The sequence below is a fragment of the Salarias fasciatus genome, chromosome 3 (genome assembly GCF_902148845.1).
Source record: "Salarias fasciatus chromosome 3, fSalaFa1.1, whole genome shotgun sequence".
Taxonomy (NCBI): domain Eukaryota; kingdom Metazoa; phylum Chordata; class Actinopteri; order Blenniiformes; family Blenniidae; genus Salarias; species Salarias fasciatus.
In genome coordinates this window covers 24,774,629-24,831,340 of record NC_043747.1, presented here as the reverse complement: position 1 = coordinate 24,831,340, position 56,712 = coordinate 24,774,629, and the positions used below count along the sequence as shown (strand labels likewise).

At 43.5% G+C, this 56,712-nt stretch overlaps 4 protein-coding genes across 6 annotated transcripts in view; 3 read left to right on the top strand and 1 right to left on the bottom strand.

Annotated features, from left to right (window-relative positions):
• The first annotated feature begins 404 nt into the window (after positions 1 to 404).
• Positions 405 to 20,228, top strand: LOC115380934 (protein FAM160A1-like). Its single transcript, XM_030082248.1, has 18 exons — positions 405 to 540; positions 2,685 to 2,744; positions 3,132 to 3,378; positions 4,606 to 4,801; positions 4,872 to 5,093; positions 6,800 to 6,962; positions 7,165 to 7,276; positions 10,603 to 10,704; positions 10,854 to 10,910; positions 10,982 to 11,068; positions 12,199 to 12,366; positions 12,450 to 12,529; positions 13,665 to 13,837; positions 13,921 to 14,032; positions 14,328 to 15,610; positions 17,439 to 17,617; positions 17,733 to 17,853; positions 18,048 to 20,228. The coding sequence occupies exons 3-18, from the start codon at positions 3,274 to 3,276 to the stop codon at positions 18,278 to 18,280; spliced, it is 3,393 nt and encodes a 1,130-aa protein (XP_029938108.1). The 5' UTR covers positions 405 to 540; positions 2,685 to 2,744; positions 3,132 to 3,273; the 3' UTR covers positions 18,281 to 20,228.
• A 2,620-nt stretch (positions 20,229 to 22,848) lies between these two features.
• LOC115381444 (protein ALP1-like) lies at positions 22,849 to 27,355 on the bottom strand. Of its 2 annotated transcripts, none has more exons than XM_030082821.1 (3): positions 27,261 to 27,355; positions 25,490 to 25,738; positions 22,849 to 24,165 (listed from the first exon to the last, which is right to left on the bottom strand). In XM_030082821.1, exons 2-3 carry the CDS (start codon positions 25,603 to 25,605, stop codon positions 23,196 to 23,198), a joined length of 1,086 nt encoding a protein of 361 aa, XP_029938681.1. In that variant the 5' UTR covers positions 25,606 to 25,738; positions 27,261 to 27,355; the 3' UTR covers positions 22,849 to 23,195. The 2 variants fall into 2 exon arrangements, with proteins under 2 accessions (XP_029938681.1, XP_029938690.1); XM_030082830.1 differs by lacking the exon at positions 27,261 to 27,355 and adding an exon at positions 26,251 to 26,280.
• Positions 27,356 to 28,558: 1,203 nt separating this feature from the next.
• Positions 28,559 to 35,053, top strand: LOC115381515 (uncharacterized). Of its 2 annotated transcripts, none has more exons than XM_030082985.1 (10): positions 28,559 to 28,685; positions 29,953 to 30,024; positions 30,410 to 30,531; positions 31,080 to 31,197; positions 31,721 to 31,753; positions 32,302 to 32,381; positions 32,464 to 32,554; positions 33,504 to 33,611; positions 33,780 to 33,953; positions 34,112 to 35,053. In XM_030082985.1, exons 1-10 carry the CDS (start codon positions 28,622 to 28,624, stop codon positions 34,228 to 34,230), a joined length of 981 nt encoding a protein of 326 aa, XP_029938845.1. In that variant the 5' UTR covers positions 28,559 to 28,621; the 3' UTR covers positions 34,231 to 35,053. The 2 variants fall into 2 exon arrangements, with proteins under 2 accessions (XP_029938845.1, XP_029938838.1); XM_030082978.1 differs by having other exon boundaries at positions 34,109 to 35,053.
• Positions 35,054 to 48,122: 13,069 nt separating this feature from the next.
• The window catches only part of LOC115381008 (NACHT, LRR and PYD domains-containing protein 12-like), a 22,038-nt gene continuing 13,448 nt past the window's right edge, over positions 48,123 to 56,712 (top strand). Inside the window, exons 1-5 of the mRNA XM_030082370.1 lie at positions 48,123 to 48,273; positions 52,960 to 53,016; positions 53,703 to 53,822; positions 54,470 to 54,589; positions 56,308 to 56,427. Of these exons, the coding sequence (XP_029938230.1) occupies positions 52,970 to 53,016; positions 53,703 to 53,822; positions 54,470 to 54,589; positions 56,308 to 56,427 (407 nt within the window). The 5' untranslated portion in view covers positions 48,123 to 48,273; positions 52,960 to 52,969. The remainder of the gene's footprint in view (positions 48,274 to 52,959; positions 53,017 to 53,702; positions 53,823 to 54,469; positions 54,590 to 56,307; positions 56,428 to 56,712) is intronic.

Genomic DNA, 56,712 nt, shown 5'->3' with positions numbered 1-56,712 from the left:
CATTGTTCATCGTCATCATTAATATTATGGGATAAATATCATTTACATTCAATGTGATGTTTTTAGTTTTGACTTTAAAATAGTGATAAATAAATAATAAAAGCATTATGTACAATGAAACCTGTTCCTCTGTGTACTTTTAAATGTTTAAATATTTAAAGATTGAAAATATTGCATCCATCATAAAATGTCAAATCCAGCCAAGAAACAAACACATTCTAGTTTTCAGGGTAAAAATTAATATTAAGCTGGATAAGTGTTTCAAAACAACCGATAAATATGTACAAATAATAAAATCAGCAGTAGATATGATATTTATGTCAAGTCAAACATGTTTTAGTTCGCTGGGGGCGTGGCCTGGTGGCTCAGTGGGCGGGGCTTCGCTCCACCTCGAGCCCGGCGGCCGGATGATTGACAGCTGAGCGGCTTAAAGCCCGAGAGACGCAGCAGAAACAATCACAAACAGGAGGTTAACGCACATTTTCTACACTTTCCTTCACTTCCTGGAGTTAAAAACCGACAGAAGCGGAGACGGAGGAGGTAAGAGACGTCTGTCGGTCAGGGGAAAGTCAAATAATTGAGTTGTGAGGTTTTTAATTCTGAACACCGAGCTGTGTGAAGAGTCCGGTAGAAATAAACCAAAACAACACAACAGAAAGAAGACAAACAGGATGAGGAACCAACACACTGACTGATTTCAAGCTAAATAAATCAGGAAACAGCAGCTCCAATGTGACCGGTTAATTAATTAAATCACTTTTTTTTAATTGAAACTCTTCAGGGATAAAACTGTCAGCACAATGTAAATAATTAAACTTGTAAACAACGACAATAAAAAAAACCCATCGATTTTTTTATCAACAAATAATAATTACAAACGTAGTAATAACAACAATAGTGAAGAGTAATAATAATACATGATATAGATTAAAAGCAGGATTATTTTTCCAAAAACAAATCATCAATAGGGTAAAACGAACCTGTCTCACGACAATACATGATGAATAGGGGGGAAAAAAAATCTGTATATGAAACTATAAAATCAAAAATACAATGAAATGAAATGAAATGTAAATTGATAAATTCCAAAGACTACAAATTAAGTAACCACTTTAAGAAAATTAAGAAAAAAGTGTAATAAATATAAGATGAAACTTAATAAATCCATGAAGATAGTAGAATAGTCAAACCAGCATTGAGAACCATCATATTGAAAGATGTTTAAATAAGTGAATAAATCAACAAACTCAAAAATAAGATGAAAAGATCAATCAATATCAGGGGAAATAATCTGGATTAAGTATATCAAACATGAACCGTTTTGCAGAATAAAATAAATACGAATAAAACTTTCTGAATTCAATTCAACCACTTAAGCTTCCTTGTATTTCACATTTTACATTTCCACCAAACTTTTGCATAAAGTCATGAAAATGTTAAATGTCTTAGAATCTTCCTGTACTTGACAATATCTGATTCTTCGCTGTAATTGTCCAGTAAAAATGTGAAGAAATGTTTTTAATATTTAAAATGGATGAACTTCAAACATCAGCCACCTCACTGATCTTCTGAATTTGTGACGTGTGACGTCTGCTTTGACCTGGATGTTTGGTGACTGTCAGCTATAAACCCATCAATATGCAGAACAGCCCCGTTATTTTTCCCCTGATTTCATGGCGACAGAGTGTTTTAAAAAAATTGCGTCTTCAGTGGCTCCGAGCATTGTTGTGGTGTGAACAGAGCTCCAAAATGCAATGAAAGTTTTACATTTTCACTTGAAATCCTTCCCATTCAAATTGCCATTAAAAAAACATATTTTTTTACTCATAACCTTCTATTTTCTGGCGTCTTTGTTTCCGTATTTACTTTCTCCAGATGTCTCATTAGAGGAAAAAACCCAAACATCTGCATGTGACAGTGTGGACTCCACATGTCCAACTGCTGTTTCCCTTCCACTCTTAACAGCAATCAGCTAAATGGATCAGAAACATGGCCATGGCATAAAATCAGGTCAGAATAATAATAATAACAAAAAAAAAAAAAAAAAAAATGCTTGAGGTCAGTCTGTGTGTGTGTGTGTGTGTGTTTAATCCCTGGTTCGTGTGATGGCATGTGACTGTCTGACACTCCCAGGGTTTGCTGGATTGGGATTAAACATCCCCGTCTCATCTCCAGATTACGTCTCGTATTTTCCTCTCTCTCTAAGTGCACACATTCGTCCATCTATTACCGGGACGACGCTCCGTAGGAATCCAGCGCTCCCCCGGAAATCTGAACCCCCCCCCCAAACTGTTCTGAGCGCTGTGGAGCAGACTTCATGCTGCCCTGCAGAGCAAAATAAAAATAAAACCACCGGAAAACTCTACGCAGAGATGAAAACACTCGATAACGACGAGTTCTTTATCTGAAGAGGAAATCCTGCACACACACAGACACACACACACACACACACACACACACACACACACACACACACACACAAAGATTACAGGCCCAGATGGTGAAGGAAGGAAGGATTTGTTTATGTGTGTGTGTGTGTGTCAGAGGTTCAGGTACGCGATTCAGAAAATGTGCTTGTTTTAAACTTACCATCAGCATTTTAATCCCACCAGCCGTTATACATTCATATGGACAGATTGTTACTACGGCGACTGTCACCTCTAAGTCTCGACGTTGTGTTGCAGGTCCGGGGCCGGCGGCCGGCGGAGGCGGCCCGTCCATGACGCCTCGGCGGCGGCACAGAGGTAGGACCGCCGTCCCAGGGCTTCCTGGACTCTTGGACAGCTCTCTGGGAATTCCTGGCATTTCCCGGAACGCCCTGGGCGGGAGCCGGACGTGTCGTCGGCTTTCCTGCCCGCCGCTCGCGTCGCCTCGTTTCCTCTCCTGACCTCAGACAGACAGCTACAGATGTTCTCTCTCAGTAACAGCAGAATAAATTATGACACCACAAAAATAGATTCATCATTGTAAATCCACTGAAGGAGACGATGTTATTTTCTCTTTGAGTAACAGTTGTGTAAATGTTTCCTGTTCGGGTGCGAATGAGGTAAAACGGTTGGAGCTACTGGTGATGAGTTCTCAGAGGAACCGCCGTTAAACTTTTGCTCTGTCTTCCTGTCCGCCGTCTGCAGGGGAGCGGCCGCTCGGCGAGCCCAGGGACAGAGCCTGATCCTGGGCGGAGGGAGGCGGGTGGTGAACCCCCCCCACCCTCCACCGGTGCCCACGTCAGCCGGGACATGCTGTAGCCGCCCGGCGGCTCCGTCAAAAGTCACCATGATGGCCTCGGTGGTTCTCGGGGGCATCCGGAGGAAGTCTCTCACGTTGAGAGGCGTGGACCCGGAGACGTGTATGATCGTGTTCAAGAACCACTGGGCTCAGGTGAGCCCCACCACCCCCACCCACACACACCCCCACCCCCCTCCAATAAAGCCATCCACAGGCCCACTTCCCTTTCAGGATGCCGGCCCTTTATCTCCTCCGCCTCACTCTAAGCCGCTGCGCCGTGTCCTATTTTCCCTCATAATGGCTGGCCAACACAGTGTGCAATTGTGTGTGTGTGTTTTTGTGTGTGTGTGTGTGTCAGTGTGCATTACTGACCCAGACTTTGGCCCTTAAACACAAGATCCATTTAGTACAAATCGCTCTCTACTGCCGCCAAGAAATCCCACGCACACTCTGTCTGTGAGTGTGTGTGTGAGTGTGCGTACAAATGCAATTGGCACATTCGTGTATGTGTGTGTGTGTGTGTGTGTGTGAGAGATCCTTGTCTGAAGCAGCAGAGGTCAAAGGTTAACGCAAGTCCAGACAGTGATTGACTTTCTTCAGTTTTCTTCATCCCTCCGACAACAGTCTGTTATTCGCGGTATTTTAAATGTCTGGTAATTATATATCAGTCCTTGCTGATTCAAAGAAATACACACACAAAAAAATGATTTCACATCTTTTTGGAGCTCAAAACCAAATGGCATAAAGAAAGGATGAAAGAAATCAGTTATGTGAAAATACAAAAACTGGGTCTTTTCTCTTAGACTGTGCAGTCATCCAAAAAATCAACCAACCAACCAGCCAGCCAAACAGTTAAATGACGAACCAGTCAATCAGTCAATAAACCAACCTACCGATCGAGAAACCAACAAGTTTATCAACGATGGAGGTAACCAACCAACCAACCAACAAACAACAAATCAGTTAAATGACAAACCAACCAATGAACCAATCAATAAGTCAAACAGTTCTTCAATTATGGAGGCAACCAACCAACCAACCAACAGCTCAGGTTGTGATCATCATTGAGGTTGTTGGTGTTTTTATATCAATGTCTGTAAGTCTTGATTTATTCAGTTGATTTTCCTTTACTTGTAGCGTTTTTTTTTTTTTTTTTGGGGGGGGGGGGGCTCTGGTGGAACAGTCAGATCCAGGTTCAGTTCAGGAACTTGGGGTTCCTGTGGGAGTTGGTTTTTCTCGGGTACTTTTCCCGTCGTCTGAAAACATGTAAAAGCGGCGTAAGAAACATGTTTATCGATGTTCCTGCTGGGTCTTTGGATGATTGTTTAAAATTAGAATGAGTTTAAGCTCCGGGCGTCGTCGATGTTAACCTCCTCGCAGGTGGTGAAGATCCTGGAGAAACACGAGCCGGGTCGGGGCAGCTCTGGTGCCTTGAGCTTCCTCTCCGGTCACGGCGGCGGCAGTGGTGGCTCTGGATCGTTGCGTCTTGGTCCGATTCCGGCCGATGAGGCCAGCGCCGTGCAGAACTACGTGGAGCACATGCTCTTTTTACTGATGGAGGAGGAGGCGGGACAAGGTGGGAGTTTTGTTTGGGTCTTGTTGGTGTTTGGAGGTGCTGCAGGTGCTGACTGCCGGCCGTTCACCAGGTGGAGCGATGGGGCCCATCCTGGAGTTCGTGGTGTTGGAGGGCGTGATGGAGCGGCTCTTCCTGTGGAGCCTGAGGAGGCAGTTCACCGAGGACATGAAGCTGGAGCAGCTGCGGATGTACCAGATGCTCCTGGCTCAGGCCCGGCAGCCTCTGCTGCACCATAAACCCATCCTGCGGCCGCTCATGATGCTGCTCGCCTCCTGCGCCGGGGCGGCAACCGGTGAGTCGGCCACAAACCCGTCCCAGCAGAACACACAGAGTCTGATACAGTGGGGGACCATAATGGTGCGTTCACACCGGACGCGTCGCGGGCGTCGCCGACGCTTGGGACGCCTCGAAGCTGACGCTTGTGATGCTTCGAGCACGACGCTTGACACCAGGTGGTCACAAAGCTCACGACGCTTGCGACGCTCTTGACGCGCGTCAGTTTATTGGTGCGCGGGAGGCTGATTTCTGTTTCCAGCTATGGCGGATCGCATCAGGAGAGTGGCTTGGCTTTATTTGTTAAATAAAGCTGGACCGTGTTGTCATCGGAAAAGTCGCTATTGGCTGGTCTGCTCCTCTCTGCTCTGACTGCAGCAGGGGGCGCTGCGTTAGACTGACCGCTTGTGAGTGCTATGGGATGGGGGAGGGGCTCACGGCAGCACCCGCTGCTCATTGACGACAGCAGCAAAACGTCCTGTCACGTCCACGTCTCCAGAGCACCGGAGAAGGTCGCTAGATTTGTGGCTAGTTGCTTTTGACAAAAAAAAACAGTCGCCAAGAGGCTTTGGAAAGTCGCCAGATTTAGCGAGAAAGTCGTCAAGTTGGCAACACTGGCTGGCCCGCATCGGTGCTCGGATCACTCGTAGTGATCGTATCATCTCTGATTGGTTGACGCCCAGCAGCAGCACGTCGAAAGTTCAGTTTTCCCAACTCTCAAAAAGCCACGCTCACAACGCTCCTGACGTCGGGGACGCGCGTCATGGGCATCAGAAGCTCGAAACGCTCGAAATGCTTGAAAAGTCGACGCTCCTGACGCTCCTGACGCGCCGCCCCGCTGCCCGCTGCCCGCCGCTCCACAGCGCTCGTCCACCATAGACTTTGCATAGAAAAGCGCCGCTCACGACGCCCGCGACGCGTCTGGTGTGAACGCACCATAAGTCCGTGCACGATCAGGAGGTGTGATCAAACTGAGGCTGCACTCCGATATTATACTAACTGAACCAGGCAAATCTTAGTTCATACGAGGTCTCGGTGGTAGTTTGAAGAGCAATGAAGTCCAGATATCTCTGTCAGCTCAATCTACGTCCAGCTCCTCTGGTGGGACTCCAAATCTTTCCAAGACCAAACCAGAAATCTGATTTCCCAGAGGATCCCAGACCGACCCCAAGGCCTCCTCCCAGACCAAACCTTATCTCCCAGAGGGTCCTGGACAAGCCTTCTCCCAGTCTTCATAGACCAGGGAGTACCCTGATTAGATGCCCAAGCCATCACAAAGAGTGACGCCCCCCACCCAGCAGAGAAAACTACTTTCAGTCGCTTGTATCCGCAGTCTCATTCTTTGGGTCATGACCGAAGGAAGGTCAGCGAGGACGGGGATGGAGACCAACCCGTAAGCAGAGAGCTTAGCTTTCCAGCTCAGCTCCTCTTCACCACAACAGTCCAACACAGCAGAGGTTCTGGTAGTCTTTGACCCATAAAATAGAACCTTCTCCACGATTTATGACACCCAAATTGGGTCTCATCATCTTAATGGATCAGGATCTCCATCTTGCTGAGCTGGTAATCACTTTAAAAGACCACCTTGGAGTGCCGGAGCCGGTTTAGCTGTTTAATGACATCAAGGTGGTTTAATACGGTTAATCGCCATGCAGGTGTAACCAGTAAGATGTTGAACCGTTTACCTGGTTGGTGAGTCGTCCCCGTCCTCTCTCCCGCCCTCAGACAGCGGCGGCGTTGTGGAGGCGGAGCTGGTCCTCCTGCTGAACCAGCTCTGTGTGGCTCTGGTCAAAGACCCCTCGGTCCTGGAACTGTTCTTCCACACCAGCGAGGACCAAGGAGCCGCCAACTTTCTGCTCTTCTCTCTGCTCATCCCGTACACACACAGGTAGGTATGCACACACATCCACGTACGCAAGCAGAGGCATACACACAGGAACACACACGACAGTGCACAGTAGTCAGACAGTAAAACACCGTCCAAAAGCAGTGGTACACAGATGTACACAACAATTATGCGTGTGTGTATGTATGTGTGTGTGTGTGTGTGTGTGTGTGTGTGTGTGTGTGTGTGTGTGTGTGTGTCTCAGACAGGGTCTGGTGGGTCAACAGGCTCGGGATGCTCTGCTGCTCATCATGTCGCTGTCGGCCTCGGAGCCGCGAGTCGCTCAGCACATCGCCGAGAACACGTACTTCTGTCCTGTGAGTGACACACACACACACACACACACACACACACACACACACACCTACTGAGCACGTGCAGAACAACAGTGTACTGTCGTCGCAGAGCACATGACCAGGAGCAGAGTTCAAAGAAAGTTTTTTTGCCCTGTTTCCACAGAAAAATCACATTAGCTTCAAGAAAGGTTGTGATCTGGGCCAGTATCTGTTGGATGTTTTTTCCAGTTTTGACCGATAACGACATTCATCATTAACATTGTGGTTATGGCCGATAGACGACATATATAGAAATCAATACTGATATGAAAACAACTTTGCATGACCATTTTGTTATACTAAAAACCACGTAAACACAGAATACAAATAAGTGTTTCATTTATTTGTTTTTCAAAACTTCAAATACAAAATACAAAACAAATGCAGTTAAATAAAATCAGTTTTAGGTAATGTTAAAACTTTCAGCAAGAACCTCCCTGAAAGTCCAGTTTAACTTGAAAAGTTTTTAAGTAAAAAAAATCGCAAATCAAATACCTTGACAAGATTTTACCTAAATCAGTTTCAACTCAAGTCTGTGAAATATTCTAAATCTGTTAAAGTAAATACCCAAATACTGAAACCATGTTTCCAAAATGTTACCAAAACACCAGACTTAGTTGATTTTGCTAAGTGCAAACCAGTACAGCAAGAGTTGGGATGTGATAAAATAACTGCTGTTAAAACAATCTTTTCATTTAACAATGAAGCGTTCACTTGCCCTGGTTTTGCTGAGTTTTCTACATCCGTGAAGTCTTTCTGAATCACTTTGTCCCACACAGACCCTCATAATCTCATCTGAAGCGGGTTAATCTCCACATACCGTCAGGCATGAAGGGAAATGTTGAGATTATTCCTTGAGTATGTGAGGACTGAGAGAGTTTACGGGGTTTGTACCGTGTCTGAACAGGATGCTTGGATGGCCGACTTGTGACCCTTTTCAGATTTTAATGAATGAGGCGTGTTGGTTTTGGAGCGACGCTCCCCCATCTCCCTTCTGCACGGTAATCCCATTATCACGAGTTATGTAATGACCTAATGAGCTCAGCTGCGTCTTCAGAGTGGAAACTGGGGATGCATCCATACCAGCAAAGGACAGGTACTAACACATAGCTAACCTGTAGTTATTTAATTTCATTTATTTATTTTTACTTACCTATTCTTATTTTTTACTTTTTATTTATTAATTTTTCTTTTACTTAGATTTTTTTTGCCTTGATAATTTTTTGTAAATATATTCTGTCAATTTTTTTGTCATGTTTTTTTTTTTTTTACTTTTTCTTGGTTTATCTCTTCCTTTTTCATTCCGCTGGAAATATTTTCAATTGAAAAAATGCTCTAAAAATAGAAGTTCTCAAAGCAAAAGAGGCCCATTGTAATTAATACCCCTTATTTAGATTACAGATAATATCAAAACAAAAAAATATTAATTCACAGTTATGACAATTTATTCTTTAAAAATGCCCTCAGATGTTAACGTTTCTGCTTTAAAATACCTTAAAATAAATACAGCTTAAAAATAAATGTGAACTATGACTACATAGAGAAAGTTTTCCCTTAATTGATGTGTGAAGATGGATTAAAGTTTTCACCTAAACTGAGTTCATTACTTCAATTTCATCTCACATCTTGGTCTTGTCTTGAGTTAAAGTAAATTCATAACAGATTCAGGTGTAAAAATGATCGCTCGCTCTCAAACACTCACTTTTATGTTCACTTCGCTGTCAGCAGGCGGCCATGTTGAATCCATGGCTGCCAGTGACCGTCTGCTGTAGCGCAGAGGGCGAAGCCAATGTGGAAGGCAGCGAAGCACACGTGCAACCTGTGTGTGTGTGTGTGTGTGTGTGTATGTGTGTGTGTGTGTGTGTGTGTGTGTGTGTGTGTGTGCGCGCTAAGCCCGTGTGACCGCAGCCTCGACCTCAATCTTGGCGTGGAGAGCAGATTAGTAAATCAGAGCGAGGCAGAGGGATTAGCAGGTCTGCACATGATTGGACCTGGAGACTGCAGCTGTTTCCTCAACCGGCCAGTTTAACATCAACATGTAATTATTCTTCAACCCTGAAGTGCTGAAAACACACTGTCCAGTTATTTATATCGACTCGGTCTGATTAGGAGGAAAATACTACGATCAGTCGTATTACAAAGGAGGTTTTTATGCCAGACAAGAAAAAAAAAAATCATAATGCAAATGTGTACAACACAGGAGCTACACTGCTAAATGTGTGAGCTGTTTTCTTCTCTTCACATCTCTAGAAAAGCTGTAAAAAGCTTCAAGTGAAAATGGAAAACTGTCACTGGGCTTTGCACATGTTTATAAGACACAAGTGGCTGGCTGGCTGAAAATGGAACGGTAAAAGTGAAAAAACAAAAAAACGAAAAACAAACAGATGTGAGAAAAAAGATGCAACTTTTTGAAAATAGCTAGCGAGGTAGACATTTTTGAAAAGTGCTTTGGTTCCATGGAAACGGGGGAAATACAACTTAAAAAATGTTTTTAATCAGAAAATTGTTGAAGTCTTTTTTTTATTTAAAAAAGAATATGCAAAAAATAAAAAACACTAACTTTTTAAAAAGAGGTAGAAAGGTAGAAGTTTTTGAAAAGTCCTGAGTTTCAGTGGAAGGAAATACAACTCAAATGTTTAAAAGAATGATGATTTTGTTTTCTTTCAAAAGTTAATGTAAAAAAAAAAAATGACAATGGCTAACAAGATAGAAGTTTCTGAAATAAGTCCAACTTCCTTGAAAACAAAACACTCTGACTCCATTGCACATGGGGAAAATACAAGTTTTCTTCCGAAATTACTCTGAACACACTTGAGTATTCTTCTCGTGTGTGTGTGTGTGTGTGTGTGTGTGTGTGTGTGTGTGTGTGTGTGTGTGTGTGTGTGTGTGTGGTGTGTGTGTGTGTGTGTGTGTGTGTGGGGGGGGGGGGTTCATGACAGACTTCACTGAGCTCTGAAGCTGCCACAGGATCATGCGTTGTATCATCACAGTATCATCAGCGTAAAGTTTAAATTTCCCATCAGAGTTCTCATTGGTAAAATGGACAGAGCTGCTTTTTCATGTCAATCCACGTGACTGAAATGTCAATAAGATGATTTTAATATAGAGAATTTCTATTTATTGACTCATACGATGTCTAGACGCCGACACGTAGCACCATCTCTCCTCACTTCTCTTTGTTCTAAACTGAGTCGCTAACGATCTGCTCGGAGGTTGAATGTTGACATTTTGTCATGAGTGTGCTTATATGTGTTGACTTGTACAGAAAGTGTCAATCTGTGTGTGTGTGTGTGTGTGTGTCTTTAAAGGTGCTGGCCACAGGTCTGTCCGGTCTGTACTCGTCTCTTCCAGCCAGGCTGCAGGTTTACAGTGAGGACTGGCACTGTCTGGACCAGGCCGACTGGCAGCAGGTGCTGATCAATAACACTCATTACCGATTACTATTACTGAGGGAAATGATTTCTCTGCGTTTAGCTGCTGTCTGGTCCAGGGCCTTGTGACCCGCCCAGACCAGCAGTGTGTTGTCAGTGAAAATGACCGACTCTCACCTGGCCCACAGGTTCCGGCTCTCGTCCACTTCCTGCACTCGCTGGACTTCTGCAGCGCCGTGACGAAGGTGAAGCACAGCTCACACGCCTGCAGAGAGGAGAGGTAAACAGACGCTGACTCGCTCTCCGTCTCCCTCAGGTGGCTCATCCCTCCATCAGGACCCAGCTGCTGGGCTACATCTACAACGGCTTCCTGGTTCCCGTGCTGGCTCCGGCTCTGCACAAGGTATCAGTCCCACTCAGTCCCAACGGATATCTAAATCCAGAAAAGGTACCAGGAGAAAAACCCTGTCGGGTTCAGGAAGACCTCTGCAGAGACAGGGTTCTGTATCCGGATTTGAACCCCAGACCGATTAATGCAATTCAAGAACTGATAAGAGAACTACAGCAGATTCGAAAAGTAGAGCTTTTCGTTTAACCAGAGATATGAGGGGTTGAATTCAATTCAACATGTTTTTGGTTTCATTTCAGAAAAGTTTCAGGTTTCCATGGCAACGTTTTGAAAATGAGGTCCGTTTCTGTGGAGACAATAGAAACACTGACAGTGATGTAATTAGCATGTTGGGCCATGAGTCGGTGCTGTGGCACAATACACTACAAACATTAACAATGAACGCTTGATTTAGAAAGTCATTGTTTGCAACTACAAACCAATTTGTTGAAGAAAAATCACAAGAAACACACTGGTGAGGCGCCAAAATATTTAGTGGCACACATGAATAGCAGCAGCGTTTGATAAAAGTAGCGTTTTCCACCGTTTCTACAGAGAGAGAGAGAGAGTCCAAATGTTTTTGAAAAGTTGTGTTTTCTTTTGTTTCTGTGGAGACAGAGTCAGAGCATTTTCCAAAAGCTGCATTTTCCACCGTTTGAAAGGACACAAAAGTCTGAACGTTTTTGAAAAGTTGTTTTCTATAGTTTCTGCAGACACGGAGTTAGAATACTTTTGAAAAGTTGCATGTTCCTCTGTTCCCATGGATGTAGAGTCGAAATATTTACAAAAAATTGTGTCTTCCTCTGTTTCCACAGAGTCAGAATGTTTTTGAAAAGTTGTGTTGTCCCTTGTTCGCATAGAAATAGAGTCTGGGTGTTTTGGAAAAGTTGTGTTTTCCATCATTTCCATAGAGACGGTGTCAGAAGGTTTTCAAAAAATTGCACTTTCCTTTGTTTCCATGGAGACAGAATCAGAGCATTTTCAAAAGTTCCACCTTGGGAGCGGCTTTCAGAAAGTTGTTTTCAGTTGCTCCTTGCAACATTGTTGTGAAAACAGACACAACAAATGCTTTGAAAGTCTTTCCGTTTGAAAATGTGGCAGTGTTGTCGGAGCCATGAGCTTCCCGTCTGCTTACTCCCCTGCAGCTGACGGTGGAGGAGGTCATGACCACCACGGCCTACCTGGACCTGTTCCTGCGCTCCATCGCCGAGCCCGCCCTCCTCCAGACCTTCCTGTCCTTCATCCTGCTGCACACGCACGACAACGTGCACATCCTGGACACACTGGTCAGCAGGGTCAACACGCCGTTCCAGGTATCGCCCCCGGAGCCCTCAGAGACCGTTTTCTCACATCGTCACCCGAAACAAACGAGGTGTATGTCTGTTTTCTCCGTCAGCTGGGGACGGTGTCGCTGGCGCTCTTCAGGACTCTGATTGGTCTATTCTGTGAGGATGTGATGCTGCAGCTGGTGTTCAGGTGAGTCACAGAGACGCCTCAATAAATATCATTCATATAGACATTATGCAGGTTATCTGGAAGAAGTTTCTATTATTTATCACAAATCATACTGGCGATGCAATAATCAGAATTATCGCATGTTGCATGTTCACCTGATCTCTTGGTATTACTTCAAACAGCTCAGATAAAAAAAAATGTATATTGATTTAAATTGGAGGGATGAAGTGAATCCTTTCCATTGGAATCAGGTTTGTTCTGCCCTCACAATAGTCAAAGCCCTCTGTGATGTGTACAGTACAACATTTTAATATCTAAGAACATACTCTGTATTTTTATCATGATATTCAGAACACAGATAATTATTCTTTGAACATACTTGGATGTCATAATTGTTGTGTTATTTGGTACCATAATAAATAGAATGCACATTTGTTTTATTGGGAAAATATATTTGTCTCTTTACTTTTTGATGTATCACCTGAAGAATATCCAGAAATTTAGATTTGGTTTTGATGGATCTTAGCTGCAGTCACCTCCAGGCCACAGGCCAGCAGTAACATAAATCCACTCTAAATCTGCTCCTGATAAGATCCTGTTCAATGAGTGACATGACTGTATTTCCCTTTTTGTCCCTGCTGTATAGCGCATCATCTGTCATCCGCCTGCTGACTGGCTGCCACAAGCTAATAAATAAAACATTGAGAAGTTCTAACAAATTCAAATTTGAATACATTTTCTCCTTTAAATAAGGAAGGACAACATTGATTTAGAACTTAGCAGAACAAATCAAAACCACCACAGCATTAAATTGTCATTTTAAGTGCTGTCCTTGGTGCTGAAGATGCGCTGAAGGCGCTGCAGCCCCAGCAGCAACTCCATCCTCTGCTGGTTTTTTAAAAACATAATAAATTGCCTTTTTTATGCCAGTGGATGAGTGACACTGTGTACAAACAACAGTATTCACAGGGGAGTTGTGCATGCATTTGCTTTTGACTGGGACGCCACATCGGCAAAGGCCAGCTCTGCTTGTGTGTTGTCTTGCAGACGTAATCCTCACTGCGTCCTCTTCGACTTCCCAATGTATGTGTGTGTCAAATCCTGTTCTTCTACATGCAGACCTCTCTCAGACCTTTCCCCTCTGTGGTGTCCTCAGGTACTTGATCCCCTGCAGCCACCTGAGCAGGACGCAGAGCTGCTCCCTGAAGCAGAGGGACTGTTACTCCTCCAGCGCCGCCTCCTTCCTGCTCCTCTTGCCCTCCTGGTGTCCCGTTTACCTCCACAACACCAGCACCCGCTCGGAGCACATCCACTGGCCCAAAGGGGCAGGTCAGTACAGCGAACTCGGACATCGTAGGGGAGAGTAGCTTCAACACTGACCGGCTCTGACTGGAACCCTGTTTATGTGTCAGATCTGTCGGTGTCGGACAGCGTCGGTTACTGTCGAGGCTCGGACTTTCTGATGGACGTAAACTACCTCCAGTACCTTTGGGACGCTCGCCAAGCTATATCCACTTCACACAGGTCAGTGTGGATTCAGTGTGTTGACTGTTTCAAGATATTATTGGAATGACTGTTGCACATCTGTTTCCTGATGAGAGTCACTACTAGGGATGCAACTATACCACTTGTTTAAAGGACATGAACAAGTATGAGTACTAATGTTTAGGCACTTTATGATACTGATTACAATAATATATCAGCATGTAGCTAAAGGTTAGAACTCGTACTTGTCCTTTATGAAGTAGTACTAGTGCATATCTAATGGAGAAGACGTGTGACATATGTTGAGTTCTGGTATGTCTGGTTTTCTCCGCAGGGCTTGTAGCCTTTGGTCGGCTCCGTATGACGGGATCAACCCTTCGCCTCAAGAGTACCGGTCCGACACGCCAGGATACGGCGTAGAAGACGAGGATGAGCTCCCCCGCCGGGCCAAAAGCGATTCCATCTGCTCCTCGGTCATCTCTCCTCTTCCCCCCGCCGTCTCCCCTGCGCCGTCCTCCACAGATACCGTTTCCACGGGAAACCTCACCGGCAGAGCTTCCTCGGCTCTGGAGCTGGAGTGGGATGACATTTTTGGAGATGAGGATCAGTCTTCATCGCCGGCACTAAACGTTGTTTTACCAAACGGCGGAGTGATTATGGAAGTGGACAGGTGTGGTTTTTCTCCAGTGCCTCCCCAACACCTCCAGGAAATGCGACGCAGTGCGATCAAGCTCGTGCACGGGGCTTACGTGGAAGAGTCTGAGTTTCAGGACGATGTCCTGGTCTACGATCTTGTAGCCCAAAAAGACACAAAGGCGGTCATGCTGGAGAGGCTCATGGCAGCAAATCGCCGATGTCACGGAAGCTTCTCAAAGGCTCAGCGATTGGCAACAACAGGGAAGACGGTGATAGACACAGTGAACAGCATTATGTCAACGAGGAGAAGGAGCGACGACGGAGGAAAAGAGGATCGAAGGAACGTTGATGAGCATGTGAAGGAGAAGAGGGTGGAGGATTTAGGAAAGGGGGAAGGAGAAGTTTTAGTACAGACAACTATCATTGAGGGCGAGCTCCTTGTTAATGGGATTCATGTAAAGAATCATGTCATCGACGAATGTGACGACCCTCATGAAGACAAACGCTCATGCAAACCAAATGGCACCTGGAATGATTTCACGCTTTGTAACAACCATATTAACACAACCCACCAGCAGCATGCACATCACAGCACACAACCACCCGACGTCGCCAATGCTGTACCGAACGGCCATCAGGAATCTGAGCTGCAACACCTTTCCAAGTGTCCAACTCAAAGAGACTACAAAGCAGTGGCCAACAACAGCAACGGCTTCATGTCCCAATATTACGAGCTCATGCTCTCTTTGGGGGTGGAGCCAGACTGCGATGAGTTTGGAGAGGAGATTGGGATGTTCAGGAGGCGCGTGCGAGCGCTGAGGCAGAAACTAGAGGAGGAAGAAGAGGGGCTGAGAGCTGAGTTTCTTTACGGCACCTCATGGGACGAAGGAGAGGATGAAGAGGAGGAGGATGGCGAGGAGGAAGAAGTGAGAAAAAGCACTACGAAGAAAGACAGCAGGAAACATGGAGTTCCATTCACAGGTTTGTGTTTCTTTTGTGTTGCGAATGCAGCTTCTGCTGACTGAGGGCCTGTTTCCATGGCAACAGCTTCAAATGAAAACTGAAAACTTTTGTTGAGTTTTGGGGGTCCTAATTCGACTAGACAAAACCTATTTCTGGAAATGCTCTGGGTCCATCTCCTGGTAGACATCAGAAATGCTGCTGCTGCACATGCACGGTCACAAATCATACAAATGTCCATAATAATAATAATACATTTTATTTATAATGCACTTTACATTTCAATGAAATCTCAAAGTGCTACAACAGTACCAGAGTTAAAACAACAACAACAAATAACAGAGTTTAAACTGCAATACACAAATCAAAACATCAAAACAATGTCGTTGAAGGACTTCTAATAGGTCTTTTTAAATAGGAAGGTCTTAGGGCCTTTTTTTTAAAGACCTCCACACTTTGTGGAGCCGTCAGGGTCTCTGGGAGGGCATTCCAGAGCCGAGGGGCAACTGCCTGAAAGGCCCTGTCTCCCATGGTGGAGAGTTTAGTCCTTGGTTGGTGAAGGCAGTAGGTGGAGGAGGAGGAGCGCAGGCTTCGCGTGGTGGTGTGGATGGTGAGTAATTCGCTGAGGTAGTCAGGGGCAGTTCCATGGATGCACTGATGGGTGAGGAGGCAGAGTTTATATTGTATTCTGTACTGTATGGGTAACCAGTGAAGGGATTTGAGGACAGGAGTGATGTGATCGTATTTGCGCCTCCTCGTCAGGATCCGGGCAGCACAGTTCTGAATGTACTGGAGTTTTTGGAGGCTCTTGCCTGGGATCCCGATGGCATTGCAGTAGTCCAACCTGGAGGAGACAAAGGCATGGACCAACCTCTCAGCATCCGGTTTGGAGAGGGAGGGACGGAGTTTGGAGATGTTTTTGAGATGGAAGAAAGAGACCTTGCAGAGGTGGCAGATGTGGGTGTCAAATGAAAGATGAGAGTCCAATCTAATTCCTAGGTTTGTAACAGAGGTAGACAGGGGAATGTTGTGATCCAAAATGGGGATGCTGTTGAGGGAGAGAGACTGGGTCTGATGTGGAGTGCCTATTATGATGGCTTCAGTTTTATTGCTGTTGAGTTGGAGAAAGTTGGTTGCCATCCATGCCTTGATCTCCTCCAGGCAGGCTTGGAGTGTGGAGTCCATTTTCATATAAAACTGTGTGTCATCGGCGTAACAGTGGAAGGAAACCTTGTGTTTACTCAATATCTGACCTAGGGGGAGCATGTAGATGGTGAACAGGGTTGGTACAAGGACAGACCCTTGTGGTACTCCACAGGTGACGGTGTGCGGTGATGATGTTTATGATCCATGCACTCCCACGGTTAGTTTATGAAGTAGCAGCAAGGAGCAAGACGTCTGCAGCATGTGTGTGTGGTTTCATGACTGAAACAAACAGCATCAGCCACTCGTGGCCAAAAATGCTAACTACATTATTTTTAGTATTTGTGCCATTTCTGTTTTCTGAAATAAAAACAAAAACCGATGCTTTTACACTTGAAATGTTCTGTAAAATGATTTGGATATGATCCCTTACTGTTCAAGCATGTCAGCGTGATTACAAATCTAAGATCGATGCCAGCAGTTCTTGCTAAGCCAATGATGCCAGTGTTTGAAACAACTGGGATGAATGAAAGCACAATAACTTTCAGGAAAAGCTTCACAGATAAAGCTGTGCAACTGAGTTGATCAGGAAATGGAGGAAGTGGTTCATGCTTGTGGTCCAAAACAAAACAAGTGGGATCAGCTTGATGAGCAGAACCAAGCAGCTCAATGCTGAAGTCATCTTGACTCCTTATGATTCCTGCAGGTCCGTTCATCAGCGTCCTGCTGTCCAGGCTGGAGAACCTCCTGGAAAACTCCATCGCTGTCAATCTGCTGGTGACGGGAATCCTAGCCCAGCTGGCGTCGTACCCGCAACCTCTCCTGAGGTCCTTCCTGCTCTGCACTGATGCACATAACCAGCCCAACGTACGCACGCTTTACCAGGTGACGTTCACGGTGCAACTCCAACATGAGCTGGCTCCGAGTACAGCAAATCAGCTCCTTTCTCTCAGTGTTCCACTCATCGTGCGCTTATGTCCATTTCCACGTGTTGGTGCAGGTGTTGGTGACGGTGCACGCTCAGATCGAGCGCTACGTGGCTGCCAGACCAGACTACCCGGCCCTGGTCACGCAGGCCTGGAGGTTCTTGCTGGCCAAAGACCAAGACGGCAAGTTTCGAGGTAAATGAGCGAAAACACATCCTCACAAACCTCTCTGATCAAACTGTGCCATAAAACCATGATGCTGAATCCTTGTAATCAGGTTTATTTCATCGTTTCCTGTATTCATTCACTCATCTTCTCTACATTAAAGACTAGTTTTCACTTGAAACATTGTCGTGTAAACGGTGTCTGTCTCTGCTTCCCGTCCTCAGAGTGCCTGCAGTCTCAGGGCGGCGACGTCCTCCTGGACCCGGCGCTTCCCAACGGCTCGGTGAGGAACGCCCTGCCCCTCCCCCCCCTCAGCGTCCTCCCGCCCTGCCCGCCGATCCCCCCGCAGGCCAAGAGCCGCGTCTTCGCCATCGTCCTGTTCGCCGAGTTCCTGAAGGAGCTGGCGGCCATCGCCCAGGAGCACAGCATCGCCCTGGAGCCGCTCCCAAACACGTAGCGCTCGTTCAAACTCCTCAGTGCACGTGATGCAGCTGCGGCGATTTCCCGTGTACGTTTGTAAAGATGTCTATACTCCTGTCAGCACTTGAAAACCTACTTTGAACAATATTTATAAAGTGAGATTATTTTGAAGATGAATCAATTCTGTGGGATGCAATATTTCTCTTCAATCTGCACGTGCATTCGTTAAGCCCCGCCCCCTCTTAGTTACTGTTGCTAACTGTAAACAACCATTGGAGCTGTTTGACCATTTTTGCATCTTAAATCTGATGCTACGATGGTTCTCTATGGGGTTTTACATTGACGATGTCCGGGTCAGTTGGTGGTTAAATGCTAATTGCTTCATTTGCATTTGGGGGCGGGGCTAAGCCAGAGGTCAGTTGTTTAAATTGCAGGATAAAGAGATTTTGATGCTGGAAAAAAAAATGTGAGGAACCTTAAAAGCACTCAAGTGACTTTAGTGGACATCTCTAGCTAAACAGGAAGTGGTTCAAACTCTGGGTTTTTGGTTCTTTCTTTGCATCATTTGCATGTTTTACTGTGGAGGAGTTATTACAAATCATACATTGGAGATGGGAGGAGCTAGAATAACTGTTTGTGAAGGAAAGAATGCTGACGGCGACAATCGAGATTGTCTTGTTTCTTCTGAAACTGAAATTGGGAATCCTCCCCAATTTCAGTTTCTAAAGAAACCGACCATCTCAATTAATTGAGCTAACAAATCTCATTCAATTCCCCTGGGTGAATCTGGATGTGTTGCAAAGCACTATGGGATTGATCCACAGACTGAATGGGATGATTTTCTTGGTGTTTATAAACCTAATGTGTTATTTTCCTTTTTGTTTTTTTTCTAAATCTCAATGCACTTAATTTATCATTTGATGATGTCGTGTCAAAAAAACAGTTCTGGAGAAATGTTAAGATTTTATGATTCAGACTGGGAGTGCTAAAAAGAGACATTGCATAAAATTGCGTTCCTTGTTGATTTGTTTTGCACACTGAAAAATATGCGTCTTATTTTAAGCTTTGTTTTTGAGAATTTTGAGCCAAATCTGATGAAGTTTATTAGCAGAAAATACAGAAAAAAAGGTGATGAAGTTTATGGACCCATTTACACAACAACTCAAGTGAAAATTCATCGTTTCAGGTGTTTCAGAAAAGTTTCACATTTACACAGCAGTGTTTTGAAATCAATGTCTGTTTCCACGGCAACGGCAGAAACACTGAAAACAATGTAGTTAGCATGATTGGCCAATTGTTGGTGCTGTTGATTGATTTGTAATGAAACCACACACACACACACATGCACACGCACACACACACACACACAGCGGAGAACAATACACTCCAACCATTAACAATGGGAGCATTTCAACAGCAACATTTTAAAAAAGTTACATTTTTCCTAATTGCCAAGCAGTCTGAGCGTTTTCGAATGGCTCTACCTTCGAAGCAGTTTAAAAAAAAAAAACCAGCAGCCCAACACAACTTTCATTTTCACTTGAAAATGTGTAAATGGATCCTAAAATGTCATTTTTTACATTTCTGCACCTCTGTGATCAGTGTTGATTTTTGTTTTTTTTAATCTGCACACAGACTGAAGACAAAGCCTTATTTTAGTGCAAAAATGTGGGTTTTCTTCTTCTACGCAAAGAATTTGATGAATTTTATTTTCTCTTTCTAAATTTCTGTCACTTGTGTGACTGTTGATGTGAAATGCTGAATTTTAAGTCGACGTGTGTTTGGTCCACGAGGTACTGCAGATCTGCCTGACCTGAACCTTCATAGATGTGTTGAACATAACAAGCCGGACAAATCTTGACATTCATGTCCTGACATGAACTCAGAATCATGAACACATTCGTTTTTCATTCTCAGAAACATGCACACACACCTGTTTCATTTCTTCCCAATGTAAAAGCCAATAAACTGATCCGATCATCAGACCCACTGTATTTGTAATCGCTTCCTCTTTCCTTCTTTCCTTGAAAATAAGTGATTAAAAAAGCCAGACTGGAATTTGCCAAATTACATGTTGACAAGCCTCAAATCTTCTGGGGGAATGTAACAGAATGGACAGACCAGATAAACCTGGAACTTCTTGGCAAGGCACATCAACTCAATGTTCACAGATGCAAAAATAAAGCAGGCCAAGAAAAGAAGACTGGCTCTACGGGGAAACATGGAAGAGGCTCTGTCATGTTCTGGGATCTGGTACAGTGTCTTCAATCTGTTCAGGGGACAATGAAATCTAAAGACAATCCAGATATTCCAGAGAGAAATGTCCCGCCCAGTGTCACAGGCAGTGTGGGGCAAAATTTAATTAATTAAAGTTACTTCTACGTAACTTAGTTAACTAGCTACGTCTAGACATCATAGGAACGCCGTCGCAGCGACGGGGGAGCATACTGAGGCCTTTACAGTATTCTAAAAATAACTAATTACTTGGCAAAGTAATTATTGCGTTACTTAAAAAAATGTTTGAAATATGTTAAAGAATTTAGATCTCCTCTTAATTGAACTTTGAGATGCATGTTCAGTTAGTCATTATAAAGCTGAATATGATTATTAAATAAATGGACACTTGACAGAATACAGGAAACGCTGCATTAATCTAAATTATACAAAATTACTGTGTGATAAATAAAATTTCATTTGTACCGGCGATGCATTTCTACTTTTCTAAAAGAATAAAACACAACAGATGTTTGTCAGTAGACGTCCGTTCTTCCATTTAAAAGCTGCCTTTGAATGATCAGGGCTCTGTGGACAGGGAAGTTGGCAACAATGTATCTGTTTTAAATGACGTCATCATCTAATTTGACCAAAATATGCAAATGAACAACTATGCTAATTAGATGACGTCATTGAGAACTTTCCTGGCTGAGGAATTGGCAACAATGTATCTGTTTTAAAACTTTTTTTTTTCACAAAACACAATAAAAGTGCATTACATTAAATTTCATTATTAAGCATTTAATGTAAATATTACCATTATTTCAAATTACACACTTTCATTTAAGTTATTATTAACCCCTATCCTGCTTCTGTGCAGCTGGACTTTTACTGAATGTGTATTACTTTTTGTCAGATTGAAGTTAACTCTGTCACCATTGTGGTTTTTTTTTGTTTTTATTAACAGAGGGGCACTAACAATTTTGTCCATACGTATATATTGTATATTAACTCATACTTTACTTAAAAATAAATATGTTCCCTTTACTAAATTCACCTTCTCTACTGTTAAAAAATTCAAACTGGAAGGAATTCGATATATTTCCTGTTTTTTTAATTACACAATGTCTTGAAGTCTGGGATTGTATCAATAATGGATTTGTAGAGACAAAGTAACAAATCACTTATTGATCTCATTAAGATTAAGTCATTAGTTTGACACATTTCCCTAAATCTCACTGCAGCAGCAGGATAATCTAGTGTGGAAAAGGGGATTTAACACAAACTTGCCACAAGATGTCACAGTTCACTTCCTACAGCAACAGAGGAGAGGTAAAGCTGCAGGATTTCAGCTCCAGAGAGAAAAACCAGACCCAGAGCTGACTTCTTACCCCTGTTGGCACCAACGGCAGTCCTCCTCCTTCAGTGACGGAGCTGACAGCCTCTTCCTGTCAGCTCTGCAGGGAGATGACGCTGGAACGGTGGAGGATGAGGATCGAAACATATTTACACCACAGCGGTGGACCTGTTAGAGAACCACGGACCGCATCGGGATGTAACCACTCCTGGAAATGTTGGGCTCCGTCCTGAGTCCACAGCCTGCAGCTAATGTTTACAGCAACATTCAAGGACATTCAGCACCCAAACGGTAACAAAACTTGACGTTTAATGTATTTATTAGACACATCTGTGGATGAAAATATACAGAAAAAAAACATGTGTTGGACAGGATTTATTAACAAGTTTTCATGTTCTCCCTGTGTGTGGATGAGTTAAACCTGGGAATTCTTACAACCTGAAAGATGCTGCAGTTTGAATGAATCATTCAAAACCCGTAAGTCACTTCACTGACCAGTGACTCTTGCATCATAACGTCCATCAACTTGTTCACAGAGTCATTCCTGCTACAGCTGTCGAGCCACCGGCGATTGAGCAAGCCGGGATTTGAATGATTCGTTCATACTGGGAATAACCGCGATTCATCACAGCGTCATTTTGAATGATGTCATGGATCTCCCATGATTCTTGGTTCACCTTGGTTATTATTTTGGGGTGTTAAAGCAGAACTATGCAACTTTTTTACCTCAATGAATGTTTTTCAGAATCCCTGTGGGGGTAAACAAAGACTTGTCACGGTAATTCGCCTGTCCCTTCACTCCCCCCGGGGTCTGTGTCCTGAAAACAGTGCTTGCAATTTTCAGAGGATCGGACCCGACTACAACTTACGGCGCTCATACGGGAGTACAAATATAGAAGTGCGTAAAACAAACATGAAACCCTCGGTAGCGTTAGCAACGGATGGCAGAACCAAAAAGAGAAAAAAAAAAAAACTTGTCTAACGGGCGGAAAACAAAAGGAAACGGGAGTGGGACGCTCTCTGCACACGGGGCGGGGATGGGGGGGGGGGGGGGGGGGGGGTGATGTGGAGGACATTTACGACAGTGAGCTTTCACAGGAGACCAGTAGGGGGAGCGCTAAAGCAAATCTTGCATAGTTCTACTTTAAGGGTGGATATTCATGACTGATTAATTTACTTTGAAATATTTACAAAGTTACATTTGGACATGTGGAGTTCACTTTGAACTGGGAACATTTCTGGATGAATAGTTTAAAGATTCTGATTTGGGCAGGTTTGCTTTTTCACGAATTCCGAGCACTGAGACGGGAAGTGACCGTAACTTCTGGGGTGGTGGAAAAGAGGTTAAACCGCTGAGTGATGGCCAGAATGGAGCGTTGGGCTACACGTTGTCGTCGTCTTGCCTGGGACAGTCGTGCGGATAGTGTTGACACACATCAAAAGTACCGAGAGACAGGTTGTGCAGGCAGCAGGCGGCCAGGATGATCATGACGACCCGGTCCAGGCGGGTGGTCTGCAGGTCCCGCAGACGCTTCCACCTGCACTTCATCCTGCCGAAGGCCTGCTCCACGATGCTCATGCCTTGGCTTATCTTTGTATTCCTCCTCAGGTCCGCTTCGCTCAGCGTGCCGTCGTCCTGGGTGGGCGTTATGATGAAGGGGAAGGCCCGCTCGGCGTAGGCACTGTCCCCCAGTAAGAAGTACTCCCCCATCTTCTCCTGCGACTCGGGGTAGAAATGCGATTCAGTCAACATCCTGGCGTCCTGCACCATCCCCGGCAGCCCGGCAAACACGTCGATGAAGCGCCCCTGCTCGTTGACGATGCCCTGGAGGAGGACGGAGTAGTAGGACCTGTGGTTCATGAAGTCCCCGCCCCTCTCGGACGGTCTCTGGAGCTTGATGTGGCAGCCGTCGATCACCCCGATGACCCGATCCAGTCCACAGATGCGGCGGAAGGCGACGGCCGAGGCCCTCTTCTGGGAGCCGTTGGGCCAGGCGATGAAGTCGGAGCCGAGGCCCAGCATGACGGTGAGCACCTGGTGCGTGACGCGGTGCACCGACGACTGCGACACGTCGAACTTGTCGGACAGCACCCGGAGGCCGCTGCGGTTGGCCATGAACCAGAGGAACATCAGCAGCTTCTTGGGCGCCGGTATCGGCGGCACTCCCTGGCTGTGTTCGCTCTTCAGCCCGCCCTCCTGGAGCTTCGCCAGGAGGTACTCGTATTGGTACTTAGCTATTCTGAAGTGACGGGTGAACGTGTGGTCATCCATGCTCAGCATGGCCTCCCACTCCGTTCCCGTCCTCAGGCTGCTCATCCGCCGGGACTGAAGCAAAGCCAAGATGGCCGCCCTGCGGAGAGACACAAGCTGGCATCAATAATTCAAACTCTCAATCAAAAACATGATCAAATAAACAATCAATTTTTTTTTTTTTTTTTTTAATAAAACAACCAGTGAGTCAGAGGAATAGATTGATCCCAGTTTCATCTCCAGTGTGTCGACTGGTACAATTGGGTTTAAACTTAAAACCTTAAAGATGCACAGTACATAACGGTTCAAATCAGTGTTTTTTTTTTAACTTATCTTTATCGGTCTGATCAGTAAAACTGGTCCAATATTTCTCTCTATGTATTTACTCTCGTGTGTGTTTGGGAAGCTTCAGTTTAGTTGAAGAATGTGCAACAACAAGTTACTGTTCAGTCATGCTTCTGACATTTTTGACTGATACAGTAGATGTGAGCTGACATGACTCGTATTGGTTTACACTTTACAACATTAAAAAAACTATATAAAAAAAAAAACTAAACTCAGCTAATATGCAAGTGTTATTTTTTTCTGTTTGCCTTCCCAAAACATTGCTTGAGTGTTTGAACATTTAGATATGAATCATTTCCACTGACTCCACCGTCTGTTCTCAATAAGTTTGATTATTGGGAATGCAGCCAGAGCATGTTTTGATATTTCTGATTTAGCCTATTTGACAGATTTAAGTTGAAACTGATTTTATAAAATCTTTTCAGCGTATTGTGATTTAAGATTAAAAACTTGACAAGCTCAACAGAACTTTCATGGAGGAACTGCCTACAAGTTTTAAAGTTACCTAAAACTAATACCTTGAGCTGAATTTATATTTGAAGTTTTGGAGAAAAAAAAAGGCAATTACTCTTTCCTCATATTCAGCATTTAAGTGGTATTCCGTGTATAAAATCACCTCAGAAAGTTGATGCACCATTGAAGATCATGTCATAAAATATTGACAACTGGCTACAATCACAATATTAAAAAATGATAGTCAAAATTATCAGCATATCTCCAGTATTCTTTGTTGCACGGAGTACACGTGATGAAAAGGTCTATATTTTCACAAAACCGAACCATTATGAACACAAAGCCAATTTTTACAATGCAAAATATAGTGAAGTGTTGCATTATGAGTATGTTAAAAACTCAGGAAGACACATTATGTCAATGTTTGAGTTTGAAGAGTCATGTTTTGTTATTGTATGTTCACAGAAAAATCCCATAATCCTGCTTGTAAACCATGAATGAAAAAAACTAAAAAGCTGAAGTGGAGTGAAGAAGTTGCCAGATTTGGCCACACGCACAGTCAAGGGTTAAAGACCTCGCAACAGTCCTACTTTCGCACATTCAGCCAGGTGGTAACGGGGGCGTACCTCCTCCGTTTCCGGTCCTCCTCGTGCAGCTTCTGCACGTGCAGCAGGTGTCTGGCCTGCAGCTGTTTGTACCGAGTGAGAACCGCCACCAGAGCGGCTTTCTTCGAGGCGTCCATCGCGTCCTCCCCTCCCGCACGTAAACAACAAGAGGGAACTCGCTCTTCTACATCCGGTCCGGTTCCAGGAAGTGACGTCACGGGAAAAAGTGCGTCCGCGTCGCCGCCATCTTGGACAGGGCAACTTCTCAAACTCCGAATGAGAAAAAAAAAGACTTTATTTATCCCCAGTTTGCAACTTTTTTTTTTTAAATTTTCTCTACTCATCCAATACATTTATTATTTTTTCTGGTTATATGTATATCCTTAGAAAGAAACTGTTAAAAAAAAGCAACCCATCCACCCATTCACTGACACAATTCAGTAACAGAATGCATTACTCAGAATGCTAAAATAATTAAAACATTAAAATTAAGATTAAATTAAATTAAAAGAATTAAATTAAATTAAATGAAAATAAAATGAATCAACAACAGTTTCAAGAGAAAACATCGTTTTTGAATTTCAGAAAAGTTCCCTGTTTACACTGCAACCTTTTGAATTTGTACAGTTAGCTAGAGGTGGGCGATACTCCCAATTTTGGTATCGATCCCGATACCAAGTAAATACTGGGCCAGTATCGCCAATACCAATACCTATACCGATACTTTTTTTTACTAGGTTTAAAAAAAAAAAAAAAAAAGTTTTCATTTTTATTTTACGTACATCACAGGTAGCAGTTTCGCTGTCTGACGCTCTGAAGTAGCTCCTAACAGTTCCTGCTCCTGTTCCTCATCTTAAATTTGCCATTAATGAACCAGTCTGTCTGTCTGATCAGCAGAAGGAGAAGGAGAGCTGCACAGTGAGCCTGAGTGAGCTGAGAGAGAGAGAGGAGCTATTTGTAATCACCTCACCTGGAAAATAAAACACGGGACCAAGATTTTAACCAAATCAAAGAACAGTTTTTATCAAAAAACACAAGATTACTACAACAATATCAACATTTCAATAAAAATAATTCCTTTTGCTTTTTTCACACACAGAAAATGTCAATACTGAAAATATAATTTAAAAAAATGTATCAGTATAAGCAGTACAACAAAAAGTCCCATTACCCACAGGTATTTATGAAAAAAAGTCATTAGTGCAAATAAGGTGCAAAGTACTCTTGGCTCTTTGCTCTTTTGTCAATGAGTTATACCCTGAGGTTGCTTTTTGCCCCTGGATATTGTGAGCAGTTATACTACAGTATATACATTAAAAACAACCTGAAAATGCACAACAATAACACGATAAACAAAACTTTAAAAACACACAAGCTGTGTCAAGACACAGCATCTTCAGAGTCACATGCTGAACCACATTAAACAACTCCAGTCATTAGTGTAAATATACTGTAAACTACAGCTGGCTGTCATTCACCACCACCTTTGATATATATTATATTTTTTTAGTTCCATTAACACCATCAGGATTTATTTCAATTGACTAAATATATGAAAATAGTTTAATCACTGCTAAAATGACATCTTTGACCACCAATTGAAAAGCAACGGCAAATTATGCTAGAAATACCAAAATCTTAACTTGGCTTCTCTCAAACAGCTCCCTGGATGTTCTGGAGGCTTCTGTTGAAAACCTCAGGCAGAGACCTCTGTCTGTGTCGGGGTCTGCTCCGTTTACGCCGCTTTTAAAAGTTTGTGCAGACTGGTGGAGTTACCGCAGAAGCGAATTACCTTCATGCACACATGATGCAGTGTCTTGGTCTGAAGCTGTGAAATAAATCCACACAGCGCATCTTTATCCGTCCATCATCGCTTTTCCTCTCTCTCTCTCTCTCTCTCTCTCTCTCTCTCTCTCTCTCTCTCTCTCTCTCTCTCTCTCTCTCTCTCTCACATGGCGGTGAAGAGCAGAGGGAGGAGGGAGCGGTGCAGAGCGTGTTAACGAGCGTCTGAGCACTGAAGTGAGCTGAAGACCGACAGAGAGGCTGCGTTAACTCTGCCAGAGCAGAAAAAAAATATCGATCTCAACGTGCTGGTATCGATCGATACCAATACTAACTTTGGTATCGATACTATCGATATTTGGATCGATCAGCCCACCACTACAGTTAGCACAGAAACAGCTGACAGCTATGTAGCTTTCATGTTGGTCCACTAGTTATTGCTGTTTGTTGGTTCTGTCATGAAACCACTCACACACACACACACACACACACACACACACACACACACACACACACACACACACACACACACACACACACTGCAGAGAACAATACACCAGTGTAAACATCAACAGTTGGAGAAAATGGACATTCACGTGGATAGACCACCGAGTTCCATTGTTTTTATGGTCACTGTCAATGCTAAAACTACCAAGTCCTGGGGAATCGGGACTGGGACCAGGAGTACTGACAAGGAGTCTTCAATTTTTTTTTCTGAAATCCACCAAAATTAAGAATGAGTCAACAGAGATTTCTTTATGGTCCTTTTTTAAACCTGCCACGAAGCTAAATATTTCTTCTTCAGACTGTTTAGAGAAACTTGAAATCTGACAGGAGCGAGTGCAGAGGTGAGCGGGTAGAAACCGAGCCGGCATCCTGTGTCTGCGGTCGATGACTCAGTTCCTGAACACTGAATGCTACCGAAAGATTTACAGGCTGAAGCTGCACAGAGCGCGCTGCGCAGGGTTAGGGGAAAGTTTAAACTTTAGATTGAATCGAATGTATGTATGCAAAAAGAAGAGAACACAAATAAAACGTGTCTGATGAATCTGGTTCATTCAAACATGGTGACAGTATCACAGGTCCTGTCCATATGTCAGGTTTTCAACACTTGCTGCTTGCTTTTATGCAAATAAATCAACAAAAAGTGAAAGAGTGTCAAAAAGTGTCAAGAGGATCAACAAACCAACTTGCATCCCATTCATGTGACAAATTTTCAAGTGGAAACACGTCGCTATTCGTCAGTCAGAATCAGAGGAAATTGAGAGACAGAAGAGAGAAGAAAAGGGGAGGAGTTGGTAACAAGTGAGAGTTTCTGTCCAGAAAGGCGGCGGTGACAAAGAGGAAATGAAATAAAGAAAATCCTCGCTGATGGTCGCAGCCAGACAGAAATTCATCCCTAACATGAAGCCGTGGATTCGCCTCTGCTGCCTCGGTGAGTCTGACCCGACGCCTTCAGGGAGCAGGTTTCTCAGGTCTCTTCAGGCCCCGGGTCTCACGTCGTGGCCTTCAGGAGCCGCCGGGTTACATCAGAATTCAGTTCCAGACCTGCACTCAGAGAGCTGCACTGAAAGACTGGTAGAGGTTCACCGCATGGATGAAGCAATAAATAGACGTACGCTGATAGATACACCGAAGCGTCTCAGTAGGGGCGCCAACCTCGAGCTACTTCCCCATACTGAGTCCAAATACGAGGACTTATCAAATGACATGAAGCCAAATTTATAATCGTTACGCAAACACTGCTTCTCCTCCACCAGTACAGAACTCTGCTGAGTAGGTCGATTTACACACTGCGTTACGCATACGGTAGATTACGGACTGAGAGACTGAGCTCGCTGGTAATTAAAGTGCTGATACGTCCTCCTTTACCTGGATCTGTTCTCCTCTTTGGTTACTTTATCAGATTCCCAATGACATTTGGGTTCAACTCTCACCACGGATCATTAATAGTGTAGCATCGACAGCAGAGATAGGAAGATCTCTCGCTCTGGAGTTCAAGTCAAACTTCTAATGTTCTCAGCATGAACGATGTGGAACTCAGAGGGGTGTGGGAGACTGTAGCATCGGTGTTACAAACAGTACGCCACGATGGCGACAGATAAACGATGACAGATGATGATAAAACAGCAGAAATACAGAAGCAACCTGGTTAAATTTAGAAAGGAAGTCATGGGAAGCAACGCCCCATAATCCTTTGAACTGAGCAACACGCGCTGAGTGTCTGCTCTGCTCTCAGATAGAAAATGGGGAAAAAGTCAAAAAATGTGAAATGTACTTTTACAGATAAACTGTAGAAAAAAAAATCTCCCTCTTTTCACCGTGACGATGAATGATGTGAAACTTCTGGGGAAGATCAGCTCTTCAGCAGCCGATGCAGGAACAGACAACGAGAGCAGGACTGAAGGGGAGACAGGAACATGCTGCTTTTCTTTTTTTGTTTTCTTGAATTTTGAGACATTCTTCATATATTTACATTCTCCCACATAAAACAAAGATGGCTGACCTCTGGTTTTCTGTTGTTTACAAAAACATAAAAAAAAAAAACAACCCATAAAATGTTCGGATGATTAAAATCAAAATTATAGAGCATCTTCCTCCGCTAACATCCAGACTGTAGAGCATCTTCCTCCCTCTAGCTGATCTAACTTGTTGGACCATCATAACCACCGGCTGCTCTATCTCTTCTCCCACTCTTCCAGTTCTTGTCATTTCTTCTACTTGTCGAGGACAGAATGGAACCGTCTCACCAGTTGAGGATGAAGAGATGGAAGGTACGGTCGAGTGTGTTGGACACCTCAATAACATACAACCGTTACACAAGGATGTGACAAAATTCACGGCTTTGCTTCGTGACTCGATCAGAGGTAGACGTGTGAAGAAGCTAAATCAGGCCTGAACAATGGAGAACAGATCAAAAACCACCATATTCAGGCTTTTAGCTTGATGACTGTGGAGCCTTTTTAAATGGGTTTACATCCTTTACAGTAAATCAGAGTGAAAATGGAATATTTCATTGTGCTTCTGGAGCTTTGAGTTACTGAAAACAGCCTTTTTAAAACACTCCCCAGATTGAACTGGAAGCTTCTGATTTTGCTCTCCTGCAGTACTTGTTGTAATTTTGATATTTTGAGGACCTGGCTGACCTTATCGTTGCAGGCGTCAACGCGACCACCTCTGAACCGTTCCCAAACCCGGAACCAACGTACTACAAAGATACCAACCAGTCGTTCCCCGAGCCGTCCTCTCTCAGTCCGGCGTTACCGGGTGAAAACGCGACCGTAAGTCCACTCACCAGTCTGCTGGTTCAACATCTGTCACTGGACCGGGAGAACACATCTAGAATGTCTGACAAAGAAGCAAAAACTATATTGATTTCAGGTCTGAAATTTAGAGTTTTCATCCAAATTCAAGTGATTCGATTTCCAAAGGTATCAATGTCTAAGACCCCATAAACACAGGAAAGTTTCAAGTGAAAACATTTCATTTCAGAAAAGTTTCACGTTTACACGACAATGTTTTCAAAACAATGTAGTTACCACAGGGACGATCATGTGGACAGACCGCCATGTTGGATTGTTATTACGATGACTTGACTCTAAATCACATTGATCATTTAGGATCAATTTGCTGCTTGCTGTCTCACAATGTTAGAATTTTTCAGAGAGGTGCTGTTAAGCTACAACAATCCAAACCAACTACATGTGCTTCAATCAGGAAATGTTTTTGAACTGAAAACTGCTGCATCGGCCAATCAGAACGCTGCAACAAGCCCCGTTATTTCCTGAAACTAAGCTTCAGTACAAAATAAAAAAACCTTCCTTCGCAGAGTTCAGAGGATGACGCTGATGTAACGACGAAAGGATCCGGCGATGCCACTCGAGGCCGGACCCCGCCGCCCCCCGTGACGACGGTTGCCATGAAGACAACGTCAACGTCAAACTCACGTACTGAGCGGCCGTGCCCGACTTTGTCTTCCTGTCTGTCAAACCACAGCTCACAGACGTGTGATCCTCTGAAACTGCCTCTCATGCTCACAATCCACCGCTTCGTGAAGAAAATCAGCTTTAAGACGAAAATTACAAACATAATTTCATGTTTTTATAATTACAACTGCAAAGGGGAATACAACAACACTTATCTTAGCACTTCTACCATCATTCAGATCAGTTTTCTCCAGATGTTAAAATCTGTATAGAGTTTTTGTCAGTTAAACTTTCTTTCAAAATGAGGATTTTTTAAATTTCAAGTTTAATTTTTTTCTTTTAAGAATAACAGCAGTTTTTTTCATTATAGCTAGAGTTGGGAAAGATGTTGTTAGTTCAAGCAAATATAAAAGAGTTACTTGGGGAAAGAGCTTTCCATTGTCACGATAACATCATGCTCTTTGTTGTATTCTTGTCAGTGTTGTGAAAGTTACTGATTCCTGCTGTGAGATTCTTCTTTCAACCTTCTGTTTGTTTCTTTCAGCGCCTCCTGCAGGTGGAGGTTCTCCATCCTGGGGTAAGACCATACATCAGGATTTATTACACCCCCCCCCCCTGCAGTGTTTTTCTTTGTGTCTCTATGTACATTTGTCCAAATTGGAGGCTTCTCAAAGCACAGTGAGGCAGTCAGCCTGCCGGGCCACGAGCTGGCGCTGTTGTTTACATGTAGACGGAGCTGAGCTTGAGTTTGATGTTCTGTTTACAAAGATTTACAAAGATTTCAAGTGAAAACACAAAAAACCTTGGGGTGTCTGTTTACACCAGTCTCTGAAAACAGTTCCCATGGAAGAACTTTTCGAAAGCTCTCATCCTGTTTCCATGGAAACGATGAAAACAACATATGTTGTATTGATAGATTAGGCAGACAGGTAGATACTTTGTTCATCCTTGAGGGGGAATCCACAGCTCCAGTAGCATCAACACATGAGAGAATAGAATAAAAAAATCAAAAATAGATGAGAAAAATCAAAAGATATTCAATTAAAACTTTAAATTCACGCTACACGTCTGTTCTGACATCGTTTTGACATTTTCCCTGTTTTCTCTCTTCCATGTGTGCGTCAGCCTACGTCCTCCTGGTGCTGATCATCCTGGTGATCATCGCCCTGTGTGTCATCCTCTACTTCCTCAGGAAAGCCTCCAAGGTGAGACAGAAACCTTGTTCAGACGCAAACATCCCAGATATTGAACTTCATCACCGCTTTATGGCTCCATTGCTTTTTCCAGAGTTACTCCTTCGAGCTGCAGCGCCCGAGTCCCTCCAACGACCTCGTCCAGCCCACCGGCACCTTTGAACCGGTTTACCTGGATGACCTGGGTGTGTTTTCCGCCTGTACTCAGTCACATCGAGGTTTACATGACAACGCTTTGGGAGTGGGTTGCCATGACAACTGTGCTCCTGAAAATGGAACTTTTTTAAAAACACAACTTTTCTGAAACTCTGCTCCTGGTTCCAGTCCCGATTCTCCTGGACTCGGCAGTTTCAGAGCTGACAGTAGCCGTAACAACAGTCCGTCTTCTGCATTGTTAAAGCTCGTGTCCGGAGTTTCCGTTCGTTTCCAATGTATGTATCAATTTTTAACAGAGCTTAAATGTGTCAGTCTGGTTCGATACTACAATATAATATTAGCATAAAGCAATATAAAATTTTATTTATGAGCCCTGCCTTCGTCTCATAGACCCCCATGTTATCCGAAAAAGCGCCGGTCAGCTTCAGCCAATAGACTTCGAGCTTCCGCATTCTCGTGCTGTCAATCAAAGTGTGGAGCAGCCAGAGAGCACAGCCGCTCGCCCAGGCAGAGGAGAGTTAGCTACGCAGTAGCCGGACCACTTACCTCGGATATATCCACTGTCTGCTGAACATCCACCGTAAACAGCTAAACATGTAGGATGCTGTAGGACTCGGAGGCTCTCATTTTCACCCGACAGATAACTCGCGTGCACAATTAAAGGGGCGTGGCTTGGTCGCTCATGAAAGCAGAGGAAGGGCGGAACCTCCAGACATAGGATAAAAAAAAAACTCTCTCGTTCAAAACTCCGGACACGAGCTTTAATCTTTAGACTGTTTTCTGCAGCACTTGCTAGTTACCTGGCTTACATGGATGTGTAATTTCTGTGAGATTCCATGTTAAAAAACATGCTAAACTTTTCTGAAACAAAAATGCTGCATCTTCTCTTCAAATATTGTCATGGAAACGAAGCCTAAAAGTAACACGTCCGTGTTGGAAATGGTCCTGACTTGTCCTCGTGTGACTCGGTTCTGTCAGAGCGACCAAATCTCAAAGATCTGGAGTCCGCCGAGGAGCCGCCCCCTCCTCCAGTGACCAACGGGACGAGTCTGCAACTGGAGGCCAAGGACAGCAGCGAAGACGCCGGTAAGAAGGCTAATCTGGGTTTAGGAGGACTTGGTGTTTCAGCACTGATAAAACTGGGTCTTGAATTTCAGGTTCAGTCTTGACTGTTCTCCAGCTTCTTTTCTTAGAATTTTGAGATTTGAGTCAGAACTTCAGTTGAACTCAGCGTTTCTTCCTGTTGGGCTTCAGCGTCAGATAATCCTCCGGTCCTGGCAAACGGCGTGGAGACTTCGCCCGCCGGCGACGGCAGCGGTCCGACGACGGGCGACGACCCCGTCGACATGGCAGCCGACCCGCTGAGCAGCATCGACCTGCTGCTGGATCCCGTCGAGCAGCAACAGAACGAAAACAACAACAACCCAGGTGAGAACAGCCGCACACAAGATGAGACGGACGCCGTGAACGGATCCTCAAAACGCATCCAGAGTTTTCCATTTTCAGTGACTGAAATGAGCGTCTTATGACAGAAACGCCCGATGAGCAGAGTTTGACTCCCGTCCTTGTCTGTCTTCTCTCAGCAGTGCGCTCCAGCGATCCCTTCGTGGAGATAAACCTGGACGAGTCTCCGTGGAGCGATCAGCTCCTGGCCTCTCCTGAAGCTCCCTCCTCCGTCCTCCCCTTCTCTCCTTTCTCCTTCTGATCCTCCTCTGCTCAAAATACACACATCTCTGTCCCGGTGTGTTCTAAAGGAAGCTAGAATTGACCCCCAGTTCCTTTTTTTGTCCATTTTTCACTTGCACGATGTCTTGAGTCAGCAACTTTGCCGGCAGGTAGACGAGAGGACTCCCACCATCTGAAGACTCTTTAATATAATTACGAATGGCAAAATTAAAACAGACTGTAAATTTTGTTCTGTCAAAGTTTCGAGGAGGAGAAAGACAGTTGGAACGACGCCAGTAACTAATCAGCAGACATCTGGAGCAGCAGAGTTCAAACTGACAAGTATCTAAACCTCAGTACTCGTACTTCTGCTGGTCCTTTAAATAAGTGTCATCAGTGCATCTCTTTTTTAAGAAATGCATATCGAATGTTACAAAACATTTCTTACTCTTGCACACCTTTGATTTGGCTCATTACAGTGAAAATTGTTTACTCTGCATTTTGTTTCTCACGACAAACTACTAGAAGTTATTTTCTGTTGCTGTAAATACTCTTCATTTACAGGCTTGTTTTTCTTCGACATTTTAATTTTGGGAAAGTAAATATTTTAACTTGGTGTCTTCACTTGTATTACTTTGGTTCAATATTTTAGAAGAATTGAAAATATGTCAAACTGAAATGTTCCAGACACTCACTGTAAAGCTGTAATTCAAACTGACAGACTCAGTCAGACGCTGAGCATGAGCCTCGTTTGGTAGTTTGATGTGGGAAGAATGTAAATAATGTGAAATAATTTTAACACTTTTGTGAATTAAAAAAAAAGAAAAAAAGATTGTGTTTGTCTTTTCAAAATTAAACTTTTTCCAAACTTTATTTCACTAATCGTTTTTTTTCCTAACAATTATCATTGATCACTGATACGCTCAGGGTTGTTTTTAATACTGATTTGAAAATTAAAAAGTTTAAATTCCCATCCTGCATTGCGTCAGACAGACATTGTGACTCAGATGCTGGAGCTCGTCTCCTTCAGTCGACACGACTGTCGAGTCTTTTCTGACCCTTCGTTTGACGCAGCCGACGCTGAAGGACCGTTCCCATGAGCGGCTGCTGAGCGGCGCTGTCGGAACAACCTGGATGACTCATTCAGAGGGAAACAGGTCTGAATCCAGGAAGCTGTGCACAGACGGCTTGTCTCCAGAGGAAGATCCAGCCTCTGTTTCAGGTCACTGTAGGTTCATTCAGGTGTGATTCACTCAAGAAGTTCTCACATTGAGGACTGAATGAATCCACGCTGCAAAATCTTTTGCTCAGGCTCTCCACCCATCCTGTCAGCACAAGGGAAAAGGAGCTCTCTTTCCAATGTGTGTGAGTTCAATTTCACGTGAACTTGCAGTCGCCTCCGTTTTCCTGTTTCTATGGGGTGAGTGTGGCTCATGCTGTCGTTCTCTCAAACAGCTCAGTGGCAGATGCATCTGTGTGTTTGACCTGAAGAGTGTCACACTCTGCTGGTTGCAGGTCTGCAGTCTCTTTCTGAAGGAGCTTGAGGAGTCCTCTGGTTCCAGATCGTTTTGGATCTGCTGCCGCAGCTCATTCATAGCAGACTGGGCATCAAATGATTTCACCTCTGAAAGTGACAGGAAACGCTCTTCCACTGCTGGGCGGATCGATCCAAATATAGATAGTATCGATACCAAAGTTAGTATTGGTATCGATCGATACCAGCACGTTGAAATCGATTTTTTTTTTCTGCTCTGGCAGAGTTAGCGCAGCCTCTCTGTCGGACCTCAGCTCACTTCAGTGCTCAGACGCTCGTTAACGCGCTCTGCGCCGCTCCCTCCTCCCTCTGGTCTTCACTGCCATGTCAGAGCAGCTAGAGAGAGAGAGAGGAAAAGCAATGGTGGACGGATAAAGATGCGCTGTGTGGACTTATTTCACAGCTTCAGACAAAGACACTGCATCATGTGTGCATGAAGGTAATTCGCTGCTGCGGTAACACCTCCAATCTGCACAAACTTTTAAAAGCAGCGTAAACGGACCAGACCCCGACACAGACAGAGGTCTCTGCCCAACCTGATCTCACAGAAATGCGTGAAATGAGCACGCATTGTGAGTACCAGAGGGTCCCAGATTGCGTGCTTATTTCACACAAAGTGCTGAAAATGCGTGCTGTCACCACGCATGCAGTCTCCACTCAAAGTCAATTAGAATCCGTGGCGTGGTGGAGACATGCATTCTCAGCTTCAACGACGTCGCTCCGTGGGGGTCGTTTCAGAGATCCCGGAAGTGCAAATGTAGACTAATCGATATTCTGAAGAAAGATGTGATTATTATCCAAATAGAGTTGCCAACCGTTCCTTGAAAAACGGAATCGTTCCGTATTTGGATGTAAAAATGTGCGTTCCGCATTGAGCTGAAAAGGAACGCACTTTGTTCCGTATTTTTGTGAGAGTCAAAACGTGAGCAATGGAACATGCGCTTTTTTTGAAAACTTACGGTAAATTGTTCACCGGCTCTCTGACGTTCTGTGACCAATGAGCTGACAAACATGGCTCGACAACACAGAATCATTCTTATCTCATTGGTCAAAAAAAGACCGTTCCTAGGAGGCTACGGCAGCTCATTGGCCAGTAGTCAGTTTGGTCACAGAGCGCATGGGAGGAAGGAAATCAAAACATTACAGCAGCGCAGCGTGGCTTCCAGAGACATGTAAGTTTGTGCCGTTTCCATATCGGATATAATCATGTTTAGTTCATTGATGTGTGTCTGCTGCTGCAGACTGTGGAGTGTTTTCAGTTTAGAAACGGAACCTTGTTGGTTTTTTTGTTTAGAAGGTTTTTCAGTTTTGATTTTGCACTTTTTTAGTTGAAAATAAAAAAAAGAACATGTTAAAATCCAGAAGAGACAGCAGCTGATTGTTATTTTGCACATTTAGCAACAAATATAGAATAGAATAGGAATAGAAGACTTTATTAATCTCACAGTGGAGAAATTTACATGTGTATAGGCTCATAGAACCCACAGCGGGGTGCAAAAGTAATGCATGGTGCAATAATTAACAAGTTATAGTGCAAATCATACTAGGATGGACAATAGAAGCTAAAGACAATGAAGATTTAACTGTATGTACAACCTGAACCTTAAAAATGTAACAGGATATATATATATATATATATATATATATATATATATATATATATATATATATATATATATATATATATATATATATATATATATATACAATATATACAATACAATATGCAATATATGATGCAGTATGATATAATAAGTACAATATGTTTTAGCAGAGTGAATGGATGATAAAGTGTTACTGAATTTCTGAAAGGGCAGGTGCAGGATATTATAATGTCCAGGATTAGGTTATATTCCACACAGTAGAATTGTACAGTCTGACAGCGGTGGGGATGAGAGGCCTGTGGTAGCTCCTTCCTGCTCTGAGGGTCTCAGTCGGCCTCTGAAGGAGCTGCTGAGCTGCTCTACCGTCCGGTGCAGTGGCTGAGAGCTGCTGTCCATGATGGATGATGCTTGAATGATAACTGTCTCACTGTAGGCCTCAAATACAAACAGATCAAGCTGATCATGAGTTATTGCAGTCTTGCCACTGTAGGTGTAATGCAGTAGCCTAATGTGTTTTTATAGTCTGTAATAGGTATAACTGTGGCAAAATGCTGTTATGTGTGCGTTTTTCACCCCCCAAAACCTTGTTTTTTTCAGCTGCCCGCGAGAGGCGTTCTTATTTCAATCTCTGGGAGTTGGCAACCCTATATCCAAACCAGTGCAGCCATCCGAGGCAGACTGTGTAGCAGTGGTCTGTGCTTCTGCTGAGTCAAAAAGCCCCGTGAAATATCAACTCTATTTTAAGAAAACACGTTTTATTGTCAATGTAACATCACGGAGAAGGACTACAATACCCATAATCCTCATGTTTAACAGCGACGTGTCTGATTGGTCCAGCCTGCAAAAAAAAAAAAAAAAAAAAAAAAATTGAGCTTTTATCTTATTCCCTTGGTCCTTTTTGTTTTCAACATTGATTTTTCACGTTCTAATTCAATGAGGTAAATGTTCTTTTTTTAAAATCTGAAAAATACTGGCGTTTCTCGTTGCCTAGGTAACGCTGTTGGCGTGTCCGCATGGGGTGGTGACAGAAAGAGAGTGAAACATTTATTTCCCGGTCCGGTCATTATATGTTCTGAATTACACATATGATGTTTGTGGAATGAAATGATAATTTGTCGTGTTGAGAGTTTGATGGTTTGTTGGTTTGTTTGTTTCCCTCCACTCGCGCGTGCTCGCTGCAGGACGGCCGGAGCATGACGTCACGCATGCCACTTGGAATTAGTTTGGCTTTTCCCTCAACCTTTTTCAAAGCGATCGACGAAGCAAACTTCAAACTCTCAACGCGAAAACGGATCATTTAATCCCACAAACATCATGTGTATCCAGGATATATAATGACCGGGAACTAGGAAATAAATATTTTTTATTCGAGAGGACCCATGGGCTCCAGCGGAAGGCTTCGCCACTCACCGTTTTCACCCCGATTCAGACGAGGGCTGTTTTGGAGCTAATAATACCCTCCTGATGTATTTCTAACATACCGGTTTTTCAGGGGATTTTTTTTTTCTCAGAGCGGCTCCAACGTGATCTGCCACCAGAGAAGACAGCTGCAGCTTCTCCGACGCTGCACTGCGCATCTTGATCTCCATGGAAACCAAGACGCAATTCTGGATCATCTGGAAGTGATTACAACAATATGGTTCTTAGCTGTTGTTTATTTCTGACAAAATAAATGTGTATTTTAATATTGCAGTGGGCTGCATGCTCCTCATTACTTCCACATCGCGAAAAAACCTTCAAAGAGGACCCCATAGCTCATTAATTCATATACAAATATGAATTCATGATCCAAATTACGACCAAGAGCTACATTTTAAAATCAAGTGTCTCCTATTGGTCATGTGAATATTATCACGGAGCATCACGGACTGAAGGAGTGGCTTTTTTTTCGCTCTTTTTTTATTTTATTTTATTTTTACAGAGGGCTTGCTGTGAGAAGTAGTTAGTTTTAATAAATGTACATTTTATCGTCATATTTTCCACTCAGTTTCTGGATGTGATCTGTTGTTTTTTTGTTTCAACGCACAATCAGTCTGTCTATTTTGCCTGCTGAACTGCCGTCAGGTTGGTTGTTAGGCTGTTGCTAAGGACTCTGACCCCCGAACCGGAAGGAAGTTGATGTGCGTCACAGACTACTTTTTTTTTTTTTTAACGGAGCAAATTTTTGCTCTTAAACTAATTACATTTGTCTACAAATACGCCTCTGTGCATTATATAACAAGTTCTAATGAATTTTAAAAATAATATTTATTTTGAATCAGATGTGGGTATTTATTTTCATACACACATTTTCTGAAACAAGTTTGTTATAAATCAATCAATCAATCAATAAATCGATCACTCTTTCTGTCTGCATTTATGTATTACATTACATCACATGTACATGTACATTAAGATCATACATTTTCAATTGTTTTAATTGTATTCCAGTAGATTATGAAGTATTGACGTTACGACAACAAAGAAGAAAAGGGTGATAAGTCAACTCATTTCTTTTAGATAGAACTTAATTCATCCCTTTGGTGTGTACCTGAGGAAGATGTCGATCTAAAAGCAGCACAACACCACCAGCAGAGGAAAAGTAGCTCTGAAAAATTGACTTTTCTGAGCTGGTAACATGGTTAGTGTGTGATTAGCTCACGAAAGCTTCTTTTTGGTTGATGTTTCTCTTTATTCAGGCATATTTGAGTATTCTGTAAGAATAATTAGTTTAAGCTCCGGCTCCCTTCACACCACTGTCTTCCCACCGGTTTATGCCGGTCTGTGTGGCACCAACCATGAAAAGCCAAATACGTGTGCACAGCATGGAATCGTACTTCAACATGAAGGAGGACCTCTGAACATAGATGTGCATTGCTGAGACTTAGAGGTTTCAAACATCATTATTTCATTTTAAATTCAGTCTCAACAAAAAATCCACCAGACGGAGCTGCAGAGGCCTTCTCTCCAGGTCAGTGTGGGTTCGTGTATAAAAAATACACACTACAAGGTCTGTTTATTTCCTTCATGCTGTGAGAGCTGGATTATTGTCAGACAGTCCTTTAGAGGCGCCCCATAAAGTCAGTAAACCCTCTGAGGCCTTCTCTGAGACATGAAGCCTGTTCTGACCTTTGACTTCTGTTGCTCTATTGCTCTTATTTGACCTCTACAGCAGATACAGACCTGAAACCTGAACTGCGAGGCCTCTGGGAGCTATAAAATCATGACCTGTTGGGTTTTATAAAATCATGACCTGTTGGACAAACAAGAAGTGGTTTCAGGAAAGAGGCGAGGCTTTGAAATTCTGCATATGACTATCTGGCAGTGGTGTGAGCACATCCCACAAATCTCAGCTTATTTGGAGCAAATCTGACCAAATGATGGTACTTAATTGATTTTAACTGGACACTGCGGCGCCCTATATGGGCAGCAGAAAGGACTTAGTGGAGTCAAACTACCACAGATGTGATTCTGAGGGAAGACAAGATCTTAAATAAAATCAGCTTCTTAACTTGAATGGAAGCAACTTTATCAGCTGATGACACTGGGGTGTCATAGTATGTGACCTTTACACTCTCAGAGCCTTTGTGAGCAGTCTGGAGGATCAGCTGATGAAGATTTTGGGTTAAGGGTTCCAGTAAGTTCAAACAAAATTCTCAATAAATAATTTGGCCAATATATTTAAGATAAATTCAATTTAATCACATTTCATCCTGTTGAGCCTCACATTTCTCCCTGAAACCTACATGTCAAACAAGCCTGTGTCAAGAGGAGGGAAAATTAAAAATGTGTCATAGGACTAAGTATGATACATCAATGTAAAGGGCTTGATCAAAGGAGTAAGATTACACCAGAGTGGAAGTTTGAATTTGCTCCTGCTCAGAGATATTGACCCTTGAACTTTGTCTTTGGTGCTTCTTTTAAAGCTTCTATTTTGACAATGACAAATACTAGAATCATGGGACCAACTGTTTTACAAAGCTCTTGAACTCCACTATCCTGTCCGGTTTGACTTGATATATCACCAGCAGGGGGCATCACGATATGTAGTAAAAACTAAATTTCACCTATGTATATCAGTTTCATTTAAAAACATAATCCAAAGGAGCATGCTCCTCATCACTCTAAACCCCTAAATGTACTGATTTTTTATATTTTACTATTCTATTTAGGGAAAACGGGTATCTTGAATACAGAACTATAACTCCCAAAGGCGTAGTGATGCAAATGCATGGATGACGTCATGGATTTTGTAGTTCTTCCTGGGGTTTTAACGCAGGGTTACGTTTATGAGTTTATGAACGCCAATAAACCATATGAACACCTCAACACGTACTGCTGGTGAAGTGTAATGCGTGTCTGATTAATTGAGTATGAAGAAGTTCATCACTCTGGATTTATTTCTGCGATTTGCCAGCGATTGTGTGACTGATAGAAGCTGCAATTCCCACGAGATCTTGTGTTCTCGCAATACCGACAATCCCGCTCTCAGAACCAGTGGGTTTTTGTCCAGTAACAGTCTATAAGATGATTTTGGCGCAGCGTCCCAGGCAGATGTGGAAGCACGGATGATTTAGCACCTGCAGAACAGATGTGCATATGAGACGCACGCGCCGGAATATTATGCGTGGGACCACTGGTGTTGCTTTGACTACGATTCCCATAATACCTTGCGGCCTGGTTGCTCGTCGGTTCAAACCAGTTCAAACAGAACAGCAAGCAGGCACATTATCCACCTCTAACCTGTCAGTCACCATAATCACACAATTTGTTGATGTTTAATGCAAAGAGGAGTATTTGTGGGCAATCATTAGTTAAAAAGCAAAACTCCGCTCTTAAAAAAAAAAATGCTGTCCGTGACGCACATCAACTTCCTTCTGGTTCGGGGGTCAGAGTCCTTAGCAACAGCCTAACAACCAACCTGACGGCAGTTCAGCAGGCAAAATAGACAGACTGTGTGTACGTTGAAACGAAAAAACAACAGATCACATCCAGAAACTGAGTGGAAAATATGAAGATAAAATGTACATTTATTAAAACTAACTACTTCTCAGAGCAACGCCCTCAGTAAAAAAAAAAAAAAAAGAGCGAAAAGAAAAACACTTATTCAGTCCGTGATGCTCTGTGGTAATATTTTACATGACCAATAGACACTTGATTTTAAAATGTAGCTCTTGATCATCTGGATCATGAATTAATATTTGTATATGAATTAATGAGCGATGGTCTCGTCTGAATCGGGGTGAAAACGGTGAGTGGCGAAGCCTTCCGCTGGAGCCCATGGGTCCTCTCGAATAATAAAAATATCTATTTCCCAGTTCCCGGTCATTATATATCCTGGATTACACATATGATGTTTGTGGGATTAAATGATCCGTTTTCGCGTTGAGAGTTTGAAGTTTGCTTCGCCAATGCTTTGTAAAGGCTGAGGGAAAAGCCAAATTTCAAGTAGCATGTGTGACGTCATGCTCCGACCGTCCTGCAGCGAGCACGAGCGAGTGGAGGGAAACAATCGGAGCAACAAACCATCAAACTCTCAACACGACAAATTATCATTTCATTCCACAAACATCATATGTGTAATTCAGAACATATAATGACCGGACCGGGAAATAAATAAGTTTCGCTCTCTTTCTGTCACCACCCTGAGCTGATACGCCAACAGCGTTACCTAGGCAACGGGAAACGCCAGTGTTTTTCAGATTTAAAAAAAAGCACATTTCACTCATTGAATTAGAACGTGAAAAATCAATGTTGAAAACAAAAAGGACCAAGGGAATAAGATAAAAGCTCAATTTGTTTTTTTTTTTTTTTCTTTTTGCAGGCTGGACCAATCAGACACGTCACTGTTAAACATGAGGATTATGGGTATTGTAGTCCTTCTCCGTGATGTTACATTGACAATAAAACGTGGTTTCTTAAAATAGAGTTGATATTTCACGGGGCTTTTTGACTCAGCAGAAGCACAGACCACTGCTACACAGTCTGCCTCGGATGGCTGCACTGGTTTGGATAATAATCACATCTTTCTTCAGAATGTCGATCAGTCTACATTTGCACTTCCGGGATCTCTGAAACGACCCCCATGGAGCGACGTCGCTGAAGCTGAGAATGCATGTCTCCACCACGCCACGGATTCTAATTGACTTTGAGTGGAGACTGCATGCGTGGTGACAGCACGCATTTTCAGCACTTTGCGTGAAATAAGCACGCAATCTGGGACCCTCTGGTTCTAACAATGCGTGCTCATTTCACGCATTTCTGTGAGATCAGGTTGCTCTGCCTGAGGTTTTCACCAAAAGCCTCCAGAATATCCAGGGAGCTGTTTGAGAGAAGCCAAGTTAAGATTTTGGTATTTATAGCATAATTAGACGTTGCTTTTCAATTGGTGGTCAAAGATGTCATTTTCGCAGTGATTAAACTATTTTCATATATTTAGTCAATTGAAATAAATCCAGATTGTGTTAATGGAACTAAAAAAATATAATATATATCAAAGGTGGAGGTGAATGACAGCCAGCTACAGTTTACAGTATATTTACACTAATGACTGGAGTTGTTCAATGTGGTTCAGCATGTGACTCTGAAGACGCTGTGTCTTGACACAGCTTGTGTGTTTTTAAAGTTTTCTTTATCGTGTTATTGCTGTGCATTTTCAGTTTTTTTTTAATGTATTTATTTACTGTAGTATAACTGCTCACGATATCCAGGGGCAAAAAGCAACCTCAGGGTATAACTCATTGACAAAAGAGCAAAGAGCCAAGAGTACTTTGCACCTTATTTGCACTAATGACTTTTTTCAGAAATACCTGTGGGTAATGGTACTTTTTGTTGTACTGTTACATTTTTTTAATTATATTTTTAGTATTGACATTTTCTGTGTGTGAAAAAGGCAAAAGGAATTATTTTTATTGAAATGTTGACATTGTTGTAGTAATCTTGTTTTTTTGATAAAAACTGTTCTTTTATTTGGTTAAAATCTTGGTCCTGTGTTTTAATTTCCAGGTGAGGTGATTACAAATAGCTCCTCCTTCTCTCTCAGCTCACTCAGGCTCACTGTGCAGCTCTCCTTCTCCTGCTGCTGATCAGACAGACAGACTGGTTCATTAATGGCAAATTTAAGATGAGGAACAGGAGCAGGAACTGTTAGGAGCTACTTCAGAGCGTCAGACAGCGAAACTGCTACCTGTGATGTATGTAAAATAAAAATAAAAACTTAAATTTTTTTTTAAAAAACTTAGTAAAAAAGTATCTGGCCCAGTATTTACTTGGTATCGGATCGATACCAAATTTCGGAGTATCGCACACCTCTAACAAACGGTGAGTTGCTCTGATTTTTCAGTCCTTTGGACTTTTGTCATTTCAGACACAATGACACACATTCAGGAGGGTGCTGCTGGGGCTGCAGCTCCCCCTGGTGGCGACTGCATTCTGTAGCACCTTACATTTAGCAATGACTAAACTAAAATATTAAATGAAAAGTACAAATACAGAAAATATAAAATAAAATAAAAATACAAAATATGTGCAGAATGTCTTCAGAGTTGTGGGGATGTGTGAAAAAAAATCTATTTTAAAAATCAAACATCTACATTTTTTGTTGAGACTTCTCCCTCATCAAGTCAAGAGTGAGAGCTTCATTAACACCAGAACTCAAGGCCGCGTTTGGTTCCTTGTAAATCAAGGCTATAAATATATCTTATTCATAATTAATCACTGTGTGTGTATACAGCTGGAACACCAACAAATAATATTGTAGCGTTACGACACTGAAGCAAATACTGCTACTTTTTCTTTTGAGATCACTACGCCCAGACGCCATGTTTAGTAAGTAGTTTCGTTTTAGCAATCTTCGCATAAACAACTCAATCTGGTAATTTTGCATTAATATTCCACAGCGTAGTGAATGTGCGGATTATAACGTGCCCACCAAAGTGTTTTGGGGTTGTTGGATTTTGTATTTGATGAGTTTGACGAGGGGGAACAAAAATACCATCCACTTCCATTGTGTCCGTTCCGCAAACCTCCCTCGACTCACCTCTGAATAAACAACAGCTCACCCTCACAAAAAAGTAAGTACGCTGCTCGAAATGACTAAGGAATTGCGCTAAATGGGCCAATTTGCCAAAATGTTGAAGTATCGCTTTAAGTCCCTTCTGAGTGTTTTGGGGTTTCAGCACCACGGACAGCGCCTGAAGTGAGGAAGATTTAATGCTGTTAAAGTCCAACCAGAGACGATCCTGTGGGAATCTGTCCAGCTTCACCTGTCTGGGCCCCGTGTCTCTGTCTCCTGTAGAGGAGCGAGCTGCTCCATCTTCCTCCCTCTCTCCTCCTCAGACCGCAGAAAATTCAATAAATGAACAACTTAACAGAACATAAAGGTCATTAAATTCCTGTCTGGCTGCTAAAACCTTGAGAAGGTGTGAGAATACTTGATGAATAGTCCTAATTTAAAAGAAAAGTGACCGATCTGAAGCGCCACACTCCTCAATCTCCTTCGTGCTCATGCATGTGTCCCCTCTTGAACAGTCCGACGAGCAACACACGGAACACAATTTCCTACGTCACAGGGCTTTAAATACAAACAACTCCAAACAAAATCAGAAATATGAGCAACGAACAACAACATAAACTATGTTTATTGCGGTTAAAATATCCATTCTTCATCGGTCAGTTCACGCTGTTCTTCTCATGTAAAAGCTGACAGCAGCAGGGACTGAGTCTAAGGTCAGGGGGAAAACCTGGACTGGATTCCCAGTGACGAGGCCGTTCAGTGGAATGGATTCCCTGCAGGGCTCCCCCTGCTGGCTGTGAAGTGAGGAGAAACTGACTGATTATTGTGCAGCACTTTGGGCAGAGTTTTCTGTATTTTAAATGTGCTATAGATATAAACTTTGACCTTGACCTTGACCTATTGATCATATTTCACTGAATGATGACAGTTTATCAGGTTATTTATTTAAACTCGTTTTCTGGCCACTTTGCATTGAATATGTCGGGATTAAAAGGGGGTTTAGGAGTATAGGAATAATGAAATAGGCCTAATTAATTAATTAATCCACTGGTTTCAGATGATTTATCTCTACAATTTTGACACATTCTGGAATTCAGGACCTTTTTAAAATTGGTTTTTAACATTTCTTGATATATAGATGTGGATTTCAGTTTGGAAATAAACTGGCCTGGTTTCTCAGAAATCACGTGACTCAGAGGAAAACACACACACACACACACACACACACACACACACACACACACACACACTGGGTTGCCAGGTCTGCACTTATCCTCTCGTCAGACTTCTCTTCTTTCCTCCTCTTGTGTAGACTTATTTTACTTTCAGTTACTGAAGTGAATCCAGTGAATCAGCGGAAAGCACTCTCACCTCACAGGTAGGAAACTCAAAGTTTGAACCCTGACTTTTCTTTCTCTGCAGAAACTGAGTTTATGATTAATTGGTGATTGTTGATATAATGTGTGTGTGTGTGTGTGTGTGTGTGTGTGTGTGTGTGTGTGTGTGTGTGTGTGTGTGTGTGTGTGTGTGTGTGCATAAGTGAGGGCCAAGAGAGAGTCGAGGATCGGTGTCCATACCATAATGTTTACCTGCGTATGAGTTTGGAAATAAATGAGAATTCTGGTCAGTTTCACCTCCAAACTCTTGCTGGAGTCTCTCTAAAGGGTTAAATGATGCTCACTTAATGATCAAGGTGTTTTTAACATTAGAATCTACTGTGCTGGGAGCAGCGCTGCTGGACATTAAAGCTATAGTGCGTAACTTTTAAATGTCTATGAATGTCAGTTTTAGCCAAGCCACTACTAGTGGAGATGACAAAATGCAGATTAAGCCGATTGGCTCCTCTAACATTTCGCGGGATTTTTCAGTATATATAATTATTGCTTTGCGTGTCGACCGGCGACATTCCCGCGCTAGCGCGCAGGAAATTACGCATTTTACGTCACAACAAGAAGGGAGGAGGAGGACGCGTGGAGGGTCTCATAGCAACAGGCTCAGCTCACAGTGTCAGGCAGACCGAGGAAGCCACATGCGACTTCAAGGTTCAGTCCGGGCGCCGCCCGCGCTAAATTTTGCAGCACCCGGACAACGGAGAGGGAAAAAAAAAAAAAACCTCTCAGACGGCGAACACCGGCAGCATTAGCAGCATTAGCGGCGTTAGCAGCCAGCAGCGTTAGCAGCAACACCACACGCCCCCCCCCCCCCCCCCCCCCCCCCCCCCCCCCCCCCCCCCCCCCCCCGCCAAACTCTTTTCCTGCAGGAAACACTGTACTTTGTGTGTAACACTTCGTTTTTCATCAAGAAGCTACTGGAGACCAACGGACAACAAATGATTTCTGCTGACTACCACTGGGTCTTTTCATCCACTAACCTGTCAGTTACAAATTAGCAGGCACCTTGTCTCCCGTTTTAATAAGCTATTTACATTTCTGTGGCAAAAAAAAGAAAACAATAATTACCTCTTCGAAAGAATCCCATCTTTTTTTTCACCAGCTGTCCTTATTCACGCAGAATAAAAACCGTTTCCAACTGTGATTTGCGCTGTGGAAACGGGAATCACCGTGGCAGATTGGGGGGAGGGGAGGGGGGGGGCACTGGGGACACCCGAGCGTACGTCATATGGAAGCGCCGGCTTTATTGTTGTAATAACGCAGAGTTCCGCTAGAGGGCGACCGAAGTTACGCACTATAGCTTTAAACATGGTTTAGTGAGTCAGTTTTGAACTGTGAGGCTGACTTCATGTCAGACCTGGCAACCTGCTGTTGAGGCTCTGGACTCAGTCCAGCAGAACTGAGTCTCCTCCCAAAACATTCCTGTTCTCTGTGGAGAGAAGGGCGCTGTCTCGTTGCGCACTTATTATTCTGCTATAAACCTCCGTTCTAACTGCATCATCTCGCTGTGAAACCTGCTCTGTGTTTCCAGGGATCTCTGCTCCGCCGTGAGGAAGAACCAGTGAGTTTTAATCAGCCTCAATGTTTCACTGCGTCTCCAGACTTCTCAAAAACCTTCAAACTGGACGGATGGGATCGATTTGACTCTCTGTTTCACGTTTGCTCTAAATTTGTCACGTTTGGTTTCCTTTATTTATTTTTTCTCACTGAGAACGGGAGACTGATGAAAGTGAAAGTAGAAAAACGGATTAAAAGCGTTTTTTTCGGGGGGGGGGGGGGTCTGTATTTGTTGCTGGTTTTTCTTTTTGCAGTTTGATCTTGATATGACCCGCATAAACTCCGCCCTGTTATATAAATGTTTACTAGATAAATCCAGTTTGTCCTGTTCCGCTGCCGTGGCAGTGAGGTGTCAGCTGTGTGTGTGTGTGTGTGTGTGTGTGTGTGTGTGTGTCCGTGTGCGCGTGCGTGCGTGCGTGTTTTGGCTCTGTAAATGTTTTATGTTGGTTTTCTTTGGGTAGTTACATGTTTAATCTTAATACAACCTGCATTCAAGCAGTTTCCAGAAACAGTTGTGTGTGTGTGTGTGTGTGTGTGTGTGTGTGTGTGTGTGTGTAGAATGTTTTATTGCTTTCTCTAAAGTTTTTTGAGTGATGAAGATTCAAATAGAGCATCAAATTTAATCTCTGGACCACCGCACCATCCACCAGTTCACCACCAGAGAGACTGATTAGTGTCGCCACATGACAGTGATCAAGTCTGAAACTCCAGAGGATGACTGGCTGCTGTTCTGGACAATAAAACTGTAAGAAGTGATGAAGAGATGCTACTTGGAGCAGCATGAATATACTGTGAGGTGTGTTTTACTGCTGTATCAAGGTGAGAGCCTGACAGTGCTCATGTTTTGGGTTTTGTTTCTTATTGTTGACGGTGTGATCATTGTGACAGGCTGCTGTCTGTCTGTGGGTCCTGCTGCTGGTAGGACGCCAGTCTGGTTAGTGTGTCCATGATTTTTGTTCAACTCAAAATACAAAACCCAAAACACACCAAAAAGCACAAACAGCTGTCAGCCTGACAGCGTGCAGACCGCCGTCTCCTCCACGTCTGCTCCTGAGACTCTTCTCTGTGGCTTCTCCTCTGGTGGATCTCATGGGTCGCTGTTTAAGCCCTGGAGAGGAGGTGGAAGGGACAGTCAGGAATCGCCCACAGCGAAACCAAAATATCCCTTCACACACACCTCTCCGCCCTGCACTCCAGCTCAGCCCCCCCCCATCACCACAGTCATATTGAGGAGGGTGTAGCGGGTCACATGGACATGGATATTAAGTTATTATAGTCATGTGTTAGTAAGACATGGTGCGCAGCTTCACTCTGTTTTTTCGGACAGATTGTGCTCCATCTCTGTGTTCCACTTCCCATCTGTCTCTGTGTTTATCAGGCAACTTCCTCATAATGGCGTCCTCAAACAGAACAGTGACCCCGCTCAGCTTCTCTCTCCTCACAACACAGTTCAACAGGTGATTCAGGACTGAATATCCATGTCCATGTAACCAGCCACGCCCTCCTCAATATGATCACACCATAAATGACATAATACCAAAAATCCACCGAGACATTAAAAGCTATTTACTCTGACGTCAGGATGAAACCTGAAAGGAAAGGCCACCGCATTGATTGTCTCCGCTCCTGTCACATCTGGGAAGCGAAGCAGGGGACTCACCTGATTGACTGTTGTCTGTATTGATAAAATCATCAACACTTACTCCAACAGGTTTTATCAGTGAACACAGCTGAACCGTTGTCCATGTCTGAGGAAACACTGGACAGTTTTGACCGGGTTGATGTGAGGACTCTTGGTCGAGTTTTCTCCCAAGTAAAATCAACAACCTGCCTTTTAGAACCCATCCCCACACCACTTTTTAAATCACTTTATGGATTCCTTGAGAAACAGATTTTAAATATCATGAACAGCTCTCTTCAGACGGGCGTCTTCCCCACTGCCTTTAAAACGGTGGTGGTGAAGCCCCTTCTGAAGAAGAGCAATTTAGACCCCAATGTTCTTAATAACTACAGACCAGTATCCAACTTACCATTTTTAAGTGAAGTTTTAGAAAGACTGGTTTTCAACCAAGTCAATGACTTTTTAATGATCAATAACATTTTAGAAAGACATCAGTCTGGTTTTAGAGTGAACCACAGTACCGAGATGCCCTCCTAAAGATTTTAAATGATATCAGGTGGAATTTAGATAAGAAAAAACTCACAGTGTTGGTTCTACTGGACTTGAGTGCCGCCTTTGACACAGCAGACCACCACATTTTAATAAACAGATTGAGTCACCTGGTGGGCCTCTCTGGTACTGTTCTTAACTGGTTCAGTTCTGATCTCACAGATCGATGTTTTTATGTAAGTTTGGATACTTGTTCCTCAGGAACCCCTGAAATTAGATGTGGGGTTCCCCAAGGTTCAATTTTAGGTGCCATACTTTTTAATCTCTACATGCTTCCACTTGGGGACGTCATCAGGAGACACGGCATCAGTTTCCACAGTTACGCTGACGACACTCAGCTGTACATCGCCGTGTCTCCTGATGACTCCGGGCCAATAGAAACCCTTTTTAACTGTATTTCAGACATCAAGTCATGGATGGCAGTGAATTTCCTACAGCTCAACCAGGACAAGACTGAGGTTTTAGTTATCGGTCCTGAAGGTCAGAGAGAGAAGATTTTACCTAAATTATCAGATTTTAAACCAGCACAATCAGTTAAGAACCTGGGCGTGATTTTTGACTCTGAGCTAAATTTTATTCCACACATTAAAAACATAACTAAGATTGGATTTTATCATCTTAAGAATAAAGCCAGAGTCGCCCATTTCTCTCTCAGGCCAGCAGGAGGCGCTAATGCAGCTTTTATCTCCTGTAGATTAGACTACTGTAATGCCTTGCTCTCTGGTCTTCCCAAAAAGAACATTTCAAACCTCCAGTTATTACAAAACTCAGCCGCCGTGCTGACGAGGACCAGGGGGCGGAGCCACATTACACCGGTTTTACAGTCGCTGCATTGGCTCCCTGTCCGCTTCAGGATCGATTTTAAAGTTCTCTTATTATTTTCTAAATGTCTTAATGGCCTTGCGCCTTCTTACTTGAATGAATGAATGAATGAATGAATTTATTTTTCGAACATGTATAAAGTGAAGAAAGAAAAAAAAAGATAAAAAGAAAGTTAATGCAGATCAAAGAAAAAAGAAAAACAACAACATAACAGCAATGTTCTAAAAAAAAGGAGTAGGAAGAAGTAAAAACTTTTTAGAGACTTTTTACTTAGCTGATCTGTTTTTACCGTATCGACCCTCTCGGCCCTGAGGTCCTCTGGCAGTGCCTTATTGTGTGTTCCTAAAGCTAGAACCAAAACCCATGGTGAAGCGGCTTTTAGCCACTACGGCCCCCGCCTGTGGAACAGCCTGCCGGAGAACCTCAGGACCGCAGAGACTGTTGATATTTTTAAAGGGAGGTTAAAAACACACCTTTTTAATCAGGCTTTTAATTAACCTTTTATAGTTCTTATCTCCATCATTTTTATTTTAGGTCATTTTAATTTTTAATATACTTATCCTATTTATTCGTTCTATTTTTACTATGTACTTTTAATTTATTTTACTTTTATATTTTATAAGCTTATCTTACTTATTTTTTATTAACTTTGCATCATGTCTTTTTATGTCTTTAGCTGTTTTAACTCCAGTGTTTCCTGAGGGGGGTTCTTCACATCGGGAGTTGGTCCTGGTCCTCTGCTGGGGTCACTGCGCTCTGGTCCTCTGGTCCTGGCTGGCCTGGGGGGGCTCCACACCTCGGTGTGCGGGTTCCCCTTGTTCTGACGGGTTCAGGGGTCGAGTGCTGGGGCCCCAGTTTTAATGACCTTCACCTTCTCCTGGTGTGGACAGCCCCACTGGTGGTGTTTTCCCATGATGCTTAGTGCCACACCATGTCTCCTCTGCCTTTCTATGAGCAAAAATTGGGTGTATGTCTGTTTGTGTGTGTGCGTGCGTGTGTGTGTGTGTGTGTGTGTGTGGTGTATACTTATTGATGGTGCAGTTTTTATTCTTTTGTTTTTATGACTGTTTTTACTGTTCAGCATTTTGCGTTGTTTTTATTATCATGAAAAGTGCTATACAAATAAAGTTTGATTTGATTTGATTTGATTCAGCCCCGCCCCCAATGGAAACAAACCAATAGCATTCAACCACCAGCTGCCCAGAAACGCCCACCCTGACTTCCTCAGTGTATCAGTGTAAGATCCATACAAGTCCCAGCTGGCGGCGCTGCCTCTGTTTTCTGGGCTACTTCAGTAACTAAAGGTCAAATGATGTGAATTTGAATTCAATGGATCTGATCTGATCTCATGGCGAGGTGCACGGCGGTCAGCCGTCAAAGTTTGGGTGTTCATGAATGGATTCAGGTTTGTTCACATCTGAATCGTGATGCACCTGACAATCACGAATTTTCCCCACCCCTTGTGTGTGTGTGTGTGTGTGTGTGTGTGTGTGTGTGTGTGTGTGTATGTGTGTGTGTGTGTGTATGTGTGTGTGTGTGTATGTGTGTGTGTGTGTGTGTGTGTGTGTGTGTGTGTGTGTGTGTGTGTATGTGTGTGTGTGTGTATGTGTGTGTGTGTGTGTGTGTGTGTGTGTGTGTGTGTGTGTGTCTGTGTGTGTGTGTGTGTGTCCTGATCCTTGCTGCTGTTTTCTCTCTCAGCTGACTGAAGATGTCTGGTGTGGATGAAGAGGAGGACGGATCAGAGTGTGAGGACAGGTCAGAGACGTCAGCTGCTGTTCTTTCTTCTTGTTTCCCTCAAAGTAAAGAGTCAGTTGAAATGTTTGCTGTCATGTCTGGAAGTTCTCTCAGCGTTCCTCTACAGGTTGGACATGTTTGTCTCAGAGTCTGATGAATGTGTGTAAACTGTTGGAACCTCCCTGATCTGTCAATGAGACAACACAACATTCTGACCTCCTGTCTAACTCCTCATTGGGCTGTGTGGGTGTGACCTTTGACCTTTGTCAGCGTTCATCTCTTTGAAATGAGCTTACTGAACCTTAAAACTGCCCACAGTTTCTGAATCATCTGATTTCACTCTCAGGTTGTCTCTGAAGAGTGACTGATCTAAAGGTCTTCTTCCTCCAGTCTTCAGTTAGATTTTTTTTCATCATTTCCAGTGTGTATTGGCTGTGTTTTGGTACCGTTATATTGTAATAGTCAGAGTTACAGCAACACATCAACCCAATACACTGATCGAACCACATTAGCATGAACAGTGTAGAACCAGAGCAGAGAGTCTGAACTGCTGGAATCTGTTCAATATAAATCACTGAGTGGTGTGTGTGTGTGTGTGTGTGTGTGTGTGTGTGTGTGTGTGTGTGTGTGTGTGTGTTCGTGTTCGTGTGTGTGTGTGTGTGTGTGTGTGTGTGTGTGTGTGTGTGTTCGTGTGTGTGTGTGTGTAGAAATCAGCAGCTCAGACCCTCAGCAGAGTCTTCAGGATCCAGCAGGTTGTCTCTGAAGAGTGACTGGTCCAGAATGACTCCTCCAGTCTTCAGTGGTGAACCTGGACCTTCAGAGTCAAAGTAAGAAGCTTTGGTTTTACATTTATTTCATCGTTTCCAATGTGTATTGACTGTGTCTTGGTAGGAATCAGAACATAATTGATATTTACTCTGATATTTACACTGCCCTCCACCCCCCAGCCCACCCCCCTCCACCCAACCCCCTCCCCGCTCCTCCCAACCTCCCCCACCTACCCCCCACCTAGCCCCGCTCAGCCCCCCCAACACACCCAAATTTATTTATTTATTTATTTATTTATTTGTTTATTTATTTAAGGATAGCCCCTTGAGATGAACCATCTCTTTTTCAAGGGGATCCCAAAAAACCAAAAACAGATCATCTGACAGGCACTGAATGGAACACACATCATTAAAGCCAGGATCGGCGATCTTGGAAAACTAGCATGTAGCATGAATGTAGCATCTCCCCAAGGCTCCGCCCAGCTGCCACCCCATTGGAGGAGCTCCCGTTGGGAGCGAACGCACTGGACGCGGAAGCGCCACGCAGGGAGTTTGTGATCGCCTCCAATGTTATTAACCTTTCTGACTGCCCGCACACAACGTGTGTGTGTGTGTGTGTGTGTGTGTGTGTGTGTGTGTGTGTGTGTGTGTGTGTGTGTGTGTGTGTGTGTGTGTGTGTGTGTGTGTTCGTGTGTGTGTGTGTGTAGAAATCAGCAGCTCAGACCCTCAGCAGAGTCTTCAGGATCCAGCAGGTTGTCTCTGAAGAGTGACTGGTCCAGAATGACTCCTCCAGTCTTCAGTGGTGAACCTGGACCTTCAGACTCAAAGTAAGAAGCTTTGGTTTTACATTTATTTCATCGTTTCCAATGTGTATTGACTGTGTCTTGGTAGGAATCAGAACATAATTGATATTTACTCTGGACGCGGAAGCGCCACGCAGGGAGTTTGTGATCTCCTCCAATGTTATTAACCTTTCTGACTGCCCGCACACAACGCGCATAGGAGCGCAGTGCGCCCGCTCAGCTTCCTTCTATTTTTCACGCGAGCCGAGAGCGCCTTGGCAACGCATGCGCGCACTGAACCAGGGCCAGCGCACGCCATTGAAATGTACGCGCAGGGGGCTGGTAGAACGGCGAAGGGATTTGATTGGTTCCTGAAGAGTGGTCCGCGTCTTACGATTGGTCGGAGTTTTTACTGTCCTTTGGCCGCTACAGTTGTCAGATTTTTTCCGCACCTTTTTCCGTCCACATAATGTATTGACTTCTCCCAGGGGGCGAGGAGCATTTCACTCAGTATGACTAAAAGTGCTTTTGGACAACATCGTCTACCCTAGCTTTAACCATTTAACATATCGTCACAATACATGGCAGATACACATAACATCCGACACATTAGACACCATACATCACAACAGTTGTCTTTACCCGTCCCTGCCCAATCCCCTGAAAGTCCACGCTTCAGGATAAGAATAGTAAGTTAACAGAAAACACATACAAGTAGAATTAAGATAGCTGTACAGACTCGATTTGAATGAGTACAATGATGTTAATGAACGTAGCTCAACAGGTAAATTATTCCACTCCGCTGGAGCTTTGTAACAAAATGCCTTCTTCCCCATCTCTCTTTTTACGAGAGGCACCCGGAAAAAAGGGTGCATTAGATTTCTTAGTGAATGGGTTGTCATAAAAGGTATCAGATGCTGTTTCAAGTAGCATGGAAAATCATGATGAATACATTTAAAAATAAAATTAAGCCAAAGGAATTGTCTCCGTTCTTTTGGCTGTAACCAATCAAGCAAGTTATACATTAACAGTGATGAGTATAATAACTACACTTCAGTATAAATGTAAAGAGTGTGTTGTAGTCGTCAAAGGCTTAAGAGCAGATTCGGCTGGATTTTGATAAATAACATCTCCATAGTCAATTATGGGTAAAATTACTTGTTGTACAATTCTTTTTCTAATGTTTTCTGTAAGACTATTTTTTGATCTATAGAGCTGACCCAGACATGCATAAACCTTTTTGGTTATACAGTCAATGTGTGGTTTAAATGTCGGTTCTGGGTAAACCCATATGCCCAGATATTTAAAAGCATTTGAATCTTCGAGAAGTGTGTGTGTGTGTGTGTGTTCTTGTATTTCTATCCTTGTCGGGGCCAAATGTCCCCACAAGGATAGCAAAACGTGGAACGACGTGCCTTGTGGGGACCTTTTTCCGGTCCTAAGTAGGAGAAACAGTGTTTTCTTGACCATGTTGTTGTTACTGAAAAAAGTAAAAGTGCAAAAACATTTCTTTAGGGTTAGGCTTTGTTGTGGTGTGGGTTAGGGTTAGGGTCAGGGTTAGGGGCTAGACATGAATGAGAGTAAATGGAAGGTCCCCACGAGGATATAGATACAAACGTGTGTGTGTGTGTGTGTGTGTGTGTGTGTGTGTGTGTGTGTGTGTGTGTGTGTGTGTGTGTGTGTGTGTGTGTGTGTGAGTGTGTGTGTGTGTGTGTGTGTGTGTGTGAGTGTGTGTGTGTGTGTGTGTGTGTGTGTGTGTGTAGCTATCAGCAGCTCAGACCCTCAGCAGAGTCTTCAGGATCCAGCAGGTTGTCTCTGAAGAGTGACTGGTCCAGAATGACTCCTCCAGTCTTCAGTGGTGAACCTGGACCTTCAGACTCAAAGTAAGAAGCTTTGGTTTTACATTTATTTCATCGTTTCCAATGTGTATTGACTGTGTTTTGGTAGGAATCAGAACATAATTGATATTTACTCTGATATTTACACTGCCTTCCACCCCCCAGCCCACCCCCCTCCACCCAACCCCCTCCCCGCTCCTCCCAACCTCCCCCACCTACCTCCCCCCGAGCCCTGCCCAGCCCCCCCCCAACACGCACGCACACACACCCAAATTTATATATTCATTTATTTATGTATGTATTTATTTGTTTATTTATTTAAGGATAGCC

What these genes read in the sequence shown, in the direction of transcription:
- LOC115380934 (XM_030082248.1), top strand. Translation starts at nt 3,274, where the DNA reads ATGATGGCCTCGGTGGTTCTCGGGGGCATCCGGAGGAAGTCTCTCACG. An exon ending in CTCATCCCGTACACACACAG is followed by an intron (nt 6,963 to 7,164) that starts GTAGGTATGCAC and finishes TGTGTGTCTCAG; the next exon opens with ACAGGGTCTGGTGGGTCAAC. An exon ending in GGGTCAACACGCCGTTCCAG is followed by an intron (nt 12,367 to 12,449) that starts GTATCGCCCCCG and finishes TTTCTCCGTCAG; the next exon opens with CTGGGGACGGTGTCGCTGGC.
- LOC115381444 (XM_030082821.1), bottom strand. Translation starts at nt 25,605, where the DNA reads ATGGACGCCTCGAAGAAAGCCGCTCTGGTGGCGGTTCTCACTCGGTAC. An exon ending in GAGGACCGGAAACGGAGGAG is followed by an intron (nt 24,166 to 25,489) that starts GTACGCCCCCGT and finishes GTCTCTCCGCAG; the next exon opens with GGCGGCCATCTTGGCTTTGC.
- LOC115381515 (XM_030082978.1), top strand. Translation starts at nt 28,622, where the DNA reads ATGGTCGCAGCCAGACAGAAATTCATCCCTAACATGAAGCCGTGGATT. An exon ending in TACCGGGTGAAAACGCGACC is followed by an intron (nt 30,532 to 31,079) that starts GTAAGTCCACTC and finishes CTTCCTTCGCAG; the next exon opens with AGTTCAGAGGATGACGCTGA. An exon ending in GGTTTACCTGGATGACCTGG is followed by an intron (nt 32,555 to 33,503) that starts GTGTGTTTTCCG and finishes CGGTTCTGTCAG; the next exon opens with AGCGACCAAATCTCAAAGAT.